The sequence below is a fragment of the Bubalus kerabau genome, chromosome 2, assembly GCF_029407905.1.
Source record: "Bubalus kerabau isolate K-KA32 ecotype Philippines breed swamp buffalo chromosome 2, PCC_UOA_SB_1v2, whole genome shotgun sequence".
Classification (NCBI taxonomy): domain Eukaryota; kingdom Metazoa; phylum Chordata; class Mammalia; order Artiodactyla; family Bovidae; genus Bubalus; species Bubalus kerabau.
The window spans coordinates 57,901,532-57,973,620 of record NC_073625.1 but is presented as its reverse complement, the minus strand read 5'-3'; the positions used below and the strand labels follow the sequence as shown (position 1 = coordinate 57,973,620).

The 72,089-nt window shown below is 38.3% G+C and overlaps 1 pseudogene; it reads right to left on the bottom strand.

Moving 5' to 3' along the window:
* Positions 1-33,528: 33,528 nt before the first annotated feature.
* Positions 33,529-64,417, bottom strand: LOC129644424 (EMI domain-containing protein 1-like; annotated as a pseudogene).
* Positions 64,418-72,089: the final 7,672 nt, after the last annotated feature.

The window sequence follows — 72,089 nt, the reverse complement described above, 5'->3', positions numbered from 1 at the left end:
TCAACAGATCCTTATTCCCAAGACATAGGAGTGTCCTTGGAAAATAAGAGACCTTGAATATATGCAGTAGGTCAAAAAAAAAAAAGAGAGATTTAGATTCAGATATCCTAACATTTAAATAAATGTTAGCTTTCTCGTGTATGTAAAATTAAACTAATAAACCCTTCTCTGAAAGATTTTTTTGCTTCATAAGCAACAGAACTAAAAACAACTTTCTTCAAAGAGTTACATGAGATAATTTAGGGAAATCAGGGAGTTCCCCGGTTGTGTAGTGATTAGGACTCAGTGTTTTCACTGCTGGATCTGGGGTTCCATCCCTGGTCAGGGAACTAAAATCTCAGAAACCACTTGGCATGACCAAAAAAAAAAAAAAAAAGGTGTACTGAAATAACCTAGGACAGTGTGTAAGTTCCATCACCAGTTGCTACTAATGCCACTGTTATTATTTCTCTGTCCTTCCACCTACTGTTAATAGCTATTAATAGTTGAATGTCCTTTTTTGTGGAGCTATATCAAGAGTCAACATAATCACCTTTCTCTCTAGAGAGATGTGTGGGTAGAATGCATTCTCTGAACTTTACTTATAATTTGTTTCTCTCCTGTTAGACGAGATCACTGCAAATATGACTGCCGGTTAATCCATGAGCTGAACCTGGGCTTTGGGGGCTCTTCATCCCCTCCCTTGCTCTTTGAGTCTCTCTCCCATAGCAGGAGATATTTTCAAGGACACAACATTCAGAGAGCAATGTGTTGTTGAGAACATTTGGGTAGTGTACATAATTGAACTCAGTTAAGACCTCTGACTAAAAATTTTAAATTCTAACAGGTAAGTACAGAGATCTACTTGTCTTGCTGTTGTCCAAGCAAGCCTCGTATGTATGTTTCCCTGCTTATTAAACTTGCCACCAACCAATCTAGAATAGAGAGTTTGAACCTTTGATACTTTATAAGAAAGCCTCCTAAATTGATAAAATCCAAGCATTTTCACTAGTCCCTACTCTAGACATTTAGTTGGTCATTTAAAATTCATGTGAGTTTTTCCTTCACAGTGACCACTTGCCAGGCAAAAATATGGTATATATTACAATAAATATCGAAAAGCTTTTAGGGAAAGTTGGGTGCCTATCTTTGATTACAAATGTTAACTGAAACTACATAAGGTAAAAGATAGGCTATTGGAGAGTGTATGTTTCTTCAAATGATCTAACCAGAGGTACAAAAGGATATTCAAAGGCCTAGCTGGAGAACTAGGGTAATAACAAAAGTATGCATGTGTGTGTGCTTAATCACTTCAGTCATGTCCCTTTCTTTGTGACCCTATGAACTGTAGCCAACTAGGCTCCTCTTTCCATGGATTCTCCAGGCAAGAATACTGGAGTAGGTTGACATGCTCTCCTCCAGAGGATCTTCCCAACTAAAGGATTAAACCCCATCTTATGACTCCTTCATTGGCAGGTGGGTTCTTTACCACTAGCGCCATCTGAGAAGCCCAACAATGAAGAGGGATTATTAAGTACACTTTGAAGAAAGCAGGACCCTGTTTCTGGCAGAATTAAGAGAGAGAAGTCAACATATTCATGTCTTCTGCTTTTCAGAAAAACCACAACTTATTAGATTGGAACAACAGTTTTCTGCAATAATTACAGTCTTTTTCAAAATTATTAGTCTAGAAAGGGAGGGGAAATCTGGATGGTGGGGTAGAAAGACACTGAGCTTACCTCCCCTAGAAAACACAGCAAAACTACCACTACACATAGAGCAACCTGAGTTGAGAATAACCTGAAGACTAGCAGAAAGGAACTTCTACAACCAAGGCTGTAAAGAAAGATTGGAGCAGAGTAGGAGTCTAGACTACATGAAGTCTAGTAGGAGCGGAAGATAAGCAATCTACACATGATCCACAGTCCTAGCTGGTAGCCCAGAAGAGGAGGGTGATATCCCAGACTTGGGAATCCTTTGTAAGGAGTGAGGGTTTTAAGTCACCATCTGATGCCCCAACGCTTAGACCTGATATTGGGAAGATAATCTCCTTAAATGGTTTAAAACCATGTGTCTTACAAAGTCTGTAAGAAACTAGGACTCCACCCAGCACCCTGACCAGCCTGCCAGGACCATCACAGTACCCTCCCAAGTACCCACGGGTCTGGCCGCAGCACCTGATACTCCAGCACTGATCCTCATTAAGACAAAGACTGCCTTTGCCATTGCACACACGTGTACCTGAGAAAAGGCAGAGATAGCTCAGAAATGTGTCCCCCACCCCCTAGGGACCCAACCACACCTGTAACCAAGGCAGAGACTGTCATTATCATTGTGCACCCATGCACAATGGGGGAAAAGCTGAGTCAGCTTAGATGTGTGGCTTCAAACCCATCATCCCTGATCCTGCACCAACAAAGGCAATGGTTAGTTTTCTGGGAGAAGCTCAATTCCTTCAAGGCTTTGACTTCAGGCCCCAGATCTGGCCCTCAATGGGGTGTGCATGTGCTAATTCGCTTCAGTCATGCCCAACTCTTTGTGACCCCAGGCTCCTCTGTCCGTGGAACTATCCAGACAAGGATACTGAAGTGGGTTGCCATACCCTCCTCCAGGGGAACCTTTCCCATCCATGGATTTAACTTGTATCCCTTATGTCTCTTGCACTAGCAGGTGAGTTCTTTACCACTAACGCCACGTGGAAAGCTTAGGATAAGCCCCAGCTAACACCTGGCTCTGGCTTCAGTCCCTCAAATCCCAGGCCTGTCTCCCACCAAGGTGGCAGCTACCAGTACACCATGGGACAAGATCAGTTCATACTCACTTCAACACTAGCTGTCACATCAAAGTCACCAGGCACATGTAGACTGCGTAGGGACACTCATACTCAGGCACATGTCTTCAAGAATAATATAACTGAAATTTCACATAGTTTTATAGAGACAGAGAAAGTCAAACAAAGTGAGAAGACAAAGGAATATGTTCCATGGAAAAGAAAATATCAAACCACAGGGGGGGAAAAAAACTAACAATATAGAGATAAAAAGCAAAGCAATTATAATAAAAATGCCTACTGGGCTCAGGAAAAGAATAGAGGAACACAGTGAAAACATTAACAAGGAACTAAAAAATATATAAAAAAAAACTAATCAGAGCTGACGAATATAATAACTGCAATAGAAAATACACTAGAAAGTATTAACAACAGATTCAATAATACAGAAGAACACATAAATGAATTAGAAGATAGATTAGTGGAAATAGGCCAATCAGAAGAGCAAAAAGAAAAAAATAATAAGAATAGTTTAAGGGGACTCTGAGTCAACATCAACCATACTAACAATTGCGATATAGTGTTTCCAGAAGGAGAAGAGAGAGAAAGAAGCAGAAAATATACTGATAAAATTATGGATGAAAACTTCTCTAACTTGAGAAGAATACAATATCCAAGGTTCAGGAAGCACAGAGTCCCAATCAAGAGGTATATGAAGAGACACACACCAAGATATATCACAACTAAAACAGCAAAACTTAAATAGAAAATTTTAAAGGCAGCAAAAGGAAAACAAATAATCACATACAAAGGATTGCCTTGAAGGCTATAGGCTGATTTTTCAGCAGACACTTGGCAGCCCAGAAAAAAGATGGAGAATACATTTAAACTGGTGAATAAATTACAACCTAAAATACGGTACTCAGCAAAATTATCATGCAGCACTGAAAAATAGATAAAGAATTTTCAGACAAGTAAAAACTAAGTTTATCAATACTAAACCAATCTTATGATTTAAAGAATATTCTTTAAACAAAAAAGTTAACATTATAACAATAAACAAGAAAATACGTAAGAGGAAAAATCCACTGGTAAAAGCACACATATAGTAAACCCAGTGGATCAGTTACTTCAGTTAGTATGTATCTTAAAGAAAAAAATTGTAAAATCAACTATAACTATAATAAACAATTAATGGAAATACATGAAAATGTAAAATATGACATCAAAAGCATAAAATTTGAGGGGAGAGTAACAATGTAGATATTTTAGAATGTGTTTGAACTTAAATGACTATCAGGTTAAAACAAGTGATATAGATTTGTCTGCCTGGCTGCTAAGTTGTGTCAGTCATCTATGACTCTACAACCCTTTGGACTGTAGCCCAGCAGGCTCCTCTGTCCATGGGATTCTCCAGACAAGAATACTGGAGTGAGTTGCCATGCCCTCCATTAGAGGACCCTCCCAACCCAGGGGTCAAACCCATGTTCCCTGTGGCTCTTACATTGCAGGCAGATTCTTTACCACTGAGCCACTGGGGAAACTCAAATATAGTTATAGGTTAATATATATGAAAAACCAGCATTAGATAAAATCTAGAAAGAAATTCACACAAAAATTCTCCTGATCTTCAAATCACGAGAAAATAATAAAAAGAAGAAAAGAATAGAGAAAAACTGTAGAAATAGCCAGAAAAAAAGTTCAGTTCAGTTCAGTTCAGTCGATCAGTCGTGTCCGACTCTTTGCAACCTCATGAATCGCAGCACACCACGCCTCCTTGTCCATCACCAACTCCTGGAGTTCACTCAGACTCACGTCCATCGAGTCCGTGATGCCATCCAGCCATCTCATCCTCTATCGTCCCCTTCTCCACCTGCCCCCAATCCTTCCCAGCATCAGAGTCTTTTCCAAAGAGTCAACTCTTCCCATGAGGTGGCCAAAGTACTGGAGTTTCAGCTTTAGCATCATTCCTTCCAAAGAAATCCCAGGGCTGATCTCCTTCAGAATGGACTGATTGGATCTCCTTGCAGTCCAAGGGACTCTCAAGAGTCTTCTCCAACACCACATTTCAAAAGCTTCAATGCTTCGGCACTCAGCTTTCTTCACAGTCCAACTTTCAAGAGACAATAAGCACATACCTATCAATAATCATTTTAAATATCAATGGACTAAAAGCTTAAATCAAATGACATAGGGTGGTTGATTGCATTAAAATTGTGCACATGTATATGTGGCTTATAAGCCATATAAGCCAAGCTTACACTATGAAAGCCAAAGAAGAACACAGTCTGAAAGTGAAGGGATGGAAAATGATATTTCATGCAAATGAAAACACCAAGAAAGCAAGTATAGTCATTTTCAAATCAGATAAAATAGACTTTAAATCAAAATCTATAACAAAAGCAAAAAAAGGCATTATGTAATGATAAAGGTCTCAGTAAAAGAAGAGGATACAAAACTCATAAATATATATGTACCTATTATAAGAGCAAATATATAAAGCAAATATTAACAGACATAAAGTGAGAAATTTATAGTAATGAAGTAATATTAGGAGACTTTAACACCTCATATCAATGGATGCATCATAAATTGGTTGATGAAGAAATCAAAGAATTAAGCAGAAAATATTTTGAAAAAAAATCACAAATTTTCTAAATGCAAAACATTTCTAGGAGGAAAATTTTATCATGATACAGGCCTTCCTCAAGAAACAAGAAAAATCTCCAAAAACTTTCCATCTAAAAGAATTATAGGAAAAGAACAAACAAGGTGCAAAATTAACATAAAAAGGAAATAATAAATATCAGAGCATAAATAGAAACAAAAATAACAAGAAAGATCAATTAAACTAAAAACTGAATTTTTAAAAGATAAATAAAACTGATAAATTTTAACCAGACACACTGTCAAAAAAGAGACAGTCCAAATAAACAAAATTAGAAATTAAAGAGACTGTTAGAGCCAATATCACATAAGTACCAAAAATAGAACTATTGTACTGGAGAAGACTTCTGAGAGTCCCTTGAACTGCAAGGAGATCAAATCAGTAAATCCTAAAGGAAATCAACCCTGAATAATCATTAGAAGGACTGATGCTGAAGCTGAAGCTCCAATACTTCAGCCACCTGATGTGAAGAGCCTAATGGGAAATACCCTAATGCCAGGAAAGACTGAGGGCAGGAGGAGTAGGGGGCGATAGAGGATGAGATAGTTGAATGGCATCACTGACTTAATAGACAGGAGTTTGAGCAAATTTCAGGAGATGGTGAAGGACAAGGAAGTCTAGTGTGTTGCCATCAATGGGGTCACAAAGAGTCTGACAAGGCTGATCAACTGAACAACAGTTACGTTCTTACAAATTAGACAATCTAGAAGAAACTGTTAGTTCCTAGAAATATACACTCTTCCAAGACTGAATCGGGAAGAAATAGAAACTCTAACAGACAGATTACTAGTATTGGACTGAATTTGTAATCAAAAAACTCCCTACAAACATAAGTAAAAAACTGTTCAGGTTCACCAGGAAATTCTACCAAACATGTAAAAAATAGTCAATACCTATCCTTATCGAATTATTAAAAAAAAAAAAAAAACTGAGAAGGGAACACTTTCAAATTTATTCTATTAAACCAGCATTATTATCTTTCTAAAACCAAAGACACCAGTATCTAAAATACACAAAGAACCTATACAACTCAATATATATATTTTTAAAAAACTGATTAAAAATGAGCAGAGGATCATAAGAGGCATTTTCCAAATAAAATATATAATTAATAATATGTTTAGAATTAATCATTAGGAAAATTAATGACAGTTAATCATTAGGAGATAGGCAAATTAAAACCACAGTGAAACATGACCTCACACTTGAGAGAATGGCTATTATTGTATGACCTACAAATAACAGCTGTTTCCCAGGATGTGGAGAAAAATTAATCCTCACCCGCTGTTGAACCCTTACCCACTGTTGGTAGAAATATTGAGAGACCTTATTTTCTTGGGCTCCAAAATCACTGAAGTTTGTGACTGCAGACATGAAACTAAAAGATGTTTCTTGGAAGAAAAGCTATGACAAACCTAGGCAGCATATTAAAAAACAGAGATATTACTTTTTCAACAAGGTTTGTCCAGTCAAAGCTATGGATGTGAGAGTTGGACTGTGAAGAAAGCTGAGTGCTGAAGAATGGATGCTTTTGAACTGTGGTGTTGGAGAAGACTCTTGAGAGTTCCTTGGACTGCAAGAGAGTCAATCCTAAAGGAAATCAGTTCTGAATATTCATTGGAAGGACTGACGCTGAAGCTAAAACTCCAATATTTTGACCACCTGATGCGAAGAACTGACTCATTTGAAAAGACCTTGATGCTGGGAAAGATTGAAAGCAGAAGGAAAAGGGGATGACAGAAGATGAATCGTTGGATGGCATCACCAACTTGATGGACATGAATTTGACCAAGATTTTGGAGTTGGTGATGAACAGAGTAGCCTGGCGTGCTGCAGTCCATGAGGTTGCAAAGAGTTGATAAGGACTGAGTGACTGAATTGAACACTAAAGACAGTGCAGCATAATGGAGAAGCCAAGAAGAGGCTTAATTTATTAGTATGTATAAAAAATGTGTCCAGAGTGAGAAAATATGGGAAAACAGGAAGTATGGCAAAACAACCATCAGAGCTAGCCATAGTTCTCTGGTTCATCCTATGTTGTGTGAAACTATAGCTTCAAAAAATAAGATGCACTCCATAACCCATGGAGAAAAAAATAGAACCAACCAGACTAGACCAATGGAGGATTCTATTTTGACCTTGATGCTGGGAAAGATTGACTCAGGAGGAGAAGGGGACAACAGAGGATGAGATGGTTTGATGGCATCACTGACTGAGTTTGAGCAATCTCTGGGACTTGGTAATGGACAGGGAAGCCTGACGTGCTGCAGTCCATGAGGTCACAAAGAGTAGGACATGACTGGAGACTGAACTGGCAGTCACTATGGAAAACATAAAGAGATCTCAAAAAATTAAAAATAGAACTACTATGTGATCCAGCATTTCCAATCCTGGGTATTATTATTCATCAAGATATATATATATATATATATATATATATATATATATATACACATGTATATGTGTATGTATATATGTATGTGTGTGTATGTATGTATATACATGTGTATGTATGTATATATATATATGTATCTTGATGAATAATTAAGGCTTCTGTTCAGTTCAGTTCAGTCGCTCACTCATGTCCAACTCTTTGTGACCACCATGAATCGCACATGCCAGGCCTCCCTGTACATCACCATCTCCCAGAATTCACTCAAACTCACATCCATCCAGTCAATGATGCCATCTAGCCATCTCATCCTCTGTCGTCCCCTTCTTCTCCTTCCCCCAATCCCTCCCAGCATCAGAGTCTTTTCCAATGAATCAACTCTTCACATGAGGCAGCCAAAGTACTGGAGTTTCAGCTTTAGCATTATTCCTTCCAAAGAACACCCAGGACTGATCTCCTTTAGAATGGACTGGTTGGATCTCCTTGCAGTCCAAGGGACTCTCAAGAGTCTTTTTCAACACCACAGTTCAAAAGCATCAGCTTTCTTCATAATCTAACTCTCTCATCCATACAGGATCACTGGAAAAACCATAGCCTTGACTAGATGGACCTTTGTTGGCAAAGTAATGTCTCTGCTTTCGAATATGTTATCTAGGTTGGTCATAACCTTTCTTCCCAGGAGTAAGCGTATTTTAATTTCATGGCTGCAGTCACCATCTGCAGTGATTTTGGAGCCCAGAAAAATAAAGTCTGACACTGTTTCCACTGTTTCCCTATCTATTTGCCATGAAGTGATGGGACCAGCTGCCATGATCTTTGCTTTCTGAATGTTGAGCTTTAAGCCAACTTTTTCACTCTCCTCTTTCACTTTCATCAAGAGGCTTTTTAGTTCCTCTTCACTTTCTGCCATAAGTGTGGTGTCATATACATATCTGGTGTTATTGATATTTCTCCCAGCAATCTTGACTCCAGCTTGTGCTTCATCCAGCCCAGTGTTTCTCATGATGTACTCTGCATATAAATTAAATAAGTAGGGTGACAATATACAGCCTTGATGTACTCCTTTTCCTATTTGGAACCAGTCTGTTCCATGTCCAGTTCTAACTGTTTCTTCCTGACCTGCATATAGGTTTCTCAAGAGGCAGGTCAGGTGGTCTGGTATTCCCATCTCTTTCAGAATTTTCCAGAGTTTATTGTGATATTAGATATTAATACCAGCAATTTTGTCTCCTGATAAAGTGTTAATGACTCAGCCATGTCAGACTCTGTGTGACCCCATGGACTGTAGCCTGGCAGTCTCCGCTACCATGGAATTCTCCAGGCAAGAATAATGGAATGGGTTGCCATTCCCTGATCCAGGGAATCTTCCAGACTCAGGGATTGAATCCAAGTCTCCTGGCATCGCAGGTGATTCTTTACCATCAGAGCCACTAGGGAAGCCCATTTTTGTCTACTGTTGATACTAAGTAGTTTTACAAGGTTAATGAATTTTAATTTGTATGTCATTTTTTACTTTGTCTGCTTTTTCCTATCTGCTGCAGAAAACCCAATCTATTAAAGCTCAGTGTGGGGGAAAGACACAGTGATCTGTTTTGTAATTGCTGATTGATAATGTTGTACAATATTTGGTCCAGAAGAAATCTGGCCTGGTTAATATGACATGGGAGCAGAGTGAAATGCCACAAAGGTTACTGAAGAATATGAATCAGAATTTGAATAAGAGAAGTCACCCTGGTGATAAAATAGTGAAATTATGTTTACCCAATTGGTAGCTGTATTGAACCACTTAACAGCATCCGTCTCAGGCAAATTAATGATCTTACACTTCTCCAAAGTCATTCAGCAAAGATTCCAAATCATTGGAGAAACCAATTAAGCCATAATAAAGGAGCCCATGCTGATCAGTCTGACCATATATTATACACTGCAGAGTCTCCTAAGCATTCTTTTATTATGCATAGCCACAGAATTTAAGGTGGAATCATGACCAGAATGGAAAAAAGAGACATTACTGGGACCATAGGCAAAATTTTTCAAGGTTTTATGTATGGGATGGGTGGATAAAATTACTTACTTACCACTGATCATATGATGAGGTGAGGAGTATGAGAGTGTTTTGTCTTTTTTTCTTGCAACTTTAATGTACATTTTAAATCATTTAATAATGAATTATTTTTAAAAAATACACTCCAACTAATAAAAAAAATTGAAACACTAAATAATAAAAACAACAAGTAATTTAACAACCAAACCTGTTATCATAATTTTATTTTCAATCCTTGGAGTGTTAGTCACTGTCATATCTGACTCTTTGTGATCCTATGGACTGTAGCCCTCTAGGCTCCTCTGTCCATGGGATTTCCCAGGCAAGAATACTGGAATGGGTTGCTATTCCGTTCTCCAGAGGATCTTCTCGACCCAGGGATTGAACCCAGGTCTCCTGCATTTCAGGCCATGTCTCCTGCATTGGAGGAAGATTCTTTACCATCTGAGCTACAGGGAAGTCCCATTTTCAATTAAATCAACATTAAAATCAAAGAATAGACAGGAACATAAAAGTATCTTTGTGTTTATTTTTGACCAAGTAACTCACAGCGAATATAATACTTAACGAATACATAGTAATATAAATAGGGATAATATATTTAGAATGTTTAAGAAGCAGGTCTTGATATAGTTTTATTTAAAAAAATAAAGAAGAAGTCTCGTGTTGTACAATCAAGGCAGTACCTCACACAAAAATGTGTTTGTTTTTTCCTATTTAATTAGTCAAAAGCAAAAACTTTTCTGATCCCTGATAGCTGTCAGTTGTTCAGTTGCTCAGTCATGTCCAACTTTTTGAATCCCATGGACTGGAGAACACTAGGCTTCCTTCCTTCACCATCTCCCAGAGCTTGCTCAAACTCATGTCCATTGAGTTGGTGATCAACCAATCATCAACTCAACCATCTCATCCTCTGTAGCTATCAGGGGCTGCTTCAAATGATAGGGTCAGGGTTCCCATAACCAAGAGACTGGGCAGGCCCTAGTGAAGAAACTATTTCTAAGGCTCCACATAAGTCAGGACTGTAGCTATCTCATTGGCAAAAGCATTTACTTAGCCAACTTTAACAGAGAAGCATGGCTTGCTGAGAGTCATTACTGCAATAGTCAGTGCCCACAAATGGGCATTGCCAATCAGCTCTCCAAATGTCTTGTGACAATGTACTTCCTTGTACATATAAAAAATATTTATCTTGTTCCTCAGTCTCTCCACTACTTTATATTTTAAACTGAAAAAGCTTAGTGGTATGTCTAAAATTGTATCTAATTGAAATTCTATTTTTCATTTTCCTGAATACTAGATAATTTGAATACCTTTTTACATGCTTATTTATAATTTGTATCATCTGTTTGTATATATTTCATTCATATCTTTAGTTTTAAGTTGGTCTTAAAAATTTAGCCTTTAACTGATTTATAGAAAATATGTGTGTATATATATAGGTTTATGTGTATATATATATATATATATATATATGTTTGTGTATTGATTGTCTGTTATATGTTTTAAATAGCATTTCTATTTTTCATGTCTTTTCATGTTTAGCAGGGTATTTTGATCTAGATAAGTTTAAATTTGTTATGAAGTAAAAGGTATCAATCTTGTGTTTTCTTTAAGAAACTGTTTTCATTCCCAAGTCATAAAAATATTCTCCTACAGTTACCTCTTATGTTTTCATTTTCATGATTAGAAAGCATGGGTCTCAGTCAGTAAAGATTTCACCTACAATGCAGAGACCCAGATTCAATCCCTGGGTCAAGAAGATCCCCTGGAGAAGGAAATGGCAACCCACTCCAGTATTCTTGCCTGGAAAATCCAGTGGACAGAGGGGTCTGGCAGGTTACTTACTGTCCATGGGGCCACAGGAGTCAGACATAGCTTAGCAACTAAACAAGAAACACCACCATAGTTTCTTTATGATATTATGCTTCTGCTGTACAATGAAGTGAATCAGCTATGTGTATACATATATCCGCTCCTTCTTGGGCCTCCTTCACACTCATGTCACCCATCTAGGTCATCAGAGAGTGTCAAGCTGAGCTCCCTGTGCTATACAGCAGCTTCCCACTAGGTATTTAATTTCAGTTCAGTTCTGTTCATTCACTCAGTGGTGTCCAACTCTTTGTTGACCCCATGGACGACTGCAACAAGCCAGACTTCTTTTCCATCACCAACTCCCAGAGCTTGGTTAAACTCATGACCATTGTCAGTGATGTCAACCAACCATGTCATCCTCTTTCGTTCCCTTCACCTCCTGCCTTTAATCTTTCCCAGCATCAGGGTCTTTTCCTATTGGTCAGTTCTTCATCAGTTCTGCTTCAGCATCAGTCCTTCCAATGAATATTCAGGACTGATTTCCTTTAGGATTGACTGGTTGGATCTCCTTGCTGTCCAAGGGACTCCCAAGAGTCTAACACGTGGTATATATATGCTTCCAGTTGGTGCTAGTGATAAAAAAAAATAAATAAATAATTAAAAAAAAAAAAAAAAAAAACCCTTGCCTACTAATACAGGAGACATAAAAGACCCAGGTTTGATCCCTGGGTTCGGAAGATCCCCTGGAGAAGGATATAGCAGCCCACCCAATATTCTTGCCTGGAGAATCCCATTGACAGAGGAGCCTGGTGTGCTGCAGCCCACACGGTCGCAAAGACTTCCACACGACTGAGCGACTAAGCACACTGCACATACATTCTGAAACTCTGTTTCTAGGTATATTGAGGTTCATTCATAATTATATCTTAGTAAATTGAACCACATATCATCAGGAAGAAAACATTTTTTACTTAATTATACCTTTTTTCTTTTTCTTGTTTTAAAATTTAATTTGTTCTTACCATAGCTCTTTTAGATTGATTTGTGTTCATCTTTATTTGATATAACTTTTTCTACACTTGAGTTTATTTTATATTCTAGGCATATCTCTTATATATGATATGTAATATTACACACTCTGTGTTTACTGATAATTTAAATACAGATAAATTTATTGTTTTTACAGTCAAGTTTGGATTCTTTTCTATCATTTTACATAGCATTTATTTGTTCTTTTCCTTTTTTTACACTTGGATTTTTAGAATTTAGTTTATACAATGGAATAAAATTTCTCCAATATGTCATTTTGCTTAAATGTCAGAGAAAAATTTCTACTTTTTCATTTCAAATTTTCTATTACTTGATTTGCTATTTGGTTCAATTCAGACCATAAAGCCAAAATAAAAGTATGGAATTCCTTACTCAGGACTGGAGAAAAAATTCTACTAGTATAAACTGGGGCTAAAACTTAATTCTTCATTTTCTCACTTATCTATTTTTTTCTCCTTTTATGCTGCAGAATTCTTATATTTTATTAATCTACTTCCCCATCACCTATGAAAAATGCTACAAGAGTCGTTACTGTTTGGTTCTTCAGGGGCTTTCCTGTCTGAACTGAAACTCCTTACCAGCATGTAGGGGAGAAAGGAAGATGAACGGTGATGAGTTGTAGGTGTGGAAAAAAGATTCAAGACTTGAGGAGGTGATATTAGATGGTCAGTCAGTCAGTGCAAAGATGGATTTTACTATGGGATTGCTTGGTTCCTGTTCTTTCTCACAGGGATAGAGGTAACAGTGACTGACTCTACTTCCTAAATCTTCTACACTTTTTCTATGTCAACCTTTGTATTCTCTCATTTCCTCCTGTCAGTTGATCAAGTTTCATTCTATTATTTTTGTTTTCTGCTAGGAAATTGTAATGGCAGTTTTCTTTATGAATGACTATCACTTAAACTTCATATTCACACTTCACTGAGCAGTCTGAGCTGAATCCTCCCAAACACTAAATGGCACCTTACAGCTGATAGATAGTCACAGTCTACTAAACAGTGGATCATAGTACTCTAATTTCTTCTGCTTATTTTATTATCACAGAGATATTTTGCTTTTTATTTCTTAGGTATCCTCCTTCCTTCAATTACTACAAAGACATCTCTTTTTCAGTGTTGTGCTGTTTTATTATTATTTTCCCAAGTGTGGATGTTACTTGCTATCATCCATTTTAAAACTACAATTATTTATTAATCTCATGATTTACATGTGTGGTCAGACTTTAATTCATGTCTGACTCTGCGACCTCATGAACTATAGCCTGCCAGGTTCTTCACTCCATGGAAATCTCCAGGCAAGAATATTGAAGTAGTTGCCATTTCCAGGGGTTGAACCCAGGTCTCCAAGTATGCAGTTGGATTTGTACCAACTGAGCCACAACACAAGAGAAGACTCTACCCACATGGACATCACCAGATGGTCAACACCAAAATCAGATTGATTAAATTCTTTGCAGCTAAAGATGGAGAAGCTCTATATAGTCAGCAAAAACAAGACCAGGAGCTGACTGTGGCTCAGATCATGAACTCCTTATTGCCAAATTCAGACTTAAATTGAAGAAAGTAGGGAAAACCAGGAGAACATTCAGTTATGACATAAATCAAATCCCTAACAATTATACAATGTAAGTGAGAAATAGATTCAAGAAATGAGAATTAGATCTGATAGCATACCTGAAGAACTATGGATGGAGGTTCGTGACACTGTACAGAAGGCAGGATCAAGACCATCCCCATGGAAAAGAAATGCAAAAAAGCAAAATGGCTGCCTGAGGAGGGCTTACAAATAGCTGTGAAAAGAAGAGAAATCAAAAGCAAAGGAGAAAAGGAAAGATATAAGCATCTGAATGCAGAGTTCCAAAGAATAGCAAGGAGAGATAAGAAAGCCTTCCTCAGTGATTGGTGCAAAGAAATAGAGGAAAACAACAGAATGGGAAAGACTAGAGATCTCTTCAAGAAAATTAGAGATATCAAGGGAACATTTCATGCAAAGATGAGCACGATAAAGGATAGAAATGTTATGGACCTAACAAAAGCAGAAGATATTAAGAAGAGGTGGCAAGAATACAAAGAAGAATTGTACAAAAAAGATCTTCATGACCCAGATAGTTACAATGGTGTGATCACTCACCTAGAGCCAGACATCCTGGAATGTGAAGTCAAGTGGGCCTTAGGAAGCATCACTACGAACAAAGCTAGTGGAGGTGACGGAATTCCAGTTGAGCTATTTCAAATCCTAAAAAATGATGCTGTGAAAGTGCCACACTCAATATGCCAGAAAATTTGAAAAATTCAGCAGTGGCTACATGACTGGAAAAAGTCGGTTTTCATTTCAATCCCTAAAAAAGGCAATCCCAAAGAATGCTCAAACTACCACACAGTTGCACTCATCTCACACGCTAGTAAAGTGATGCTTAAAATTCTCCAAGCCAGGCTTCAACAAAACGTGAACCATGAACTTCCAGATATTCAAGCTGGTTTTAAGGCAGAGAAACCAGAGGTCAAATTGCCAAAACCTCTGGATCATCGAAAAAGCACAAAAGTTCCAAAAAAAGATCTATTTCTGCTTTATTGACTATGCCAAAGCCTTTGACTGTGTGGATCACAATAAACTGTGGAAAATTCTGAAAGAGATGGGAATACCAGACCACCTGACCTGCCTCTTGAGAAATCTGTATGCAGGTCAGGAAGCAATAGTTAGAACTGGACATAAAACAACATAGACTGATTCCAAATGGGAAAAGGAGTACATCAAGTCTGTATATTGTCACCCTGCTTATTTAGCTTATATGCAGAGTACATCATGAGAAACGCTGGGCTGGAAGAAGCACAAGCTGGAATCAAGATTTCTGGGACAAATATCAATAACCTCAGATATGTATATGACACCACCCTTATGGCATAATGTGAAGAACTAAAGAGCCTCTTGATGAAAATGAAAGAGAAGAGTGAAAAAAGTTGGTTTAAAGCTCAACATTTAGAAAGCAAAGATCATGGCATCTGGTCCCATCACTCCATGGCAAATAGATGGGGAGACAGTGGCAGACTTTATTTTCGGGGGCTGCAAAATCACTGCAGATGGTGATTGCAGCCATGAAATTAAAAGACGCTTACACCTTGGAAGAAAAGTTAGACGAACCTAGAAAGCATATTCAAAAGGAGAGACATTACTTTGCCAACAAAGGTCCATCTAATCAATGCTATGGTTTTTCCAGTACTCATATATGGATGTGAGAGTTGAACTATAAAGAAAGCTGAGCACCAAAAAAATCGATGCTTTTGAACTGTGGTGTTGGAGAAGACTCTTGAGAGTCTCCTAGACTGCAAGGAGATACAACCAGTCCATCCTAAAGTAAATCAGTCCTGAATTCCTTGGAAAGACTGATGCTGAAGCTGAAACTCCAATACTTTGGCCACGTGATGTGAAGAACTGACTCATATGAAAAGACCCTGATGCTGGGAATGATTGAGGGTGAGAAGAGAAGGGGACAACAGAGAATGAGATTGTTGGATGGCATCACAGACTCAATGGATGTGAGTTTGAGTAAATTCCCAGTGTTGGTGATGGACAGGGCGGCCTGGTGTACTGCAGTCCTAGGGGTCACAAAGAGTCGGACATGACTGAGCGACTGAACTGAACTGAGCCACCAGGGAAGCCAGATTTAAGTAAAATTAAGACAAATTTTAAAATATCTTTTATATATATAAATATTCAAATTTTGGAATACAGTATGTTTATATTTTATTAAAGTTGCCATCATGTGTAATTTATTTGCAATAAATGATCAAAGACAAATAAAGGAAGGAACTTTTATCAAAAAGCTGCATATATGTTCCCTTAAAAAGGAAACAACAGATCACAAATGGAGTCACTTTTGCTAAACCCTGGGCTTCCCATGTTGCACTAGTGGTAAACACTCCTGCTAATGCAGGAGACATAAGAGACATGAGTTCAATCCCTGGGTTAGGCAGATCCCCTGGAAAAGGGTATGACAACCCACTCCAGTATTCTTCCAGTAATCTCACGGACAAAGAGCCTAGTGGGTCATAGGGTTGCAAAGAAATTTATACTACTGAAGTGACTTAGTATTCATGCTAAGCCCCAGGTCAGCAAGACTTAACACCTAAATCAGCCCTTCCGAGGAACATGACTTTTAAGTCAGTCTGGAATTTCCTGGCCAGCATTAATGAGCCAATCCACCACATAGACTCCTGCCTTCCCCCAAAGGAAGGTGACCTTGCCTGAAATAATTCTTTCTTTTATTTCAGGCTTCCTTGTCCCACCTGCTTTATGCTGTTGAAAATCTCCCGTTTTCTATGCCAGTTTCTATTTTTCAGATCGGATGTTACCAAATTCATGAATTAGTGAATAAAGACAATGATATTTACATTTACTTGGTTGAATTTTGTTTTTTCACAGTGTAATAGCTTTAAATTGCTCATTTAAAATAATAAACAAGAAAAATAAAATAAAATAATAAACAAGAACCAGAGTGTTTCTGAGTTGAATTTTAATAATATATTAAAATATATTAGGTCTGCATAGTTCAGTTTAAAAACTGCCTAAGTGAAAATACTTACAATGAAATGTCAACAGCAAACATTAACAATTTTCAACACTGCTGTTATATCCTCAGTTTTAATTCCACATGATCTCTCTTTAGAGAGAACTTCCTATTTACATGGTTAGGTGAAATGATAAATTTGTGGAGCTTTTTCAAAGCAATGATAATTATGGCTGTATTAGCACTTCATGGAGTTTGTAAATCTTTAATGGCATGCTAATTCACATGTAAAAAATCACTAAAATATGTGCATTTTAGTTGAAGATTTTTAAAAATACATTTTGGTGCTATTTTAATATAAACTGACTTAGCACATGCTATAAGCCCTTTTCCATCAGCCAAAAGTTATTTTTAATACTTTTTCCTTAAGTATATTGGTTCCCAGGTACTTGCTTAGTGACACGATTCCATAATGATTTGGTTTCAAAACTACACAAGTTTCAAAAATTTTCTGAGATTTGTTAACCTCTTATTCCTGGACTGATGCACCATTGGCATATGAACATGGCTTAGGGCAATTTATATGCAGGCTAAGTAATGCAGAGAGTGAGGTAATTATCCCAGTTAGTTATCTACATTGATTAGATTCACCTTCAAGTTGCTCTTGTCTCTGAATCATTTGATGAACCATGTACACAGGTAAAGGGTTCAGTTAAAATTGCGATTCCCTCAATTCCCAAGGTAATACCTTTCTTCTTTCTTAGAAAGATAACTCATCTGAAAGATCGTGATTGGAAATGAGTAAAAGCCTTAGGTCAGTGATTCCCAACTTTTATATGTATCAGAATCATCTAGAGAGCTTGTTAAAAGGGAGATTACTGGACTCCATTCCTACAATTCCTCTTTCTAGGGTTGGGCCTGAGAACTTGTGTTCCCAAGTGATGATAAGCTCCCAAATGATGACAATGTCCCCAGGTGTCCTAGTGAGAGGGAAATCAGAGTTCTTGTCAGAGGAGCCGAAGAATGGAATGAATGAACACACAAACACTCACTGCACAAGGGAATAGGACTAATTAAAGAGGGGGAACGTACAAAGCTCTCAGCAAAGACACTGAGGAGGGTAAAGGATCCTCTCAAAGTGGGACTTACAGCAGTTTTTATATCCTGCCTTAAATCACATCATAAGGGATTTGATTTAGGTCATACCGAATGGTCTAATGGTGTTCTCTACTTTCCTTAAGTCTTAATTTGGCAATAAGGAGTTCATAATCTGAGCCACAGTCACCTCCCAGTCTTGTTTTTGCTGACTATATAGAGCTTCTCCATCTTTGGCTGCAAAGAATATAATCAATCTGATTTCAGTGTTGACTATCTGGTGATGTCCATGTGTAGAGTCTTCTCTTGCGTTGTTGGAAGAGGGTGTTTGCTATGACCAGTGTGTTCTCTTGGCAAAACTCTATTAGCCTTTGCCCTGCTTCATTCCGTATTTCAAGGCCAAATTTGCCTGTTACTCCAGGTGTTTCTGGAGAAGGCAATGGCATCCCACTCGAGTAGGAAATGGCATCCCACTCCAGTGTTCTTGCCTGGAGAATCCCAGGGACAGGGGAGCCTGGTGGGCTGCTGTCTATGGGGTCACACAGAGTCGGACACGACTGAACTGACTTAGCAGTAGCAGCCAGGTGTTTCTTGACTTCCTCCTTTTGCATTCCAGTCCCCTATAATGAAAAGGACACCTTTTTGGGGTATTAGTTCTAAAAGGTCTTGTAGGTATTAATAGAACCATTCAACTTCAGCTTCTTCAGCATTACTTGTTGGGGCATAGACTTGGATTGCTGTGATATTGAATGGTTTGCCTTGGAAACAAACAGAGATCATTCTCTCGTTTTTGAGATTGCATCAAAGTACTGCACTTCAGACTCTTTTGTTGACCATGATGGCTACTCCATTTCTTCTAAGGGATTCCTGCCCGCATAGTAGATATAATGGTCATCTGAGTGAAATTCACCCATTCCAGTCCATTTTAGTTCGCTGATTCCTAGAATGTCAATGTTCACTCTTGCCATCTCCTGTTTGACCACTTCCAATTTGCCTTGATTCATGGACCTAACATTACAGGTTCCTTTGCAATATTGCTCTTTACAGAATCGGACCTTGTTTCTATCACCAGTCACATCCACTGCTGGGTATTGTTTTTGCTTTGGCTCCATCCCTTCATTCTTTCTGGAGTTATTTCTCCACTGATCTCCAGTAGCATATTGGGCACCTACCAAGTCAGGTAGTTCCCCTTTCAGTATCCTATCATTTTGCCTTTTCACACTGTTCACGGGGTTCTCAAGGCAAGAATACTGAAGTGGTTTGCCATTCCCTTCTCCAGTGGACCACATTCTGTCAGACCTTTCCACCATGACTCGCCTGTTTTGGGTGGCCCCACATGGCATGGCTGTTTCATTGACTTAGACCAGGCTGTGGTGCGTGTGATTAGATTAACTAGTTTTCTGTGATTATGGTTTCAGTGTGCCTGCCCTCTGATGCCCTCTTGCAACACTTACCATCTTACTTGGGTTTCTCTTACCTTGGATGTGGGATATCTCTTCATGGCTGTTCCAGCAAAGCCCAGCTGCTGCTCCTTACCTTGGACGAGGGGTATCTCCTCACCGCCACCCCTCCTGACCTTGAACGTGGAGTTGCTCCTTTTGGCCCTCCTGCCCCAACGCAGCCACCACTCCTTGGACCTGGGGTTGCTCCTCTCAGCCGCCGCCCCTGAACTCAGACCTGGGGTAGCTCCTCTGGGCCACGTTTCTGCGAGGTCCATTGCAGCAGGCACATATGAACTAAATCAAATCCCTTATGATTATACAGTGGAGGTGAAAAATAGATTTAAGGGACTAGATCTGGTAGATAGAGTGCCTGATGAACTATGGATGGAGGTTCGTGACATTGTACAGGAGACAGGGATCAAGACCATCCCCATGGAAAAGAAATGCAAAAAAGCAAAATGGCTGTCTAGGGAGGCCTTACAAATAGCTGTGAAAAGAAGAGAAGCAAAAAATAAAGGAGAAAGGGAAAAATATAAGCATCTGAATGCAGAGTTGCAAAGAATAGCAAGAAGAGATAAGAAAGCCTTCCTCAGTGATCAATGCAAAGAAACAGAGGAAAACAACAGAATGGGAAAGACTAGACTTCAAGAAGATTAGAGATACCAAGGGAACATTTTATGCAAAGATGGGCTCGATAAAGAACAGAAATGGTATGGACCTAACAGAAGCAGAAGGTATGAATAAGAGGTGGCAAGAATACACAGAAAAACTGTACAAAATAGATTTTCATGACCAAAATAATCACGATGGTGTGATCACTCACCTATAGCCAGACATCCTGGAATGTGAAGTCAAGTGGATCTTAGAAAGCATCACTATGAACAAAACTAGTGGAGGTGATGGAATTCCAGTTGAGCTATTCCAAATCCTGAAAGATAATGCTGTGAAAGTGCTGCACTCAATATGCCAGCAAATTTGGAAAACTCAGCAGTGGCCACAGGACTGGAAAAGGTCAGTTTTCATTCCAATCCCAAAGAAAGGCAATGCCAGAGAATGCTCAAACTACCGCACAATTGCACTCATTTCACACACTAGTATAGTAATGCTTGAAATTCTCCAAGCCAGGCTTCAGCAATACGTGAACCATGAATTTCCAGATGTTCAAGCTGGTTTAAGAAAAAGCAGAGGAACCAGAGATCAAATTGCCAACATCCTCTGGGTCATTGCAAAAGCAAGAGAGTTCCAGAAAAACATCTATTTCTGATTTATTGACTATGCCAAAGCCTTTGACTGTGTGGATCACAATAAACTGTGAAAAATTCTGAAAGAGATGGGCATACCAGACCACCTGACCTGCTTCTTGAGAAACCTATATGCAGGTCAGGAAGCAACAGTTAGAACTGGACATGGAACAACAGACTGGTTCCAAATAGGAAAAGAAGTACGTCAAGGCTGTATATTGTCACCCTGCTTATTTAACTTATATGCAGAGTACATCATGAGAAACGCTGCGCTGGAAGAAGCACAAGCTGGAATCAAGATTGCTGGGAGAAATATCAACAACCTCAGATATGCAGATGACATCACCCTTATTGCAGAAAGTGAAGAGGAACTCAAAAGCCTCTTGATGAAAGTGAAAATGGAGAGTGAAAAAGTTGGCTTAAAGCTCAACATTCAGAAAACGAAGATCATGGCATCTGGTCCCATCACTTCATGGGAAATACATGGGGAAACAGTGGAAACAGTGTCAGACTTTATTTTCTTGCTCTCCAAAATCACTGCAGATGGTGATTGCAGCCATGAAATTAAAAGACACTTACTCCTTGGAAGGAAAATTTTGACCAACACAGATAGCATATTCAAAAGCAGAGACATCACTTTGCCAACAAAGTTCTGTCTAGTCAAGGCTATGATTTTTCCTGTGGTTATGTATGGATGCGAGAGTTGAACTGTGAAGAAGGCTGAGCACTGAAGAATTGATGCTTTTGAACTGTGGTGTTGGAGAAGACTCTCAGAGTCTCTTGGACTGCAAGGAGATCCAATCAGGCCATTCTAAAGGAGATCAGTCCTGGGTATTCTTTGGAAGGAATGATGCTAAAGCTGAAACTCCAGTACTTTGGCCACCTCATGTGAAGAGTTGACTCATTGGAAAAGACTCTGATGCTGGGAGGGATTGGGGGCAGGAGGAGAAGGGGACGACAGAGGATGAGATGGCTGGATGGTATCACTGACTCGACTGATGTGAGTCTGAGTGAACTTGGGAGTTGGTGATGGACAGGGAGGCCTGGCATGCTGCAATTCATGGTGTCGCAAGGAGTCAGACATGACTGAGCGACTGAACTGAACTGAACTGAGCTGAAGATTAATGATCACCAGTTGTTTTTCCCTCAAGCAGGTGGAATAGACTTTAATTACTGCCCTTCCCTGGATCTGAGTGCTCATAATTTATCAGACTAAAGACACATTCCAGGAATTGAGGACAATGAAGGAGAATATTTACTGAAAACAAGACCACAATCTGGGAGCCCTATCAGTTCAGTTCAGTTGCTCAGTCATGTCCAACTCTTTGGAACCCCATGAACTGCAGCACATCAGGCCTCCCTGTCCATCACCAACTCCTGGAGTCCTCCCAAATCCATGTCCATTGAGCCAATGATGCCATCCAACCATCTTATCCTATGTCATCCCCTTCTCCTCCTGCTCTCAATCGTTCCCAGCATCAGGGTCTTTTCTAATCAGTCAGCTCTTTGCATCAGGTGGTGAATGTATTGGAGTTTCAGCTTCAGCATCAGTTCTTCCAATGAAAACCCAGGGCTGATTTCCTTCAGGATGGACTGGTTTGATCTCCTTGCCATCCAAGGGACTCACAAGAGTCTTCTCCAGCACCACAACTAGAACACATCAGTCCTTTGGTGGTCAGCATTCATTAAACTTTGCTCTATAGTAAATAGGTTTGAATCAAAGTCAATAGCAAAAGTAGAAAACAGATAGGGCCAACTGTTTTTGTTTTGTTTTGTTTTTTAAAGCAGGGGAACACTAAATTTTTTTGTGCTATTATAACCTGTACCTTCTTATGTAGACATGATTCAAAGAAAGTGAGGTAAAGACATTTAATCTCCTCATTGGAAGATGCTTGTGGGTGTGTGCTAATTCCCCTCAGTCTTGTCTGACTCTTTGCAACCCTATGGACTGTAGCCTACGAGGCTCCTCTGTCCATCGAATTCTCCAGGTGAGAATACTGGATGGGTTGCCATGCCTTCCTCCAGGGGATCTTCCTGACCCAGTGTCTCCTGCATTGACAGGAAGATTCTGTTGATGAAAGTAAGAATCTCTGTTAATTTTTCACTTTTAATAAACATTCCATTTGGCATAGTGCCAAATGAGTAGTCTACATGCTGCTGCTGCTGCTAAGTCGCTTTAGTCATGTCCAAGTCTGTGTGACCCCATAGACGGCAGCCCACCAGGCTCCCATCCCTGGGATTCTCCAGGCAAGAACACTGGAGTGGGTTGCCATTTCCTTCTCCAATGCATGAAAGTGAAAAGTGAAAGTGAAGTCGTTCAGTCGTGTCCGACTCTGTGGGACCCCATGGACTGCAGCCTACCAGGTTCCTCCGTCCATGGGATACATAAACATAATTTAAGGCTATAGTCTATTGAAAAGTTTCATTAAACTGATTAATCAATCCAAACAACCATTAAATCAGGCAACTAGTTTATATTTCCCTACTGTTTGAATAGCCAAGGTGTTCTGTCACAGTAGACTAGCCAAACACAGCATTATTTGTGTTCATTTGGAGTTTGCAAATTTAGTCCATTCAATTTACTCTCTCAAGTAGAAAATTCAGTCAAATAATGAATTGCTTCATAGTTAAATTACAATAAAAAATCATCTACACACTTAATCCTCTACATCTTTTTTTTTTTTAACTTTTTTAATATGTGTACTGTGCTTAATTGTGCAGTCATGTTTGACTCTTTGAGAGCCCATGGATTGTAGCCCACCAGGCTCCTCTTTCTGTGGGGATTATCCAGGCAAGAATACCGTGGTGAGTTTCCATGCCCTCCTCCAGGGGATCTTTCCAACCTAGGGATCAAACTCAGGTCTCCCCGAATGCAGGCAGATTCTTTACCAGTTGAGCCACCAGGGAAGCCCAAGAACACTGGAATGGGTGGCCTAACCTTTCTCCAAGGGATCTTCCCGACCCAGGAATTGAACCAAGTCTCCTGCATGGCAGGCGGATTCTTTATCAGCTGAGCTACCAGGGAAGCCCTTTTAATATACAAAATTTTAAAATTCCCTAACTAAAATGCACAGATTTCACAATGTTTTTAAAACATCTAGTAGCTTTACCTTGTACAAGTGCCCAGGAATAAATATCATTTTAAGAAATATTAAAACTGTTGAGATGAAAAGAATAGCAAGTACTTAGGATTATTGAGTTTTACACTCTACTCTTCCAAATAATTTTGCATTTTTTAAATGGAAAGCCAGTTTCTCTAAATAAGGAATTACTTATTTCATGAGTGGAGTCTTTAGTGTTGCATAATTTGAATCACCTGATATTTCAGTGATTCAGAGCATATCTTCAATTATATTGCATCACTTAGAGTAGAAAGAACATGCTTACAAAATATTGTATTAGTACTGCTTCATGACTTTCTATATAATTTGAAAAGTTCTCTGGCATAACACATCAGTTCTAAAATGTCTGCACCACTGTTTTCTACCATAATGTCTTCAAAGAAATGTCACAGAGTAAACTAATTTAAAATAATAATATGAAATTATTAAATTTTTACATTTCTGAATTTATTGTCTCTACATTTGCTCATACAAATAAGTATACTATGTATTTATTAGTGATAAGTTTATAAGTGTATTCTCAGAGAATTTTTTTCTGTAAAATTTATTAAGCAATGTATTAGTCTTAAATCAATGTAGAATACAAGGAAAAGGATATATGTACCCTGATGGCTCAGTTGGTAACGAGTCAGCCTGCAATGCAGGAGACCTGTGTTAGCTCCCTCTGTTGGGATGATCCTCTGGAGGAGGAAATGGCAACACACTTCAATAATGTTGCCTGGGAAATCCCATGGACAGAGGAGCCTAGAGGGCTACAGTCCATGGGGTCGCAAGAGTTGGATATGACACCACCCTATGGCAGAAAGTGAAGAGGAACTCAAAAGCCTCTTGATAAAAGTGAAAGTGGAGAGTGAAAAAGTTGGCTTAAAGCTCAACATTCAGAAAATGAAGGTCATGGCGTCCGGTCCCATCACTTCATGGGAAATAGATGGGGAAACAGTGGAAACAATGTCAGATTTTATTTTTCTGGGCTCCAAAATCACTGCAGATGGTGACTGCAGCCATGAAATTAAAAGATACTTACTCCTTGAAGGAAAGTTATGACCAACCTAGATAGCATATTCAAAAGCAGAGACATTACTTTGCCAACAAAGGTTCGTCTTGTCAAGGCTATGGTTTTTCCTGTGGTCATGTATGGATGTGAGAGTTGGACTGTGAAGAAGGCTGAGTGCCGAAGGATTGATGCTTTTGAACTGTGGTGTTGGAGAAGACTGTTGAGAGTCCCTTGGACTGCAAGGAGATCCAACCAGTCCATTCTGAAGGAGATCAGCTCTGGGATTTCTTTGGAAGGAATGATGCTAAAGCTGAAACTCCAGTACTTTGGCCACCTCATGCGAAGAGTTGACTCATTGGAAAAGACTCTGATGCTGAGAGGGATTGGGTGCAAGAGGAGAAGGGGACGACAGAGGATGAGATGGCTGGATGGCATCACTGACTCGGTGGACGTGAGTCTGAGTGAACTCCAGGAGTTGGTGATGGACAGGGAGGCCAGGCATGCTGTGATTCATGGGGTCGCAAAGAGTCGGACACGACTGAGCGACTGATCTGATCTGAGCAAGTAAACCACCACCATAAACCATTTCTATAACTATTTCCAATCTGTTATCTCAGATTGTGTTAAAGCAACAGAAATTCAATGAACAAGCTACTCTAATCTGTATACTTTTGCTATTACCAGGAAAAGAACAACTGATTTTGGAGATAGAAAACTTTGGTTACTTTATAACAAAAGATTAAATTCAGATTTGAGATAATGGAGAAGAGATAAACACAGGTGTATATAATTAAATTCCATAAAATATTTGTTTGAAATAGAAAACTGTAAATTGTAGTGAAATCTACCAACTGTCCTAAAGCTCTTTGTTGGGAGTCATAATTCATCCCCTTCTTTCTCATTACCCCTAATTCATGGATCCCCAGGAGCTCTTTTCTAGGCTGTTAGGTGAGCAAGTGAAGATTTGCCTTCTTATATATGTATCTCTCTGAAGACCTATGCCTCCCTGAAGTGAGAAAAAGTCAAATGGGTTTCCCTGGTGGCTCAGTGGTAAGGAATTCACCTGCCAATGCAGGAGTCACAAGTTTGACCCCTGGGTCAGGGAGATCCCATGGAGAGGAAGAGAACTCTTACTGCATTTGCTGATTCTCAATTGCCTTCAGCTCAAAATATTTCTTCTACCAAAGTGGCATATTTTTGCATGACATGTTCTAGACCCCTTAAACAATTTTCTGACACTTACTTTAAATTATGAAAGCTCCTTATTAGGAGAACACAGGATACTGTTCTAAAGTCTAGCATCAAAGTAACTTTTCTGTTACTTTTTGTTACTCCTGGCATATACCTTAATGTCTCACGCTCCTCTTAAATCATCTTTGGCTATTTTCAAGTTCAGCCATATTCTTTTTAATGTTCTTTATCATATGCTATCGTTCACTGTATGGCACTATAGTTTTACTATTGTCATATTTTAAAATGTTTTAAATATTCTCTTTCCACTTAGAGATCATCTTAGCCCAGGTCCCCTAAAAAACAGATTCTGAGGGGACAAAATGGAAAATACACCATGTGTTATATGCTAACTCTTTAATAGGATTGCAATCACAGGGAAGCAGGAAAGAGTGAAAAAGGGAAATGAGGCAGAAGAGAGAAAAGGTTAATTGAAAAAGGGTTTCACCTATCTGCTCAAGACTTTGTAAGAAGAATGCATTCCAATGATATCAAGTGGCTTTCGTGGCACCCACCATGAAAGATGTTAAGGCAGCACACTGATCTTCACAGTGCAGTGAAATGAGTTGTCTATCTAAGGCAAAGGAATAAAAACATGGAGGAATTACTGAAACATAATGCTAATATTATTTTTCTGAACAGAATGATTATCCTTAACAATTAAAAATATCTCAGAATAAAGATTAGTGAGGAAAACCTTCAAAATATCTATACTCTACCATCCTTAGAATGTAATATCACAGTGTCTTGAAGCTGATAGCTACATGTAGAGCTAGAGCTATAAGTGTGCTTTTTGTGAACAATGCAAGTATCTGAAAAATCAAAAAGAAAATGAAGTCCAATTGACCCTCAGCTTCAAATGAGTGTTCAGATATCTGTGCATATTAAATTATATTGACTAATTTCAATCATTTGGGGGGGATGTGTTTTTAACTAATATATTCATAATTTCCTTTTAATTTAGGAACTTTTAAAATAAATCACCAGAACCCTAAACTGTTGAGAAGTTAAAAAATGTTACACAGGGGATATACTTTCTTAGCAAAGTAACTATAATCCCATAAACATTAGTAGAGATACAAATTTTATCAAACACCAAAATCCAAGAATGCTGCCTTTCAATCAATTTCTTTTTAAATTTATAGTTCATGGAGCACCATAATTATAAGTACTATTTTTCTGATAGTAGAAATATAAATGAATAAATAATTATCTAAGTAAGTAAATGTTAGTCGCTCAGTCATGTCTGACTCTTTGCAATCCCATGGACTGTAGCTCACCAGACTCCTGTATCCATGGAATTCTCCAGGAAAGAATATTGGAGTGGGTAGCCAGTTCCTTCTCCAGGGGATCTTCCTGACCCAATGATAGAACCCATGTTAAGCATTAAAATATAAAGTTATTAACAGGTAAACTTAACAATGTATAATTAGGGGAAAAAAACTGACTTCATAAATTATTAATGTGATATGTAATTACAATAGTTATTGTTTCATAAGTTGCTTACTATTATAGGGCTATTGAACATCCAGCATAACATTCTCATATATTATTTACATAATTCTCATTTAGTTTCTTTAATGATAGTGAAAAATTCTAGTCTTCTGTCTTTACTTTTTTATTTTTAAATAAATATATTTAAATAAATAAATATATGTTTTAAATACTCTTGATGCCACAATAAGATGTACAACTCTCAACTTAAAGCAGAAAAATCTAAGTCACTTGTCTGGGATTAAAATGTGAAAATTTTTAACTTTAAGGATGAGTTTTCCCACAATCCAAACCTGGCTTTAATTGGAAAGTTATTGATAAACTGGGCTTTCCTGTTGGCTCAGACAGTAAAGACTCTGCCTGCAATGATTGCTTTACAGAAATGCTCTGAATATGTGTTCTGATATTAATATATGCTGCCTTGTAGTCTATAACCATGCAGAGGTAAATATACTTGAGATAGCTAACAGATTTTAATAATTCACCTCTTGAAGACATAAGCAATTAAAGTAGTATTCTATTGACTTGATATTTGAAATAAAAAATATTGTGATGTTTCACAATACCCTGACTGCAAAACACAAACACCATGACTGTTGAAGTATCAGACTGCAACAAATATCATTACTATCTTTATTCTTCTTTTCACTTAACTCTTATAATGAAGAAACCACACTCAGCACTTGTTTTTACTTTCTTGACAATATATTTATTAGCAAAAAATGCATGATGTGAAAAATATTAACATTTTAAAAATGCTATTTGCTGTCATGGTTAAACATACTTGACCAAAAATTTTCAGATGGGATATATGTATTTGGGGCCTAAATAAGAGGCATTAAATTTGGTAGAAACATTAAAATTATCCTGGCTTCCAATAATTAATTTGGAATCTTTTATAAAATAACTGATGTTAGAGATGAAAGAAATATTATTTAAGAAAAGAAAGAATAGACATATTTATTTTCTGCATAGTTAGCCCTTGTTAAATTCATCTTTGGAAATACTAGAGGAAATGATACAATCTCACATGAAGGCAATAACATAAAATCTATCGTTCTGCTGTATTTTCAGGCTTGTTTAGGGCTGTTTTTAGCACCACCATATCTGCATTTCAAGTACAAAGGTTTAAGAAAGAATTATCTTTATACATATGTACTGAATTAATTTTAAGAAAGGTGCATTATCCTCCAGGAGCAACATTTTTACCTAAGAATTGTGAAGTGTATTGTATTACTAATTGTTTAATATACTGAAGTTAAAAATGTTACACAGGGAATATATTTTCTAAGCAAAGTTAACAGTATTTTAAAATCCTGTTTCAGGATGTATATTGTCTGTGTGTTTGTGAGGGAGGTGTGTTCCAAATGTGCCTTGCAGTAATGTAATTCAAATATGGGGATCTTTGGATGGGAAAGTTTTGTTTTTATTTTTTTTTAATGTTAAGAAGTAATTTTGTGGAATAACATTAAAATTATAACTTTTGAAAAGTATTAGATTTTCCTGAAATAAAATCTGATGGTTCAGATTATAATGGTTTATTATTTGTTTTTAATTCTTAGAAGAATTCAGAAAAAATAAACCTAGGTAAGCAAGTTTTTTTTAAAAATTTTGTTTCTTAATCTTCAGAATATTAAACATTGTTTATGGAAAAAAGAATAGTCAAAATAGTCAATAGTCAATATTGAATAGTCAATCTTGAGAGAGAAGAATAAAGCTGAAAGTATTATGCTCCCTGTTTTCAAACTATACTACAAAAGCTACAGTCATCAAAAGAGTATGATATTGGCACAAAAACAGACACATGGAATAGAACAAAAAATCTAAAAATGAACCCACACTTATATGAGCAATTAGTCTATAAAAAAGGAGGCAAAAATATACAAAGCAGAAAAGACCACCTCTTTAATAAATGGTGCTGGGAAAATTAAATACCTACATGCAAAAGAATTAAATTGGCTTACTTTCTCACACCATGCATGAAAATAAATTTAAATTGATGAAAGGATTAAATGTTAGATCTGAAGCCATAAAACCTCTAGAAGAAAATAAAGGGAGTGAGATTTTTGACATTGGTCTTAGTAGTATTGTTTTTTGGATCAGTCTTCTCAGACAAGTAAAACAAAAGCAAAAATAAATTAGTTGGAGTACATCAAATTAAAAAGCTTTTGTAAAGTGAAGGGAATTTTCAACAAAATGAAAAGGCAAGCTACTGAACGGGATAAGATATTTGTAAACAATATATCCACTAAAAGGTTAATGTCCAAAAATGCTCAAAGAATTCATACAACTCAACATCAAAAAATTTTTAAGAAAGTTTGATTTAAAGATGGGTAGAAGATATGAATAGACATTTTTCCAAAGTAGACATTTGGATGGCCACAGGCCCATGAAAAGACATCCAACATCATTAATGATCAGAGAGATGCAAATCAAAATGAGATGCAAAAACCTCACATCTGTCAGAATGATTATTATTAAAAAGATAACAAATAATAAGTGTTGTCAAGAATGTTGAGAAAAGCAAACCCTGTGCACTGTTTGTAGGAATGTAAATTGATTGAGCCACTATAGAAAATATTGTGGGGGCTTCTCAAAAAATTACAAATGGAACTACAATTCAGCAATTCCTCTCCTGGGTATTTATCTGAAGAAAAAGAAAATTATACATTATATATGCACCAGTTCCTTGGAACCTCTGTTTATTATTTATTTGGAGGGAAAAAAATGAAAGTGTTAGTCTTTCAGTCCTATCTGACTCTGTGTAGCCCCTCAGGCTCCTCTGTCCATGGAATTCTCCAGGCAAGAATACCAGAGTGGATTGCCATTCCCTTCTCCAGGGGATCTGCCTGATCCAGGGATTGAACCCTGGCCTTCTGCATTTCAGGCAGATTCTTCACCATCTGAGCCACAAGAAAGTGAAAGTGAAAGTGAAGTCGCTCAGTCTTGCCCGACTCTTTGCAACCCCATGGATAGTAGCCTGCACCAAGCTTCTCCATCCATGGGATTTTCAAGGCAAGAGTACTGGAGTGGGTTGTCATTTCCTTCTCCAGGGAATCTTTCCAACCCAGGGATTGAACCCAGGTCTCTCACATTGTAGACAGACGCTTTACTGTCTGAGCCACAAGGGAAATACCAATAGTCATTATATACCATATGAAAGAAAATAACAAGGCACTGAAGTACAGAATAATGTGATGTGACAGTGCCTACTTTAAGAAAATGATTGACGAGGTCTTCTCTGTGGAGGTAATCTTGAATGAAAGATTTAAACATTGGGAAGGATATAGTCATAGAAACTGTGAGAAAGCAAAGTAGAGCAGTAACCTTTAACTTATGTGAGGAAGTTAACAGAAATTTGGTTTAGATGGATACTAAGTAGGATTAGATGGCATTAGACATAGACATGAGTTTGTAATTTATATCAGGTAGAATACAGAAACGAAACAGTTTTGTAAGCATGAAAGATAAATGATGCAATTTACAGTTTTGTTTTTTCTTTAAAGGCAATCGTGTTGCTGTGTTTCTATTGGAAAGTTGTAGAAGTGTGGAAACACATTACAAGGCTGTTTGAGGAGACCTGATAGTGGGTTTGACTAGGGTAGCAGAGAAGTGTATACAAGGTTATCAATAATAATAAATGTGATAGTAATACTAATGATAATACTTCATAGTGGTTGAGGAGATTTGAAAGAGGGATGTTTATGTTAAATATAGAATCTAAGTTACACAGAGGAGAAAGTGATGTCAGAAGATGCTTTGTATCATGAAATTATTGTGAGAATAATGCCCTAGAGTTCCAGTGAAATTGTATGATTGTGAAATTAAGTTTCTTGAGCAAATGAGATGGAGGCTAAGATATTTGTGGATGGGAAGCAAATTTTGATAATAAAACTTCAAAAGTGGCCCAAAATCTGGAGATGAAAATCTAAGAAGTGGTCATAGCAGTAGATAATTGAACTGGAGGGGGAGAAAGGACATCTGAAGAGAGACCTGAGTGTTAGATGGCTAATCCCTGTGGAAGTTGAATTCACAGTGATTGATGACAGGTAAGAGGAGGGAGGAGGACAGAGTCTTCAATGAAATAAGTGAAGTTGTTGTTGCTCAGTCTCCTGGTCGTGTCTGCTCTTCACTACCCCATGGATTGCAGCACTCCAGGTTTCCCTATTCCTCACCATCTCCCAGAGTTTGCACAAGTTCAGGTCCATTGAATCGGTGATGCCATCCAGTCATCTCATCCTCTGTCACCCTCTCAGCCAAAGTACTGTAGCTTCACCTTCAGCATCAGTCCTTCCAAAGATTATTCAGGGTCGATATCCTTTAAGATTGACTGGTTTGATCGCCTTGCTTTCCAAGGGATTCTTGAGAGTCTGTTCCAGCACTACAGTTCAAAAGCGTCAATTCTTCAGCGCTCCACTGTGTCCAGCTCTCACATCCGTCCATGACTACTGGAAAGATGATACCTTGACTGTACAGACCTTTGCTGGCAAAATGATGTCCTTGATCTGTAACGCGCTGTCTCGGTTTTTGTCATAGCCTCCCTGCCAAGAAGCAACCATCTTCTAATTTCATCACTGCCGGCACCATCCTCAGTGATTTTAGTGAAGCTACCATGAAGTGCAAAGTATAAGGCTGTTGGCCTTTTAAACTGAATTATTCAGCTTTAAAAACAATCTAGAAAGGGAGGTTGTAAAGAAAAACTACAGCTGCTCACTGAATAACTTTATAATTAAACAATCTCATCTCTAACATAGAGATTCATTTTATTTGGCATTCTATAAACTGAAGCATAATTACTTCAATCTTAGCATGATAAAACTCTTCTAAAGCCTTAGAAAGAAAATGATGATAATATACAAACTATCTCCACTATTCAAGCTTGACCCCAGAATCTCTATTTGGAATGCATTTTATGCTTCTAGCTTTGTTTTTATGAGCAATGGTACGACAACACATAATTCCATTTAAATAGATACATAGCACTTAATAAGAGTTCAGAATTCTTTGCTATGCCTTATTGATCTAGGCAAAAGAAAAAAAAAATAACAATGTTATCCCTAACAAAGTGATAAATAAATGATATACAAAGGAAAATCCTGTTTCAGTATGGGTTCCTTGCCAAATCAGGTGATTAAAACATACTAGCAAATTGCTAAATGTTTTTCCCAATAACACAAATATTGAGATAGAAGACATACAACTTTGAAAAGACTATCATGTATCAAGAGTTGGGCTTAAAGAAGAGATGCCACCTGGTGTCTCTAGTTTGTTTTTTAATTTTTTTGGCAGTCAGGCGGAGTCCTTTATTGGCTGATACACATCTACCTGCTGGGGCAGTCACAGGCGGTTGTGGGAGCAGATGGTCCCCTCCTCCAGGCCCCCGGGAGAGACTGAGGGTTCAGTGGTCAGAACTGACACAGGAGCCCTGAACACCCAGTCAGATCAAGTAGCCTGACCTCAGGGTCAGGAACCCAGCACCGGAAAACAAGGAGAGGAGGGCTGCAGGTGGGCTCCCCAGGTTTGGGTGGGGAGCAGAGAGGCCGAGACTTGCCGTCCTCGTCATCCCCAGAAGTGTGGAGGGCCAGGCAGTTGATGAGACTACAGAAGCTCCAAACCTGCCGTCCCTGCCTCAGACCTGTATCACCCCACTTCGGAGAGGGCAACTGAGGCCCAGGGCCCTGAGCCCTCTCATCTGGGCCACACCTCCCTCTCAGGCCCCAGTCCCTGCTGAACCTCATGGAAGGCAGATGCACACCGGGTACCAGGACCAAGACCCCCAACCAAAGGCCTAGGTGGCGCAAGGGACCCTGAGGATATTAATAAATATGGACCAGCAGGCCCCAGAGGCAGTCCGCCCAGTCCAGGCTGGGAAGGGAAGCCTGGCCTGGCCCTCCCCATGGGGCCACCACCACCTTCAGTTTGTCTTGTCTCGGCTCGTGGGGCCAGGATCCGGTAGCTGGCGGTGAGGCCTCTCTTTTTGCCCTTCAGGAGGCTGGGGGTGCCCCTGGGGGTGGCAAGGCTTGTCCCTGACCCCTCTGGTTCCAGTGGGCTCTTCTCACCAAAGTCTCCTTTGCAGCCAGGTTCTCCCCACTGCTCCCATGGAGCCTTGGAGGCCAGGCTCCCCTTGCAGTCCTCTTTGGCTCTTTTCTCCAGGGTGGCCTGAGATTTCTTTAGGTACAGTGGGGCCTGGGGGTCCCCTATGTCCAGGACTCCCAGGAATGCCCATGAGGCCAGAAAGTCCAGGAGGACCCATGAATCCCGGGGGGGCCTGGGGACCCAGCCGGTCCAGGAGGCCAATGGCTGCTGGTCTCAGTGAAAGTGTTGGACAGAAACAGGTCCTCAAGCTGGGAGATCCGGGTGTAGGTTGGTCCAACAGGGCCTGGGTGGTGGGGGAGGGAGGCCAGGGGGCCCAAGAGGGCCTGGGGGCACTGGAGGTCCCCTCTCTCCGGGGTACCCACAGCTCTGGCCTGACCAGAGCTCCTTGGGGGGCCCTGCAGACCTGGTGGACCTCTCATCCCCATTGGGCCCCCACTGCCGGGGTCTCCCATGGGGCCAGTGGGCCCAGGAAGCCCCTGAGCACCAACTCCATCATCTCAAGGGAACAGAGGAGGCCTCTGGTTTTCTCTGGCTCCCAGCAGCCCTCGAAGGCCTCCATCCCCGGAGCTGCCCTGGGCAACTGGGGAGCCCCAAGGCGGGGCAGGGTCCTCAGGGGGGCAGCTGGGGTCGGGGCCCTGCCCGCTCTGTGACAGTCAGCCCTGCCAGCTTGGCCTCCAGCACCTTCAGCCGCTCCTTCAGTTCCGACACTTTGCTGCAGTTGAGAAAACCAGAGAAGCCTGTAGGCCCCAAGGGCCAACCGCCAGGTGGCGCTGCCCGACCACCCGGGCGCCACGAAACCAGAGGCGCCTGCAACTTCCTGGCAGCTCGGCGGCGAGGGCCTGGAGGCTGCGTATTCACTGGCAGGCGGGCACCGTCTTGTACATCACCTTGACGTAGGTCTTACCCCCATCCTGTAGCTGTCACTCAGTCGTATCCGACTCCCGCGACCCCATGGACTGTAGCCCGCCAGGCTCCTCTGTCCATGGGATTCTCGAGGCAAGAATATTGGAGTGGGTTGCCATTTCCATCTCCAGGGGCTGGATCTTCCCAACCCAGGGATCAAATCCGGGTCTGCTGCATCGCAAGCCTACTCTTTATTAACTGAGCCACCAGGAAAACCCCTGTAGCTGTTGGCCACCTGATGCGAAGAGCTGACTCATTGGAAAAGACCTGTTTCAAAACTTCTGATTTTTGTGTACTCTGTTTCTTCCTTCTCACAGTTTGTATCAGTCCAGCACAAGCCATCATCTGCTTGAAGGACAAAAAAGCAGGATGAAGAAAACCTGAGTACAGAATCTAAAATGAGTGAATGAGTTAGCCATAATTTAACATATTGTTCTTTGGGTTCCTGTTAAAATACTGACTAGTGTTAGGTAATATTATAAAACAAAATATGTAATGAAAAAGATGTTTGCATTGCCTAATATACATTCTTGGAATGCTAGGCTGAAAGACAGTGATATAAATCATATATATATATACACATACTCATATACACAATTCATATATATGTGCACACACACACACACACACAGGCTTTGAAATATTCTTTCCCTTTCCTTACCATGTGACAGTGGATAGATTTCAATGTAGCAAAAGATGATATCTCCCACTTTAATTGTTTAGATTTTAATAATGAAACTTAACTCAGAAATTTATCAAAGGAAGGAAATACAATCTGAAAGTGTGTGATGAAGTTAGGGAGACTGTGGTTCAAATTTTCATTAAAATAGGATTAACATCATATAACTCTAGCAACAGTGTTATATTAGAAGCCATCAGATAACACTGTTGCTTTAAATCAGAAGCATGAGTATGAGGGAGAGCTGTCTAACAAATGTGCCTCTGTCAATCTTAATGCTTTATGATTCCTACAAATACACAATTAAGTGAAGAACTGCTAGTCTTCATTTGTGGTTAGTAGATCATAAAATTTAAAATATGGAATCAATTTAACAGAGTCTGGAAGAGAAGAATGCCATATTAAAAAGCTCTCATGCTGAAATCGTTAAAATTAAACTTTAATTCTAATCTTCACACTTATAAGGCATATAATTCTGAGAAATTCAGTTAATTTATCTAAATCTCAGATTCTTTTTTTGTAAAAATATTATCAAACCTATAGATTTGTAAAAAAATTAAATATGTCTCATATATAAAATAGAACTTGGCTTGCAAGAAGTAAACTTCAATGAATTATGTATTCATAGCAGTATATGCCGAAGAATTGATGATTTGGAACTCTGGTGTTGGAGGAGACTCTTGAGAGTCCCTTGGACTGCATGGAGATCCAACCAGTCCATTCTGAAGGAGATCAGTCCTGGGATTTCTTTGGAAGGAATGATGCTAAAGCTGAAACTCCAGTAATTTGGCTACCTCATGAGAAGAGTTGACTCATTGGAAAAGACTCTATGCTGGGAGGGATTGGGGGCAGGAGGAGAAGGGGATGACAGAGGATGAGATGGCTGGATGGCATCACTGACTTGATGGACGTGAGTCTGAGTGAACTCCTGGAGTTGGTGATGGACAGGGAGGCCTGGCGTGCTGCGATTCATGGGGTCACAAAGAGTCAGACACAACTGAGAGACTGAAATGAACTGAACTGAACAGTATATGTGTGTGTGTGTATATATATATATATATATATATATATATATATATTTGTAAATGCCTTCATATTGCTAGATGGATATTCAAATATGTTTTCTCATTCAATATCCATTGCCAAATAATATTATCCTACAAAATAGCTTACTCCATTAGAAGGACATATGCACAACTCAAAATAAGAGAGTTGTTTCTCAAGTAGCATGCTAAGTATATGCAGGAAAATTATCACTGACACTAGATTCTATCTTACAAATTTCAGAAAACCAGTTAAGATCAAAAAGTAACTTGGCAAAAGGAATTGAACTTACCAGGTCAACACATTGTGAATCTAATCTTTTACATTTTGTATCTAATTTGCTGCATTTTTTTTGGATGATACATTTTTATGTTCCTAGGTCACTACAAAATAGAGAAGTGCCTGCTAAACTGCATTAAATTGCTCTCAATATAGCTTTAAAAAATGCTGTAATATTGCCTTAATCAGACTGTCTCAATAACCTTAGCAGCTCACTGTAGATCTGCTGGATAAAAGAATCTTAGTAAACTGCCTCAAAATTTAGTTGATTTCAGACTGTGCACACCTAGGTGGCTGATCATTTTCTAGAAATGGTGTCTATAAATTTGGAAGCTCACAGACTCACCAGGCCTGTAAATTACTTATGTAATTAAAATAAGTAGCTGTTTTCTTTAATGTGCAATTTTATGAGGAAGTAACTATTAATACTATATTAGAATTGAGCATGGAACAACAGACTGATTCCAAATAGGAAAAGGAGTATGTCAAAGCTGTATATTGACACCCTGCTTATTTAACTTATATGCAGAGTACATCATGAGAAACCCTGGGCTGGAAGAAGCACAAGCTGGAATCAAGATTGCCGGGAGAAATACCAATAACCTCAGATATGCAGATGACACAACCCTTTTGGCAAAAAGTGAAGAGAAACTAAAAAGCATCTTGATGAAAGTGAAAGAGGAGAGTGAAAAAGTTGGCTTAAAGCTCAACATTCAGAAAACGAAGATCATGGCATCCAGTCCCATCACTTCATGGGAAATAGATGGGGAAACAGTGGAAACAGTGTCAGACTTTATTTTTTTTGTGCTCCAAAAACACTGAAGATGGTGATTGCAGCCATGATATTAAAAGACACTTACTCCTTGGAAGAAAAGATATGACCAACCTAGATATATATTGAAAAGCAGAGATATTGCCAGCAAAGGTCAAGGCTATGGTTTTTTCAGTGGTCATATATGGTTGTGAGAGTTGGACTGTGAGGAAGGCTGAGCACTGAAGAATTAATGCCTTTGAACTGTGGTGTTGGAGAAGACTCTTGAGAGTCCCTTGGACTGTCAGGAGATCCAACCAGTCCATCCTGAAGGAGATCAGCCCTGGGTGTTCATTGGAAGGATGCTGAGGCTGAAACTACAATACTTTGGCCACTTCATGTGAAGGGTTGACTCATTGGAAAAGACTCTGATGCTGGGAGGGATTGGGGGCAGGAGGAGAAGGGGACAACAGAGGATGAGATGGCTGGATGGCATCACCAACTCGATGGACATGAGTTTGGGTGAACTCTGGAAGTTGGTGATGGAAAGGGAGGCCTGGTGTACTGCAATTCATAGAGTCGCAAAGAGTCGGACATGACTGAGCAACTGAACTGAACTGAATGCAAGTCTGTGTAAGAAATGTTTAATGTCACTGTGAACATATCTTGTATTATTTTTTATAGAAGAGTTGCACCAGGTCTTAAAGAGCAAACCAAATGAAAAGTTCTTCTAATATCACATTTCACATAATAAAATGAGACATATACATGACATTTATTTGGGAAACAATGGCTTACTTTATTTTGGGGGGCTCCAAAATCACTGAAGATGGTGATTGTAGCCATGAAATTAAAAGACGCTTGCTCTTTGGAAGGAAAGTTATGACCAAACTAGACAGCATATTAAAAAGCAGAGACATTACTTTGTCAACAAAGGTCCATCTAATCAAGTCTATGGTTTTTCCAGTAGTCATGTATGGATGTGAGAGTTGGACTATAAAGAAAGCTGAGCACTGAAGAATTGATGCTTTTGAACTGTGGTGTTGGACAAGACTCTTGAGAGTCCCTTGAACAGCAAGGACATCCAACCAGTCAATCCTAAAGGAGATCAGTCCTGGGTGTTCATTGGAAGGACTGATGTTGAAGCTGAAACTGCAATACTTTGGCCACCTGATGTGAATACCTGATTCATTTGAAAAGAACCTGATTCTGGGAAAGATTTAAGACAGGAGAAGGGGACGACAGAGGATGAGATATTTGAATGGCATTACCAACTCAGTTCTTTGGAACTCTGCATTCAGATGTTTATATCTTTCCTTTTCTCCTTTCCTTTTCACTTCTCTTCTTTTCACAGCTATTTGTAAGGCCTCCCCAGACAGCCATTTTGCTTTTTTGCATTTCTTTTCCATGGGGATGGTCTTGATCCCTGTTTCCTGTACAATGTCACGAACCTCATTCCATAATGGGAAAGACTAGGGATCTCTTCAAGAAAATCAGAGATACCAAAGGAACATTTCATGCAAAGATGGGCTCAATAAAGGACAGAAATGGTATGGACCTAACAGAAGCAGAAGATATTAAGAAGAGATGGCAAGAATACACAGAAGAACTGTACAAAATAGATCTTCACGACCCAGATAATCACGATGGTGTGATCACTGACCTACAGCCAGACATCCTGGTATGTGAAGTCAAGTGGGCCTTAGAAAGCATCACTATAAACAAAGCTTGTGGAGGTGATAGAATTCCAGATGAGCTATTCCAAATCCTGAAAGATGAAGCTGTGAAAGTGCTGCACTCAATATGCCAGCAAATTTGGAAAACTCAGCAGTGGCCACAGGACTGGAAAAGGTCAGTTTTCATTCCAATCCCAAAGAAAGGCAATGCCAGAGAATGCTCAGACTACCTCAAAATTGCACTCGTCTCACATGCTAGTAAAGTAATGCTCAAAATTCTCCAAGCCAGGCTTCAGCAATATGCGAACCGTGAACTTCCTGATGTTCAAGCTGGTTTTAGAAAAGGCAGAGGAACCAGAGATCAAATTGCCAACATCCACTGGATCATGGAAAAAGCAAGAGAGTTCCAGAAAATCATCTATTTCTGCTTTATTGCCTATGCCAAAGCCTTTGATGGTGTGGATCACAATAAACTGTGGAAAATTCTGAAAGAGATGGGAATACCAGACTACCTGACCTGCCTCTTGAGAAATTTGTATGCAGGTCAGGAAGCAACAGTTAGAACTGGACATGGAACAACAGACTGGTTCCAAATAGGAAAAGGAGTATGTCAAGGCTGTATATTGTCACCCTGTTTATTTAGCTTATATGCAGAGTACATCATGAGAAACGCTGGACTAGAAGAAACACAAGCTGGAATCCAGATTGCCGGGAGAAATATCAATAATCTCAGATATGCAGATGACACCACCCTTATGGCAGAAAGTGAAGAGGAACTAAAAAGCCTCTTGATGAAAGTGAAAGAGGAGAGTGAAAAAGTTGGCTTAAAGCTCAATATTCAGAAAACGAAGATCATGGCATCCGGTCCCACCACTTCATGGGAAATAGATGGGGAAACAGTGGAAACAGTGTCAGACTTTATTTTTCTGGGCTCCAAAATCACTACAGATGGTGACTGCAGCCATGAAATTAAAAGATGCTTACTCTTTGGAAGGAAAGTTATGACCAACCTAGATAGCATATTGAAAAGCAGAGACATTACTTTACCAACAAAGGTTCATATAGTCAAGGCTATGGTTTTTCCTGTGGTCATGTATGGATGTGAGAGTTGGACTGTGAAGAAGGCTGAGCGCCGAAGAATTGATGCTTTTGAACTGTGGTGTTGGAGAAGACTCTTGCGAATCCCTTGGACTGCAAGGAGATCCAACCAGTCCATTCTGAAGGAGATCAGCCCTGGTATTTCTTTGGGAGGAATGATGCTAAAACTGAAACTCCAGTGCTTTGGCCACCTCACGTGAAGAGTTGACTCATTGGAAAAGCCTCTGATGCTGGGAGGGATTGGGGGCAGGAGGAGAAGGGGACGGCAGAGGATGAGATGGCTGGATGGCATCACTGACTCGATGGACGTGAGTCTGAGTGAGTCCAGGAGTTGGTGATGGACAGGGAGGCCTGGCGTACTGCGATTCATGGGTATGCAAAGAGTTGGACACGACTAAGCGACTGATCTGTTCTGACCGACTCAGTGGACATGAGTTTGCGTAAACTCCAAGAGTTGGTGATGAACAGGGAGGCCTGGCATGCTGCAGTTCATGGGGTCACAGATAGTCGGACACAACTGAACTACTGAACTGAACTAAGAAGATAAATTATTTTCTTCTGCACAGTGATATGTTTTGGGAATAATTTATAAATAGCAATCAGTTTCACATTCTCCAGTTTTCTTATGTTGTATTGTAGTGGTTTTCAACCCTGGTGTGGCAACGTCCTCCCTAATAACAATCATCAAAGTATAAATTAAAAGAAAACTGTACCATCAAAGTGCTTCCCAGGTAGCTCAGTAGTAAAGAATCCACTTGCTAGTGCAGGAGACACAGGAGATGTAGGTTCAATTCCTGGGCTGGGAAGATCCCCTGGAAGAGGAAATGGCAATCCACACCAGTATTGTTGTCTGGGAACTCCCATCATCAGAAGATCCTGGCCAGCTACAGTTCATGGGGTCACAAAAGAGTCAGACATGACTTATTGACTGAGCATACATACACATAGGAAACACAAACTTTAAATGATACAATAGACCGGTTAGACCTAATTGATATCTATAGGAGATTTCATCCCAAAACAATGAATTTCACCTTTTTCTCAAGCGCACATGGAACCTTCTCCAGGATAGATCACATCCTGGGCCATAAAGCTAGCCTTGGTAAATTCAAAAAAATAGAAATCATTCCAAGCATCTTTTCTGACCACAATGCAGTAAGATTAGATCTCAATTACAGGAGAAAAACTATTAAAAATTCCAACATATGGAGGCTGAACAACACGCTGCTGAATAACCACAAATCACAGAAGAAATCAAAAAAGAAATCAAAATTTGCATAGAAACACTGGTGCACTGGGACAACCTAGAGGGATGGTATGGGGAGGGAGGAGGGAGGAGGGTTCAGGATGGGGAACACATGTATACCTGTGGCGGATTCATTTTGATATTTGGCAAAACTAATACAATTATGTAAAGTTTAAAAATAAAATAAAATAAATAAATAAAAATTAGGAGTATCAATCCTCAATAAGGCCTTCAGTGCTAAAAGGTATTTCTCATGATTTGAGATATACTTAAAAATTAATTAGTAATAATTTATTAGTGACACACTTATGAGAGTCTGTCATTTCATATTTACTCAAAATATCAGTGTAAATGAATCTATTGAAAACTAAGTACAGATAAAGGTGAATTGTGGAAGAGATATAAGAGGATGTGTGAAAAATTACAATATAAAGACAAAAATTTCAGTAAAATTAAGATTTTAAAATTTAGTCTTATTATAATCTGATACAGTTGTTATGGTTAGAGTTTGCATTGGTTTAACCTTTGAACATTTTATTAAACTTTATTTCCAATGATGAATAAATTTCTGTCTAAATTAAAAAAAAAAAAAGAAAATGAAAACACAACAACCCAATACCTGTGGGACACTGTAAAAGCAGTCCTAAGGGTTCATAGCAATACAGGCACACCTCAAGAAACAAGAAAAAAGTCAAATAAATAACCTAACTCTACACCTAAAGCAACTAGAAAAGGAAGAAATGAAGAACCCCAGGGTTAGTAGAAGGAAAGAAATCTTAAAAATTAGAGCAGAAATAAATGCAAAAAAAAAAAAAAAAGAGAGAGAGACCATAGCAAAAATCAACAAAGCCAATAGCTGGTTCTTTGAAAGGATAAATAAAATTGACAAACCATTAGCCAGACTCATCAAGAAACAAAGGGAGAAAAATCAAATCAATAAAATTAGAAATGAAAATGGAGGGATCACAACAGACAGCACAGAAATACAAAGGATCATAAGAGACTACTATCAACAATTATATGCCAATTGGACAACGTGGAAGAAATGGACAAATTCTTAGAAAAGTACAACTTTCCAAAACTCGACCAGGAAGAAATAGAAAATCTTAACAGACCCATCACAAGCACGGAAATTGAAACTGTAATAAAAAATCTTCCAGCAAACAAAAGCCCAGGTCCAGACGGCTTCACAGCTGAATTCTACCAAAAATTTAGAGAAGAGCTAACACCTATCCTGCTCAAACTCTTCCAGAAAATTGCAGAGGAAGGTAAACTTCCAAACTCGTTCTATGAGGCCACCATCACCCTAATACCAAAACCTGACAAAGATCCCACAAAAAAAGAAAACTACAGGCCAATATCACTGATGAACATAGATGCAAAAATCCTTAACAAAATTCTAGCAATCAGAATCCAACAACACATTAAAAAGATCATACACCATGACCAAGTGGGCTTTATCCCAGGGATGCAAGGATTCTTCAATATCCGCAAATCAATCAATGTAATACACCACATTAACAAATTGAAAAATAAAAACCATATGATTATCTCAATAGATGCAGAGAAAGCCTTTGACAAAATTCAACATCCATTTATGATAAAAACTCTCCAGAAAGCAGGAATAGAAGGAACATACCTCAACATAATAAAAGCTATATATGACAAACCCACAGCAAACATTATCCTCAATGGTGAAAAATTGAAAGCATTTCCTCTAAAGTCAGGAACAAGACAAGGGTGCCCACTTTCACCATTACTATTCAACATAGTTTTGGAAGTCTTGGCCATAGCAATCAGAGCAGAAAAAGAAATAAAAGGAATCCAAATTGGAAAAGAAGAAGTAAAACTCTCACTATTTGCAGATGACATGATCCTCTACATAGAAAACCCTAAAGACTCCACCAGAAAACTACTAGAACTAATCAATGATTATAGTAAAGTTGCAGGATATAAAATCAACACACAGAAATCCCTTGCATTCCTATACACTGATAATGAGAAAACAGAAAGAGAAATTAAGGAAACAATTCCATTCACCATTGCAACGGAAAGAATAAAATACTTAGGAATATATCTACCTAAAGAAACTAAAGACCTATATACAGAAAACTATAAAACACTGGTGAAAGAAATCAAAGAGGACACTAATAGATGGAGAAATATACCATGTTCATGGATTGGAAGAATCAATATGGTGAAAATGAGTATACTACCCACAGCAATTTATAGATTCAATGCAATCCCTATCAAGCTATCAACAGTATTCTTCACAGAGCTAGAACAAATAATTTCACAATTTGTATGGAAATACAAAAAACCTCGAATAGCCAAAGCGATCTTGAGAAAGAAGAATGGAACTGGAGGAATCAACCTACCAGACTCTAGGCTCTACTACAAAACCACAGTTATCAAGACAGTATGGTACTGGCACAAAGAAAGAAATATAGATCAATGGAACAAAATAGAAAGCCCAGAGATAAATCCACGCACATATGGACACCTTATCTTTGACAAAGGAGGCAAGAATATACAATGGATTAAAGACAATCTCTTTAACAAGTGGTGCTGGGAACTCTGGTCAACCACTTGTAAAAGAATGAAACTAGAACACTTTCTAACACCATACACAAAAATAAACTCAAAATGGATTAAAGATCTCAACGTAAGACCAGAAACTATAAAACTCCTAGAGGAGAACATAGGCAAAACACTCTCTGACATACATCACAGCAGGATCCTCTATGACCCACCTCCCAGCATATTGGAAATAAAAGCAAAAATAAACAAATGGGACCTAATTAACCTTAAAAGCTTCTTCACATCAAAGGAAACTATTAGCAAGGTGAAAAGACAGCCTTCAGAATGGGAGAAGATAACAGCAAATGAAGCAACTGACAAACAACTAATCTCGAGAATATACAAGCAACTCCTACAGCTCAACTCCAGAAAAATAAATGACCCAATCAAAAAATGGGCCAAAGAACTAAACAGACATTTCTCCAAAGAAGACATACAGATGGCTAACAAACACATGAAAAGATGCTCAACATCACTCATTATCAGAGAAATGCAAATCAAAACCAGTATGAGGTACCATTTCACACCAGTCAGAATGGCTGCGATCCAAAAGTCTACAAGCAATTAATGCTGGAGAGGGTGTGGAGAAAAGGGAACCCTCTTCCACTGTTGGTGGGAATGCAAACTAGTACAGCCACTATGGAGAACAGGGTGGAGATTCCTTAAAAAACTGGAAATAGAACTGCCTTATGATCCAGCAATCCCACTGCTGGGCATACACACTGAGGAAACCAGAATTGAAAGAGACACGTGTACCCCGCTCTTCATCGCAGCAGTGTTTATGATAGCCAGGACATGGAAGCAACCTAGATGTCCATCAGCAGATGAATGGATAAGAAAGCTGTGGTACATATACACAATGGAGTATTACTCAGCCATTAAAAAGAATACATTTGAATCAGTTCTAATGAGGTGGATGAAACTGGAACCTATTATACAGAGTGAAGTAAGCCAGAAAGAAAAACACCCATACAGTATACTAACGCATATATATGGAATTTAGAAAGATGGTAACAATAACCCTGTGTACAAGACAGCAAAAGAGACACTGATGTATAGAACAGTCTTATGGAGTCTGTGGGAGAGGGAGAGGGTGGGAAGATTTGGGAGAATGGCATTGAAACATGTAAAATATCATGTATGAAATGAGTTGCCAGTCCAGGTTCGATGCACGATACTGAATGCTTGGGGCTAGTGCACTGGGACAACCCAGAGGGATGGTATGTGGAGGGAGGAGGGAGGAGGGGGAATACATGTATACCTGTGGTGGATTTATTTTGATATTTGGTAAAACTGGTATAATATTGTAAAGTTAAAAAATAAAATTAAATTAAAAAAATAAAAATAAAAAAGGACAGATGCCGGGAGCCGGCATATTGCATATTGAGTGAGGATCTGTAATAGCTCAACTGGAATTCTATCACTGCCTGGAGCCAGCGTGAGGCACTCCGCCCATGACAAAGGTCATGAGGAAGGAGGCTCGGCATACGCAAAGGCGGGATCGAGCCTCAGGAGTCCCCCTGGAAATCCTCAAGCATCTACCCCCATAACCAGAGCCTGCCTACTTTACTACTTTGTGCTCTCACCTACACCTCTGACTTTACGGGGGGCTGTCCCCCACCACCTCTTTCGGAGAAGGAGTTAACCTAGAGCTCCAGTTGATAAAAACTCCTAGGCATGACAAGAGTGTTTTAACCTACAAACTCCTCTGAAGGTTCTCTAGCCAGCCTGACAGGCTTGTCCGGCCACATGTGATTGCTCACAGCCTCCCAACCATGAGAGGCACAAGATGCTTTAAACCTTCTAAAAACAGGTTCCTTAGAAAAGTTAGAAAATTATTAGTATAAGTATAATGGGCTGATTAGAAATCATATTGGTGAAGGGTTTTTCATTTGTTGAGCCAATGTTTACTGCTAAGTCTCCACATCCCCTGCCCTTATACACATTAATGAATATATAGAAGAAATAAGTATTAACCTTTGATATTAATCACGTTAGACCTTAGGCTAAGTAAATTCTTTCCTTAACTAAAACCCACTACACCCTCACTCTATAGGAATGTAACTTTATTTGGGTGGCGTCTGTTTTAAGAATAATCACCCCTGGAGAAATAAGTGTCCTGGTTGACTGACCGCTGTCACAAGGAGAGGGTCGTAAATTGTCAGCAGGCCCCCCGGCCAGAAGATGATGTAACACCCCTAAGACCTCTGTATACATTTGTATGAAGCACCTGACTTTGATAAAAGTCAGGACTGCTGACCCCGCGTGACTTTTGCATAACACCTCAGTGTATAAAAGTAGACCATGGAAAATAAAGAATTGGGATCAGTTTCTCGAAATACTGGTCTCCCCATGTCTCTCTCTCTCTCTCACTCTGGTTGAGTCTCCATCTGGAGCGCGGAACCCACCATGCTTACTAATTATGCCTGGGCTTCTAAGATCCGACCGGGGAGGCCTCAGTGTCTCCTCTCCTCCGGGAGAACGGAAGGACGCCTGCGGCCTACGTAAGTGGTGCAAGCTTCTTGTCTTGAAGTTTTATTGGTCCCCCGCGTAAACCAAGCTACTCAGCCTCTTTTCTCCACTGAATTTTCCTCACTGAGCTATCCTTATTCTATTCCTTAATTAACGTTTAATTAAGCAGTTGTTCCCTGACCCTCGCCTAGCCGTCTCTCCTTCGAATACCCTGGATCAGCTGGGGCTGGTCCCCGGCAGACAATATTAAAAAAAATTGAGAATACCAAGTGTTCCTGAGAAAGTATTGATAATAGACATTTAATAATTTTCCCCTTAATATTTTTCTGAGATTGTTTTCATAGGAAGCATTCTCCAGTTTCTAAGCACTGGAATTCTAGCATTAGGTAGCTGAAGAAAAAAAACAGAAAACAAAACAGGCTTTGGGAGCCTCAGCTTACAATATTGCAAAAGAAACTACAGACAGAATTAACAAGTAAAATATGGAACATTGTCATTTTTTATTGCACCACTTGCAGACTGTAAAATTTATTAATAATTTATTGACAGACAAAGCATTTATCTCTTGTTTTTCAGATTTTGTGTTCTATCGAAATCATAATGGGCATTACTCATGTTCAGTATCTAGGTAAAAATATTTGTCCTATACCCTTTTATGGCTACAGAATATGCAACGTTTTCTAAGCTTCCACTAAAGACAAATGCTATAATTCTCAGTGTTACTAAAGTAGCAAGTGCTTATGTTTTTACACTTCAGTTTCTTTAAAGGCCACCAGCTCTTGAAAACAGGACTCAGTTTCAGTATGGTAAAATTTGAAGACTTAATTTTGGCAATTGGATTTGAAAACTATTAATAAGCCATACATGCACATGATAAATTCTTGCCAATAGGTTAACATATTCCTTTAGCTGGTTAAAATAAAATCCATTCATAAGGTTATATAAAATAGTTATTCTAAAGTCACTATCCCAGTGATCTTATCATTAACTTGCCCAACTATCACTGAATTTTCTTATAACGTTAATTAGGAACTTGGTCTCTCTAGCAGGGCTAGAAATTTTATAAGGTGGGACCATTGTGGTTCTTCATGTCATGGATATGTCTCTTTCCCTAAGGGAATCGTCAGAAGATAGTTCATGGCTAGGGTGCCATTATCCATCATCTATGAGTTAGACAAATTACCTTGGAACCATGGAAAAACCCAACTTCTACAAATAAAAAATAAACCTTTTCAAATTATTATAATTTACATATGACATATAATATTATTATGCCCTGCAAAAGTTGAATTTTTAGTACAATGTCAGTTTTATTAATAAATCTGGTTACCCAGAAACACAGTAAAAATCTTGGTAAAATAACTCAAGGACAGCGACTACTAAAGGGGAGTCATTTTTAACTGAGTAGGGTAAAGTAGAAATTACCACTTTTGCAAACCAGAGGTAGTTAACTGATGATCATTTTTTTAAGAATATTTTCAACTCCAGCTGTCTCATTGAAACACCTCTCATACCAGCAACCGTCATCTCTACTGGGGATTTCCTCCTCAAAACAATTGACAATAAGAGCAAATTCAATAATGAGACATTTAATGTTAATAACAGAGAAATTATGAATTAATATTGTATCTTTGTGGGATTTTTTTATGCAATATGAGAGTAGCAATAACTTAGCAATGTCTATCAATTTCACTGAGGCAGTAGTATTTATTATTCATCTGAACTAGGAGTCAAGAACAGAAATTCCAGCTCAAACAGTGAAGTAACTAGGATTTCCCAAGATACTTGCTTTTAGGCATAACTGTTGATGGTGGTCATCAGGTGATTTTCTTCAAGGGAGTAGAGGGGATTAGCAATCTTGCCCAATTCCTACACTGTTTCAAGTAGGGAGACTTTTATGATGAAAAGTCAGTTTTGTGCTCTGACTAGTGAATGAAGTAAAAAAGATCTATACATAATCTATGGGAGGTGAGAGGAAAGTGAGAAAGAAAAGAAATTACTGTCTCCTATTGATAGGCAGGAATGCTGCCCAACTGGAGACTATGTTAACCACACAGTACAAAATAGAACTCATTAATAGCATGTTTGGATAATGTAGGAAGAAATTTGTTTGAAATTTAATTTTACTGGTCAGCGGGAAGAGATTAAGTTTGAGGGTCGACCAACTGCTTACAGTGTCTTCTTATCCATCATCACTGCCAGAGTGAAATTCAAGTAAGAAGTGGGTTGTTGGTCATGTTTCTAATGATTAAAATAAATTAATATTACAAAATTGGTTAATGGGTGCCACAGACATTTTCTAATATTTAGAGTATAGATCCAAGATGGTAGATCTTGTCACTTGACAACAAATTAATAGATAGGAGACCATAAGGCTTTTCCAATGAAGATTTAGTGATGTTTTTAGTTGAAAGTCCTTAATAAGAATAAGATTTCCAGACATTTACCATGACACTTTTTGTCCAAGTCAACCTGTGAAAAGAATTCTGTTGGCTCATTCTGATACTTTGTAGATATAGTGGCAATGATATCAAATCAAGATGACAGTGGAATGCTGTGGACAGAAACCAACTTGACATGTTTAGACTAATGAGTAGAGATAGCTTTCCTGATAGGGATATGGAAAGAATGATGTGAATTTCATTGGTATTTAGGATGTAAATTGGATCAGAGTTTATAATGGACTCTATAAAAAAAGAAAAAATATAAAATGAATTATGACTGTGAATATTCTGACTTGCAGGTATTTACCAAAACAAGACACACTATAAAAAGACCAGGGGTGGCTATTTTATTTGTTCACTCTTTTTCCTCCATTGAGATGGAATTAATGAAATTATGAATTTCAATTTGGGCATGTTGAGCCTGAAATGACTTGGAGATATCCAAGTCAACGTCTTATAAAATCTGTTGAATATTCTGACCTGAAGTTCAAAAAGGTGAATAGAGAGGAGAATGTGGGTGGCAGAAATATAGCATGGTGGGAGAGTGTTTTTTGTTTTGTGTTTTGTGTTTTAAGGCAATAAGTAAGGCTCACTTGAGAAGAAGGTAAATATGAAACAAGAAAATGAAGAATTACTAGATGAGAAGATAGGATGTGATGGGAAGAAAGACCTGTACTCAGAAAACTGTAAGATGCTGATGAAAGAAATTAAAGATGACACCAACAGATGGGAAGATATACTGTGTTCTTGGATTAGAAAAGTAAGCGTTGTTAAAATGATCATACTACCTAAGGCAATCTATATATTAAATGCAGTCACTATCAAATTATCCAAGGCAATTTTCGTAGAATTGGAACAAAATTTGTTTGGAAACATAAAGATACATAATTGTTCATAACAATCTTGAGAAAGAAGAGTGGAATTGGAGAAATCATGCTATCTGACTGATCTTTACTGAAAATCGACATTAATCACAATATGGTGCTGGCACAGGAACAGACACATGTATTGATGGAATAGGATACAGAACCCAGAAATACACCCACATGCTTATGGCCACTAATCTATGGCAAAGGAAACATGAATATACAATGGAGAAAAGACAGTCTCTTCAGTAAGTGGTGCTGAAAACTAAACAGTTTCATGGAAAAGAATGAAATTAGGATATGCTCTCTAACATTGTGTTAAAAAATAAAGTTAAAATAGGTGAAAAACCTAAATGTAAGATTGGAGGCTATAAAATTCCTAGAGTAAAACATAGGTGTTTGTGCACACACATGTATGTGTGTGTGTGTGTGTGTGTGTGTGTGCTGAGTCATGTCCAACTCTTTGTGGCTCCTGGACTGTTAGTCCACCAGGCTCCTGTGTACATGAAATTTTCCAGTTAAGAATACTGGAGTAGGTTGCCATTTCCTACCCCAGGGGATCTTCACCACTCAGGGATCAAACCCATATCTCCTGCATCTCCTGCATTGACAGGGAGTTCCTTTACCACTAAGACACCTGGGAAGTCCAAAACCATACGTGGAATACTCTTTGATATGAATGTAGCAATATTTTTTTCAGATTCCTCTCCTGACCTAGGGTAACGGAAATAAAAATAGACAAATGGGACTTAATAAAACTTAAAAGCTTTTGCACAATGAAGAAAACTGTAAACAAAATGAAAAAACAACTTAAGGACCAGGAGAAAATATTTGCAAATGATGTCACCAACAAAGGATTAATTTCCAAAGTATAAAAATAGCTCATACAGCTCAATATCAAAAAGCCAAACAACCCAATTAAGAGATGGACAAAATAGCTAAATAGAAATTTCTCCAAAGACATACAGAGGGCCAACAGGCACATGAAAAGGTGCTCAATAAAACTAATAATTAGAGCAATGTAAATCAAAACTGCAATGAGATATCACCTTCAACAGTCAGAATTTCATCATTAAAATGTCTACAAATAATAAATATTGGAGATGGTGTGGAGAAAAATGAACCCTCCTACAGCATTACTGGGAATGTAAATTCATGAAGTCCCTATGGAATACAATATGGAAATTACTTTTAAAAACTTAAGACAGAACTACCAAATGATCCAGAAATCCTACTCCTGGGAGTATATATGGATAAAACTCTAATTTAAGAAGGTAAGTACACCCCACTATTTGTAGCAACACTATTTACAAAAACCAAGACATGGAAGCAATCTAAATGTCCATCAACAGAGGTCTGGATAAAGAAGATGTGGTATATGCATACAATGGAAAGTTAACTCAGCAAAAAAAAAAAAAAAATGACATAATGCATTTGTAGCAACATGAATGGATCTAGAATCATCATATTAAGTGAAATAAGTCAGACAAAGACAAATATCATGTAACATCACTTATATGTGGTAATTATAAAAATAATACCAGTGAACTTATTTGCAAGGTCAATAAAGACTCACAAACACAGAAAAAAAAAAAAAAAAAAAACCTGTGGTTACCATTTTCGATAGTGGCAGTGGTGTGCAACATAAATTAGGAGTTTAATTTATAAACACATTGAACTATATATAAAACAGAGAAACAACAAGGACCTACTATATAGCACAGGAAACTATGTTCATTATCTTTTAATAACCTGAAAATGGAAAAGAATCTGAAAAAGAATAGATATATAACTGAATCACTTTATTGTACCTCTGAAACTAACACAACATTATAAATTAACTACACTTCAACTTAGTTGAAAAAGATAAAGAAGATGAAAAAGCTGGTTTTGATGGAACCAGTATATAACAGCCTTAAAAGCAGGCATTGAATTTTGATTAGCTATGATTGTTACAGTCAGTTTAAGTCATCTTGAATGCTTGAGCACAGGGACCTGATGTTGTTCAAGTTGAACCCAGTGAAAAATTCGTGTAGTAGAAATTGGAAAAAATGTGAAGACATGAAAGTTGGGAGTTATGTAGAACATCTAGAAGTCTATTATAGAATTTCATGTAAAAAGTAACAAAACCATGAAATGGAATGGAAAAGGGTAGGCAGGAGATAGATAGCAACATTTGTAACCAGACATGGAACAACTGACTAGTTCCAAATTGATAAAGGAGTTCATCAAGGCTGTATATTGTCACCCCACTTATTTAACTTATATGCAGAGTACATCATGAGGAACGCTGGACTGGAGGAAGCACAAGCTGGAATCAAGATTGCCAGGAGAAATATCAATAACCTCAGATATGCAGATGACACCACTCTTATGGCAGAAAGTAAAGAGGAACTGAAAGGCCTCTTGATGAAAGTGAAAGAAGAGAGTGAAAAAGTTGGCTTAAAGCTCAACATTCAGAAAACTAAGATCATGGCATCTGGTCCCATCTACTACTGCTGCTAAGTCGTTTCAGTCGTGTCTGACTGTGTGCCACCCCATAGACGGCAGCCCACCAGGCTCCCCGGTCCCTGGGATTCTCCAGGCAAGAACACTGGAGTGGGTTGCCATTTCCTTCTCCCTGGTCCCATCAGTTCATGGCAAATAGATGGGGAAACAATGGAAACATTGAGAGACTTTTCTTGGGCTCCAAAAACACCGTACATGGTGACTGCAGCCATGAAATTAAAAGACGCTTGCTCCTTGGAAGAAAAGCTATGACAAACCTAGACAGCATATTAAAAAGCAGAGATACCACTTTGCTGACAAAGGTCTGTATAGTCAAAGCTATAGTTTTTCCAGTAGTCATGTATGGATGTGAGAGTTGAACTATAAAGAAAGCTGAGCACTGAAGAATTGATGCTTTTGAACTGTGGTGTTGGAAAAGACTCTTGAGAGTTCCTTGGACTGCAAGGAAATGAAACCAGTCAATCCTAAAGGAAATTGGCCCTGAATATTCATTGGAAGGACTAATGCTGAAGCTGAAACTCCAATGCTTTGGCCACCTGATGAGAAGAACTGACTGAAATATTGAAGGCAAGAGGGGAAGGGGAATGACAGAGGATGAGATGGCTGGATAGCATAACCAACTCAATGAATATGAGTTTGAGCAAGCTCCAGGAGTTGGTGATGGACAGGGAAGCTTGGCGTGCTGCAGTCCTTGGGGTCTCAAAGAGTCTGGCAGGACTGAGTGACTAAACTGAACTGAACTGAGGCAGGAGATGGTTATGAACTTCACTCTACAGTATTTTCTGTTGTTTTTTGCATAATTTTTTTTAAAATTTTCTATTTAGGTTTTTGGAATCAGATATCCTAGGGTTATTGTTCTGTTTTCCTGTTGAGTCTGCCTGCAGGGGGATCCAGATGGGAAGATACTCTCATTAAGAAGCTTGTTGAACCATTGTCTAACTGGAAGGCTATTTTCTGTGTCTCTAGAAGTAATGGTAATTACTTTGAACTTTATTTCTGAAAGAAGGAGTGAAAAAATTTATTCTACTGTCTGAAAGAAGAGTATTTGCAGTGGTAGAATAGCTTTGCTTTGCTTCATTTTGGGTCCCTCTCCATCAATTAAGTAACACTAACCAATTAAAAAAAATTTAAGGTGTTTTTCTTACAAAAATGAAAATAATGGGAGTGTTCATCAACATTCCTTCCTTCTAGCCAAATGTGTTTTTTTTGTTTGCTTTTAATCCATTCAGTTTGTTCTCATGCATTATGTATTTTAAACAAATTGGAACAGAAAAACAATATTATTTTAAAACAACTTGTATTTTGAAAATTAATCTAAAAAACAATTTGTATTCTACTTTGTGCCACGTTGAGCTTTCTTCTTGTTTCTCTCTTAAATGTTTGGCTTTAGAACTTTCATATTTGGCAAAACTAATACAATTATGTAAAGTTTAAAAATAAAATAAAACTAAAAAAAAAGAAAATTAAACTATACTATACTATATTTACTTGAAATTATACTCACAGTTTTCCACAGCTGTGGAATATTCTTCAAGAGATGTGAATACTTGACCACCTTACCTGCCTCCTGAGAAACCTGTGTGCAAGTCAAGATCAACAGTTAGAACAGGACATGGAACAACGGACTGGTTCAAAACCGGAAAGTAGTACTTCAAGGCTCTGTATTGTCACCTTGCTTATTTAACTTATAAGCAGAGTTATTGCTGTTCAGTCGCTCAGTTATATCCAACTCTGTGACTCCGTGGGCTGCAGCATGCAAGGCTTCCCTATTCTTCTGTTGACTCAGATGGTGAAGAATCTGCCTGAAATTCAGGAGACCTGGGTTCAATCCCTGGGTTGGGAATATCCCCTGGAGAAGGAAATGGAAACCCACTTCAGTATTCTTGCCAAGAGAATTTTATGAACTGAGGAGCCTGGAGGGCTCCAGTCCCTGGGGTCGCTGAGAGTAGGACACAACTAACACTTTCACTTTTTTCAAATCAGAATTTGCAAGATTAAATGATAAATTTAAATTCATTTTTTTCTCATATTTAAACAAAGTCAATTAAGTGAAATATTAAAAACCAATGAGTCAAAGAGCAGCATAAAATAGTAATTAGAAAATAATTAGCTAATAAAGTAAGATGGCAATGGAAAAGTCATGAAATGACAGTATCAGAACCAGAACATTAATGAGAACTGACATTGAAGGATAGACATGCCAAATACAACATCAGCTATGACTGAGTGCATATTCCAAAGACTGGTTCCAGTGACAATATCTCCAGAGTTCAAGGAATTTTCCTAGTGCTGACTTAGTATAATTAGAGGAGAAAAATAAGTATCTTTAAAATTATGCTACTCTAGAGATGATTTCCTAGTAAATAAGCTTATATTTAGAAAATGATTAATTTGAGCTTCTTCAATTTTAGTTATCTGTTGTTTAAAAATGATCATGACTTAATTTTCTAAACAGAAATGATTAAAATGCATACACACCATGCATTAGAAGTTCCATGTGCCTCTTCACAGCTTAAAGCAAGAGAAAAATCTATTATGTTGTTAAGGTTAGGTCAAATACGAGTTGGAAAGAGTAAAATAAATAGCTAATATCATTCCTGTATCTATCAGACAAACAGAATCGGTAGAATATGTGTATGTGTGGTGTGCATAAAGACATTTATTTCAATGACTGATCTTGGCTTACACAAATGTAGGGTCTGGTTAAGGAAGTCTGAAATCCACAGGGCAGGTTGGCAGGCTGTTTACTGTCAGATAAGAGTTTATGTTGGGGTCCACAGGTGGGGTTTCTTCTTCCTCAGGCAAAAGCTATTTTTCTAAGTTCTTTTGACTGATTATACAAAGTCCACTCAAAGTATGGAGGCTAATCTCCTTTAATGGAAATAAACTAATGATAGATATCAGTCACATCTACAAGATACCTTCACAGCAACACCTAGGTTAACAACAATTTTGTTAGTGTTGAATAAATAATTGAATGCTTCAGTCCTAGCCAAGTGAACACATAATAATTACAATTCCCAACACTCACCTGTTTCCAGAAGCATTTCTTCTTAATAGTGAAAAGTTTTTAAATCAAATCTTTTCGGGAAGTATTGTCTAAGTCTTAGCGGTTAGTCCCTCCTCTATGAATAGTCCTTGTGCAAACAGATATATGTAAAGAAACAGAGTAAAAGAGAAGAAAAGATTAGACTGCGGCTATTTGACTTTTAGACTTGCTATAAATAAAGACAGTGTGGTACTGGCTAAAGAGTATACAACTACATCAATGCTACTGAATAGAGAGTCCAGAAATAGACTTCTATAAATACAGTCAACTAATCTTTGACAAGAAGCAAAGACAATACAATGGAACAAAGATAACCTCTTTAATAAAGAGTGCTGAAACAACCGGGCATCCACCTGCAGAAAAATGAATGACTTTACATGCTTCAAAAAAATGAATGCATAATGGATCCTAGATATAAATGTAAAAATGCAAAACTATAAACTCCTAGAAGACAGCACAGGAGAAATTGCAGATGACCTTGAGCATGATGATGTCTTTTTAAATATCAAAGATGGGAACCATGAAAGAAATAATTGATAAGCTGAAATTTATTAATATTAAAATTTGTTCTTTGCAAAGCTCAATGTCACAGACTGGGAGAAAAATATTTGCAAAAAGCACACTGATGAAGGACTGTTATCCGAAATAAAGAAACCTTAAAACTCAAAAATAAGAAAAAAAAAAAACTGATTAAAATATGAACCAAAGACCTCAACAAATATGTAACCAAGAAAAGATATGCAGATGGCAAATAAGCATGTGAAAAGATGTTCCACATCATAAGTTCTCAGGGAAATGAAAACTAAAACCCCAATAAGATATAACTGTGTAACTGCTAGAATGGCACAAATCTGAACATTGACACCATCAGATGTGGGGAGAATAGAGAGCAGGAGACGCTCACAGTTATTGCTGGTAGGAAAGTAAAATAGCATGGTCACATTGGAGAATAGCTTCATGTTTTACTACAGAACTAAATGTACCCTTACTGTACGATCTAGCAATCATACTCTCTGGTATTTATGCAAAACATTAGAAACCTGCATCCCCATATTGATTTTTATAGCAGTTTTATTCATGACGGCCAAAACTTGAAAGCAACTAAGATGTCCTTCAGTTAGGTGAGTGGTAAACCCGACTGTGGAATATGCAAACAACGGAACATTATTCATTACAAAAAATAAATCAAGCCATAGAAATGTATGAAAGAGACTTAAATGTGTTAATACGTTGCTGAGTGAAAGAAGCTAATCTGAAATGTCTACATATTGTATGATTCCAACTATGTATCATTCTGGAAAAGGAAAAACAAATTATGAACACAATGAAAAGTTCAGTGGTTGCCAAAAGTGGTTTTGGCAGGGAGCAGGGAGGAAGGATGAATAGACAGAACATAAAGGATTTTGAGGGCAGTGGAAATACTCTGTATGATATTATAATGATGGATATAAGTCATTATACATTTTTCCAACTCCAAGGGTTGGACCCTAAGGTTAACTGTGGTTTATTATGATTCGTTTATACAGTTTCATCTTTAAGGCAAATGCACCATTCTGGTGAGTGCTTTCTTTTTTCAATTGATAAATAATTGACATAAACATTATGTAAGTTTAAGATGTACCTCATGTTAATTTGGTATATTTACATACTGCAGTATAATTTCCACCATAGAGTTAGCTAACATCTCTGCTGCTGCTGCTAAGTCACTTCAGTCATGTCTGAGTCTGTGCAACCCCGTAGATGGCAGCCCACCAGGCTTCCCCGTCCCTAGGATTCTCCAGGCAAGAACACTGGAGTGGGTTGCCATTTCCTTCTCCAATGCATGAAAGTGAAAAGTGAAAGTGAAGTCGCTCAGTCGTGTCCGACTCTTAGCGACCCCATGGACTGCAGCCTACCAGGCTCCTCCGCCCATGGGATTTTCCAGGCAAGAGGACTGGAGTGGGTTGCCATTGCGTTCTCCAAGCTAATATCTCTAGCATGTCACATAATTATCTTTTTTGTGTGTGTCGTGAGAACAATTAAAATCTAGTCTCTTAGCAACTTGGAAAATTATAATACCGTATTGTTGGCTATAATTACTATGCTGTACATAGGCTTGCGCTGTAAACATTTCCCCAATTTCCCTATTTTTGTGCCCTGAAACCACCATTTTACTTTCTCTCTATATATGCATACACACACACACACACACACACACACACACAAATAATATATATATGTATGGGTTCACAACATATATATGTATATATATATATGTGTGTGTGTGTATATATATATTTGCTGTTGTTGTTGTTGTTAACAACAAAACTGAGAGGAAAGTACAATCTCCCATAAACCCCCTATGCCTTGTGTGTATATATATATATATAAGGGTTATACATGGTATAACTTTAATTAAGGTTATACCATGCATAACCTTCCTGTATTATCCCCTTCAATTTCATAGTAACAAATATTTTCATTATGTAACATCGTGCTGTTGTTCAATCACTAAGTTGTGTCCGACTCTTTGCAAGCTCGTGGACTTCAGCATGCCAGGCTTCCCTGTCCTTCACTGTCTCCTGGAGTCTGCTTAAGTTCATGTCCATTGAGCCAGTGATGCCATCATGTAATATCATGAAATCACCAAATGTTATGATTTTTTATGGTATACATTTCTTTCAGTTTTTTTTGTTTGTTTGTTTGTTTGTTTTTTATTCCACACTATGGTATGGAGCTAAGGTCTGTAGTCTGTGTTCTATGAAGTCTTGAAATTTCCTGCTGCCTCTGCATTCTGCCCAGGTGGCAGAACCGGCAGCTGTCTTGGAGAATGTACACTCACATATTAAAAAGCATCAGCTAGCATCCTTTTCATGATGCCCTTGGGTACCTCTTGGCTGAGAAAAATTGTGAAAGTAATGAGCTTTTTTTTTTTACTTCTGGAAAAGCTAAACTTTTAATGGTACTTATGTTACCTTCTACTCAGTCTGTTAAAAAAAATACTTGTTTTCTGCCTAATAACACAGCTAAAGCTGTGGTCATTCCTCATTCTCAGACTACTCTCATACTCTACTTCACCAGCAGAGCAATTTCCCTTGGTAACTCTTTCAGATATTTCCCTTTTCTAAATTAATTAAAAACAAATAAACAAAAGAGGGAAGGAAAGACAAAGTAACTTTGATGTGAGGACATTCAGTATTTTTTCTTTATTTTCCACACAGATCATCATTAATGCTCCCCAGATAGTCAGTCAAAATATAAAAGTATTTACTCCTCATTTCTATAATGACACCCCTACCCTAGCACATGTTTATAAACAGGTGATGCTAAGAAGAACTGAACATGATTGATACATTCAAAGTTTCTACAGCATGACTCTAGTAATGTAAGAACTGTTTTATTGTCAACTACACAGACTATTTAAGAGGTGGACACTCAAGAAAAATAAAGTGGCTCACTTCCCTCCTTACCACCTTTTGGAGATCATACAGAGACCATAGAATCAGGATCCATTATTCACCTGAAAAATCCTGAGAGTTTTTATGATATTCAGAATGTTTTTTTAATCAATTTTTTATTGCCTAAGGTTTAAAGTACAAGTGTGAGCAAAAAATGTGAGTGACCATTGGCAAGACTCTTCTAAAATATTTTGAAGTATCAATCAGTTTAGTTGAGTTCAGTCACTCAGTCATGTCTGACTCTGCAACCCCATGGACTGCAGCACACCGCATCTCCCTGTCCATCACCAACTCTTGGAGTCTACTCAAATTTATGTCCATCAAGTTGGTGATGCCATCCAGCCATCTCATCCTCTGTCGTCCCCTTCTTCTCTTGCCCTCAATCTTTGCCGGCATCATGGTCTTTTTAAATGAGTCAGTTCTTCACATCAGGTGGCCAAAGTATTGGAGTCTCAGCTTCAGCATCAGTCCTTCCAATGAATATTCAGGACTGATTTCCTTTAGGATGGACTGGTTGGATCTCCTTGCAGTCTAAGGGACTCTCAAGAGTCTTCTCTAACACCACAGTTCAAAAGCAGCAATTCTTTAGCACGCAGCCTTTATGGTCCAAATATCACATCCATACGTGACTACTGGAAAAACCATAGCTTTGACTGTACTGACCTTTGTGGGCAAAGTGATGTCTCTGCTTTTTAATATTATGCTATCTAAGTTTGTCATAGCTTTTCTTCCAAGGACAAAGCATTTTTTTTTTCATTTCATGGCTGCATTCACCATTCATAGTGATTTTGGATTCCAGGAAAATAAAATATTTCACTGTTTACATGGTTTCCCCATCTATTTGCCATGATCTTAGGGTTTTGAATGTTGAGTTTCTTTGTTTTATTTTATTTTATTTTTAAACTTTACATAATTGTATTAGTTTTGCCAAATATCAAAATGAATCTGCCACAGGTATACATGTGTTCCCCATCCTGAACCCTCCTCCCTCCTGAATGTTGAGTTTCAAGCCAGCTTTTTCACTCTCCTCTTTCACCTTCATCAGGAGGCTCTTTAGTTCTTCGCTTTTTGCCATTAGGGTGGTGTCATCTGCATATCTGTGATTATTGATATATCTCCTGGAAATCTTGATTCCAGCTTGAGCTTCATTCAGCCTGGTATTTTGCATTATATACTCTGCATATAATTTAAATAAGCAAGGTGACAGTATACAGCTTTGATGTAGCCCTTTCCCAGTTTTGAACCAGTTTATTGTTCCATGTCTGGTTCTGTTGATTCTTGTCCTGAATACAGATTTCTCAGGAGGCAGGTAAGATGGTCTGGTATTCACATCTCTTTAAGCATTTTCCACTGCTGCTGCTGCTAAGTCACTTCAGTCGTGTCCGACTCTGTGCGACCCCATAGACGGCAGCCCACCAGGCTCCCCCATCCCTGGGATTCTCCAGGCAAGAACATTGGAGTGGGTTGCCATTTCCTTCTCCAGTGCATAAAACTGAAAACTGAAAGTGAAGTCGCTCAGTCGTGTCCGACTCTTAGCGAACCCCTGGACTGCAGCCCACCAGGCTCCTCTGTCCATGGGATTTTCCAGGCAAAAGTACTGGAGCGGGGTGCCATCACCTTGTCCATAAGCATTTTCCACAGTTTGTTGTAATCCACACAGGCAAAGTCTCCAGCATAGTCAATGAAGAAAAAGTAGGTGTTTTTCTGGAATTCTCTTGCTTTTTCTATGATCCAACAAATGTTGACAATTCGGTCTCTGATTCCTCTGCTTTTTCTAATTCCAGCCTGTAAATCTGAAAGTTCTTGGTTCATGTACTGTTGAAGTCTAGCTTGGAGGATTTTAAGCATGACCTTGCTAGCACGTCAAATGAGTGCAATTGTGTGGTAGTTTGAACATTGTTTGTCATTGCTCTTCTTTAGGATTGGAATGAAAACTGACCTTTTCCAGTCTTGTGGCGGCTGCTGAGTTTTCCAGTTTTGCTGGCATACTGAGTGCAGCACTTTAATAGCATCATCTTATAGGATTTGAAATTGCTCAGCTGGAATTCATCACCTCCACTAACTTTGATTGTAGTAATGCTTCCTAAGATTCACTGGACTTCACACTCCAGGATAAAATACAGTAAAAATATTGCTTTCTAATTTTAACGAAATTCAGTTGTCCATTTGTGAAAATTAAGTGCTATGGATGAAAATGAAGAGAAAAGACCTGAGAATTGAATGACCAGCCAGAGGCAGTTTTCTGAAATGAGAAAGTCATCTATTAATTTCCCCACTATCTATTAGTTAAGGTGTCTAAACACTCAGGGCTGTAGTTTTTCTGTATATAAAGAAGAATATTCTCTTACAGAGATTCTACAACTATTAGGATCAATATATGTGAAATTCTTGGAATATAATGCTTAGGTTCTCTGGCATGAATGTTAAAGGTTTTTATAATATTTTTAATAATTTTTTGCTCTTGGGCAGAATTAATTTATCTCTTGGGTAAGCTACTGCTATAGAAAAACTAATAGAAAAAAGTAATAACCTATAGAGAACTAATGAGACCGAAGCTCTTGATGTAAAATAGGTTTAAGTTCTATATTTTAACATGGTTTTCATATTATTTCAAATTCTTGAGCTATTAAGTATGTGCAAAAGTAATTGCAGTCTTGCATTGTTGAAATTTACCATTTCGTATTGGGATATATTCTTAACGTGGTCACCATTTTAATGCACATTTCTCACTTTATGTTTTTTGCTCATGACTTGTTAAATATGCAGGGGGACAATATACAGCCTAAATGTATTCCTTTTCCTATTTGGAACCAGTCTGTTGTTCCATGTCCAGTTCTAACTGTTGCTTCCTGACCTGCATACAGGTTTCTCAAGAGGCCAGTCAGGTGGTCTGGTATTCCAATCTCTTTCAGAATTTTCTACAGTTTATTGTGATCCACACAGTCAAAGGCTTTGGCATAGTCAATAAAGCAGAAATAGATGTTTTTCTGGAACTCTCTTGCTTTTTCCATGATCCAGTGGATGTTGGTAATGTGATCTCTGGTTCCTCTGCCTTTTCTAAAACCAGCTTGAACATCTGGAAGTTCATGGTTCATGTATTGCTGAAACCTGGCTTGGAGAATTTTGAGCATTACTTTACTAGCCTGTGAGATGAGGGCAATTGTGTGATAGTTTGAGCATTCTTTCGCATTGCCTTTCTTTGGGATTGGAATGAAAACTGACCTTTTCCAGTCCTATGGCCACTGCTGAGTTTTCCCAATTTGCTGGCATATTGAATGCAGCACTTCCACAGCATCATCTTTCAGGGTTTGAAATAGCTCCACTAGAATTCCATCACCTCCACTAGCTTTGATTGTAGTGATGCTTTCTAAGGCCCACTTGACTTCACATTCCAGGATGTCTGTCTCTAGGTCAGTGATCACACCATCGTGATTATCTTGGTCGTGATGATCTTTTTTGCACAGTTCTTCTGTGTATTCTTGCCACCTCTTCTTAATATCTTCTGCTTCTGTTAGGTCCATATTATTTCTGTCCTTTATCGAGCCCATCTTTGCATGATAGCTATTTGTAAGGCCTCCCCAGATAGCCATTTTGCTTTTTTGCATGAGGAAAAGGAGTACGTAAAGGCTGTATATTGACACCCTGCTTATTTAACTTATATGCAGAATACATCATGAGAAACGCTGGGCTGGAAGAAGCACAAGCTGGAATCAAGATTCCCAGGAGAAATATCAATAACCTCAGATATGCAGATGACACCACCCTTATGGCAGAAAGTGAAGAAGAACTAAAAGGCTTTATTTTATTTTATTTTATTTTTAAAATTTACAATATTGTATTAGTTTTGCCAAATATCAAAAGAAATCCGCCACAGGTATACACGTGTTCCCCATCCTGAACCCTCCTCCCTCCTCCCTCCCCATACCATCCCTCTGGGTCGTCCCATTGCACCAGCCCCAAGCATCCAGTATCGTGCATCGAACCTGGACTGGCGACTCATTTCATACATGATATTATACATGTTTCAATGCCATTCATTCTCCCAAATCTTCCCACCCTCTCCCTCTCCCACAGAGTCCATAAGACTGTTCTATACATCAGTGTCTCTTTTGCTGTCTCATATACAGGGTTATTGTTACCATCTTTCTAAATTCCATATATATGCATTAGTATACTGTATTGGTGTTTTTCTTTCTGGCTTACTTCACTCTGTATAATAGGCTCCAGCTTCATCTACCTCATTAGAACTGATTCAAATGTATTCTTTTTAATGGCTGAGAGGAGAGTGAAAAGTTGGCTTAAAGCTCACCATTCAGAAAACTAAGATCATGGCATCTGGTCCTATCATTTCATGGGAAATAGATGAGGAAACAGTGGAAACAGTGTCAGATTTTATTTTGGGGGGCTCCAAAATCACTGCAGATGGTGACTGCAGCCATGAAATTAAAATCGCTTACTCCTTGGAAGGAAAGTTATGACCAACCTAGATGGCATATTCAAAAGAAGAGACATTAATTTTCCCACAAAGGTCCGTCTAGTGAAGGCTATGGTTTTTCCAGTGGTCATGTATGGGTGTGAGTGTTGGACTGTGAAGAAGGCTGAGTGCCGAAGAATTGATGCTTTTGAACTGTGGTGTTGGAGAAGACTCTTGAGAGTCCCTTGGCCTGCAAGGAGATCCAACCAGTCCATTCTAAAGGAGATTAGTCCTGGGTGTTCATTGGAAAGACTGATGCTGTAGCTGAAAATCCAATACTTTGGCCACCTCATAAGAAGAGTTGACTCATTGGAGAAGACCTTGATGCTGGGAGGGATTAGGGGCAGGAGGAGAAAGGGACAACAGAGGATGAGATGGCTGGATGGCATCACCGACTTGATGGATATGAGTTTGAGTGAACTCCGGGAGTTGGTGATGGACAGGGAGGCCTGACGTGCTGTGGTTCATGGGGTTGCAAAGAGTCAAACACGACTGAGCAACTGAACTGAACTGAATGACTTGTTATTTACTGTATGTTTGTTGTTGTTGTTGTCGTTAATTTTCAGTTCAGTTTTATTCAATCGCTCAGCTGTGTCCGACTCTTTGCGACCCCTGGACTGAAGCATGCCCCGCCTCCCTCTCCGTTAGCAACTTCTCTGTGACAACACCAGACCACACGTCACACAACAAATGCTTGAAAGTTGAATGAACTGGACTACAAACTTTTGCCTTATTTTAGGCTAGGAAAATACTGTTAGACACAAAGGCAGTTTGAGAGATTTTCTTTTTGAGTTCAAAATGGGTCATGAAGCAGTAGAGACAACTTCCAACTACACAACAAATTTGGCCCAGAAACTGCTAATGAATGTACAGTGCAGTGTTGGTCCAAGATGTTTTGCAAAGGAGGCAAGAACCTTGAAGAAGAGGATCGTGGTGGTCGGCCATCAGAAGTGGCAATGACTGATTGAAAGCCATCATCGAAGCTGAGCCTCTTACAACTACATAAGAAGCTGCCAAAGAACTCAGTGTTGACCATTCTGTGGTCATTCAGCATTTGAAGTAAATTGGAAAAGTGAAAAAGCTCAGTAAATAGGTGCCTCATGAGCTGAAAGAATTTTAAAATCATCATTTTAAAGTGTCATCTTCTCTTATTCTATGCCACAACAATGAACCATTTCTTGATCAGGTTGTGATGAAAAATGAATTTTATATAACAGACAACAGACAACATAACAGGTGATGATCAGCTCAGTGGTTAGACTGAGAAAAGGCTTCAAAGCACTTCCCAGAGCCAAACTTGCACCAATAAAGGTCATGATCACTGGTGGTCTGCTGCCAGTCTGATCCACTATAGCTTTCTAAATCCTTATAAAACCATTACATCTGAGAAGCCTGCTCAGCAAATCTATGAGAGGCACTGAAAACTGCAATGCCTGCAGCTGGCATTGGTCAACAGAAAGGACCCAGTTCCTCTCCATGACACCAGACCACAGGTCACACAACAAATGCTTCAAAGTTGAATGAATCGGGCTATGAACTTTTGCCTCATTTGCACACTCACCTGGCCTTTAGCCAACTAACTGCCACTTCCATCATCTGGACAGTTCTTGCAGGCAAAATGCTTCCACAACCAGCAGGAGGCAAAGGCTGCTTTCCAAGAGTTCATAAAATCCTGAAACGTGGATTTTTATGCTACAGGAATACATGCATTTCTCATTGGCAAAAATGTGTTGATTGCAAAGGTTCCTATTTTGATTAACAAGGCTGTGGTTGAGCCTAGTTATAATGATTTAAAATGTACAGTTTGAAACTTCAATATTATATGTGATAATGTTGAAGTTTTCTAAGAATATTTAAAGCAACTTGTGCAAAACAATTTTTGTGAATGGTATAGCAATGAATAAGTTTAATGAAATGATTCCATACAATTATTACTATTTAAAAAAATAAGCTGGGATTATTTTAAAGGAGAATAATATCATATTAGGTTACACACACATACAGATACATATTTAGGTAGATGACAGATAGATGGATAGATCAATAAAAAACTTTGTTTATCTGTGTGTTTTCCATAGTGGTGAGTATAAGATATACAGAATATGCAAACTAGGCCAGATTGGATTAGTAAAGTTAATGAGGGAAATCAGTGAGTTAAACAACTTTACAGTTTTTCATTATGCTACATGATAGCTTTGCTATGTACAAAGCTATTCTTCCCTACTTACATGGTTGCAAACCTTTTTATATGACCAAATTTTAACCTGTGTTTTTAAATTAGACATTGCTATGAATTATACAAATATCCCAGTCAAATGTCTAAGAGTTACAGATGTAATGAAAAAAATGTTTAAAAATTAAGAATGGTGGTTTTTGTATTGTTTTATCAGATGGTTTGCAACAAACAGGATTTGTCTGGATTCAAATTTTAATTATATTAATAACCTTTCTTATTGTTATGTGGAGTCATAATATTACAGGGTATTTGGGGATTTAAGAAAAGAAAAATTCCAACAAATAATACACGGCCATTATAGTAAGTACTTATTTTATAATTATGCTAATTTTAAGACCAATACATTTTATATTTCAATTGAGGATAAAATAAGATTTGGAGTCTCCTTACCAATGCAATGCAAGAAACCCAGGTTCAATTCCTGGATTGGGAAGATCCCTTGAAGAAGGGAATTGATACCCACTCCAATATTCTTGCCTGGAGAAATCCATGGACAGAGAAGCCTGGCAGGCCACAGTCCCCGGGGTTGCAAAGAGTCAGACATGACTAAGCAACTAACACTTTCACTAACAATTTATTAACAAGAAATGAAACCCTTAGGGGTTCTCAAATCAATAAAATAATGTCATAGAAAAAGTTATAAAATGACATCATTAGTAAAACTTATAAAACCAGTCATCATAAAGCAGCATTTTATTTTTCTGTTCAGTTTAATTCAACAATTATTTATTGAGAGAGTAATATGTACCTAGCTTTGTTCTATAGTATCCCACAAGTGCACAGTAAGAAGATGGCAAAATGTTGCCTCAGTTAACTATAGAGTTGGTAGAAATGCTATATTTGAATATTGAATCAATAATCTTGCAGCAATGTATATATATATATATATATATATATATATATAAAGCTAGAGGTGAGACTATAACTTAATTTGAAAGCAGAAGCTGAGAAGGGCCTTTCATAATACTTGACTCCAAATATATGTGCCCTGAGTAGTCATTAAGATGAAAGGATAATATCTGTTACAAACATCTGAATAGGGCTTATGATGAAGCTGGGACTCATCCTAATTTTGAATAGTGGTCAACTTAGGAAAAACAAACAGGACATCATCTAAAGAACAAACACAAAATCATGAGAAAATCTAGAGATGTGCAAATGGAAACTGTGTACAGATTGATATAAAGAAATAGAAAACTGAATAAGAGAAATCAGGCTTTCAAAAGTACTATCATAGGAGATGAGATAAGGTTAGACAACTGTGAAAGATCACATGTACTGTGAATATTATTTGGAGAAAGAAATGGCAAGCCCAGTCCAGTATTCTTGCATGGAAAATCCCATGGACGGCAGAGCCTGGTAGGCTACCATCCATGGGGTCACAAAGAGTCTGACATGACTGAGCGACTTCACTTTTTCACTTCTGAAGGAAAATGTAACTCTTTATGAGTTTTTGAGCAAAGGTGTATCTGTTTCCCTGGAGAAGGAAATGGCAACCCACTCCAGTACTCTTGCCTGGAAAATCCCATGGACAGAGAAGCCTAGTAGACTACAGTCTGTTTCTGCACTATACTGTAAGTTTGAGTCAAATATGTGAGATAATTCACTTTACATTGGCTAATATACTGAAACATTGCATGCCTTAAATTCATTATGTAATTATGAAGATAAGGGGAGTCTCTGGATTCCCACTGGGCTACTGTCCACCAGGTGACTGTCTGAGGACACATGGGACAGTAGCTGGCAGTGAGACACCTGTATTCTGCCTCACTAAAATAATGATCCGTAGAAAATGTTTAAAAGACTATCATAAAGATTTGGCCATTTTCCTAGTCATACTTCCATTAACCTGAAACCAGCACATGTTTATTTTGTGGGTTTAATTATAAAAACCTATGGCTAACACAGACTTTTTACTATAATTTTTTTTTCTTTAAAGTCTAGGGTAACATGTATTGGCTAAATTAGGTTAGTATTTTAAAGAGTAATTTCTCTAACTCAATTATCTCAGAAGCACAAGTATTGATGAATGACTTATAATGCAAGGAACATTTTTTGAACTTTCATATATTATCATCCCTGAAGTTATTATACACTAATTAGAACCCAACCTCTCTCTCTTGTTATTGTATTAACTGAAGATCAATTTGCTAATCACTTAAACATCACAAGAGCATGACAGGAATAATACAGATCACCTCTGCCTTCTACTGTCACACTTGGTTATGTCTTACACTCTGTCAGGAACTCTGCATTGAGATTCAAGGACAATGAATGCAGTAGACCTCTTCAATATTGGCAGGAAAGCTGCCATCAGGAAAGACAGAATGGTGAGCATCATTTGTTGTCACATGCAGACGCTTCTTTTTTTTTTTTTTAAATATTATAAACACATTTTACTTTATTCAAAGGGAATAATGAGAAAATTATTCCAAACAATCAAATTAAAATTTTATTTTATTTATCTTTATGTGGATCACAGCTAACTTCTGCTTCCTTCCTGTAAAAACAAACATATGCTAGATAATTTTATTTAAAACATTCAAAGTCTCAGTACTTAATGCTTGTGTTAAAATAATACTTGTGTTAAAAACTCTACAGACAAGTTTCTGAAGAAAAGTAAGAAGATTACATTTTGGTGAATATGCTTTATTTTTAAAAAAGTAAATATATAAGCATGGCTTATAATATATGCCACCAAGAACTAGTTGTGTAACTTTGGGAAAATAAAAATCTTCTATAATATCCATTTTCTCATCTCAAAACTGGGTATTTATTGCTATTTACCTTATAAATTAGCTTATTGTGAGAAGGAAATTAGATGTTATCTATAAAGCATTGAGATCAATGTCTAGTTTCAATAAACTTATCTATAAAATTTCTCTAAGTTGTGCCACAGGACTGTGTCTAAATCATAGCTTTTCCAATTGCCAAGAATTTAATTTCATCTTAGACTATAATTAGGATAGAGCTGACATCAGTGATATTCTCAGACTATTCTCAAACCATATATTGAAAACATGGGTCACAATAGGAAGAGATGGGATAATTGTATGCCTCCCTAGACATTTGAAAAAAGGAAATCAGAGGAGGAGTAAGGGTTGTCTTAAATAGAGAGAAATGTATTACAGTTAACTTAGAGAAACACAGGGGGTTCTTGAGAAGTAACACCAGACCCTTTAGCTTGTTCTTGAATTTTTATTTTTTCTCCCATGAGAAATCTCTGTACCTCTGGTGGTGGGACTCACACATCTCCTACTTTCTGTTAAATATCTTGAAATATGTCTTTTTTTTTTTTTCCCCTCTATGCTGACTTAGGAAAGGGAAACATGTTGCATGAATGATTACTCCAGAAATCAATTTATCTTTGAAAAAGTGCAGCAATACAAAATTCTTATAATATTTCCAAAATAATGAAGCTACAGCAAGAAAGTAAAAATCCCAATAAAATATCCATGTGGATGTCATGAGCTAAACCTATTCCTGCTCATGAAAACAATATCTCAAGTGAATACAGAAGTATTTGTTTGTTGATATGTAAACATATCTCAATATCAAACAAAAGTTCAAGGGTTTTTAACTTCATGACATATCCATGAAGTTCCAAAGAGTTCCAAAGAATAGCAAGAAGAGATAAGAAAGCCTTCCTCAGCAATCAATGCTAAGAAATAGAGGAAAACAGCAGAACGCGAAAGACTAGCGATCTCTTCAAGAAAATTAGAGATACCAAGGGAATATTTCATGCAAAGATGGGCTCAATAAAGGACAGAAATGGCATGGACATAACAGAAGCAGAAGATATTAAGAAGAAGTGGCAAGAATACACAGAAGAACTGTACAAAAAAGATCTTCATGACCAAGATAATCACGATGGTATGATCACTCACCTGGAGCCAGACATCATGGAATGTGAAGTTAAGTGGGCCTTAGAAAGCATCACTACAAACAAAGCTAGTGGAGGTGATGGAATTCCAGTTGAGCTATTTCAAATCCTGAAAGATAATGGTGTGAAAGTGCTTCACTCAATATGCCAGCAAATTTGGAAAACTCAGCAGTGGCCACAGGACTGGAAAAGGTCAATTTTGATTCCAATACCTAAGGAAGGCAATGCCAAAGAATGCTCAAACTACCACACAATTGAACTCATCTCATACACTAGTAAAGTAATGCTCAAAATTCTTCAAGCCAGGCTTCAGAAATACATGAATCGGGAACGTCCAGATGTTCAAGCTGGTTTTAGAAAAGGCAGAGGAACGAGAGATCAAATTGCCAACATCCACTAGATCATGGAAAAAGCAAGAGAGTTCCAGAAAAACATCTATTTCTGCTTTATTGAGTATGCCAAAGCCTTTGACTGTGTGGATCACAATAAACTGTGGAAAATTCTGAAAGAGATGGGCATACCAGACTACCTGACCTGCCTCTTGAGAAACTTATATGCAGGTCAGGGAGCAACAGTTAGAACTGGACATGGAACAATAGACCAAATAGGAAAAGGAGTAGGCTGTACATTGTCACCCTGCTTATTTAACTGATATGCAGAGTACATCATGAGAAACCCTGGGCTGGAAGAAGCACAAGCTGGAATCAAGATTGCTGGGAGAAATATCAATAATCTCAGATATGCAGATGACACCACCCTTATGGCAGAAAGTGAAGAGGAACTAAAAAGACTCTTGATGAAAGTGAAAGAGGAGAGTGAAAAAGTTGGCTTAAAGCTCAACATTCAGAAAACGAAGATCATGGCATCTGATCCCATCACTTCATCGGAAATAGATGGGGAAACAGTAGAAACAGTGTCAGACTTTATTTTTGGGGTTCTCCAAAATCACTGCAGATGGTGACTGCAGCCATGAAATTAAAAGATGCTTACTCCTTGGAAGGAAAGTTATGACCAACCTAGACAGCACATTAAAAAGTAGAGATATTACTTTGCCAACAAGGTCCGTCTAGTCAAGGCTATGGTTTTTCCAGTAATCATGTATGGATGTGAGATTTGGACTATGAAGAAAGCTGAGTGCCAAAGAATTGATGCATTTGAACTGTGGTGTTGGAGAAGACTCTTGAGAATCGCTTGCACTGCAAGGAGATCCAACCAGTCCATTCTAAAGGAGATCAGTCCTGGGTATTCTTTGGAAGGAATGATGCAGAAGCTGAAACTTCAGTACTTTGGCCACCTTATGCGAAGAGTTGACTCATTGGAAAAGACCCTGATTCTGGGAGGGATTGGGGGCAGGAGAAGAAGGGAACGACAGAGGATGAGATGGCTGGATGGCATCACTGACTCCATGGACGTGAGTTTGTGTGAACTCCGGGAGTTGGTGATGGACAGGGAGGCCTGGCGTGTTGCAATTCATAGGGTCACAGAGTCGGACACGACTGAGCGACTGGACTGAACTGAACTGAACTGATATATCCACCCATATTCTTAGATCATTAAGTCAAATAAATTATTCATTTATTCCTAATACAGATGAGAAAAATAAGGCCCAGAGGACATATGTACCATCTTCTATAAGCAATAAATTTCTTCAATGCCTATTTCATATTAAGTAGATTTACTAATAACAATTTATTTCAAAATAATTCTGACCTGAACCTATTTGGTCCATTAAATCTATCTAGTACTTATTTGCTTATGAAATATTCATGATCTTTCAGTGTGATGTTTTCTAAAATTATTTTAGTTAAAGTTTCTCAAGACTGATACAGTTGTTTTTCCTGAATATAATCTACAAGGATTTTTTCTTAGAGAAATAATTTATGAAAATAGAGTTATAGATAAAAAATAAGGTTTAAGGGAATGTTGAAAAGTTAATTTTCTCAAATTACTATTAAGTGTGGTAATAGACATGGTTTTAAAGGATTATAATAGTCATTGATGAGGGCTGGAAATATTGCTCTTTAGAACTTTATTGACAGTATAAGGTAAAAAATAAATATGTGATGTGATTGCTGTTAATTAAATGATGGTAGGAATTAATTGATCGTGGGAATTCATTCAATGTGTACTTAGTCACTCAGACGTGTCCTGACTCTTTGTGGCCCGATGGACTGTAGCCCTCTAAGCTGCCCTGTTCATGGCATTTTCCAGGCAAGAATATTGGAGTGGGTTGTCATTTCCAACTCTAGGGGTCTTCCTGACCCAGGGATTGAACTGTGTCTCTTGCATCTCCTGTATTGGCAGTAGACTGATTACCACTAGAGTCACCTGAGAAGTCCTCTTACAATAAAAATGTGCATAAATTATCACATTGCCTGCTTCAGTTCAGTTCAGTCACTCAGTCGTGTCCAACTCTTTGCAACCTCATGAATCACAGCATGCCAGGCCTCCTTGTCCATCACCAACTCCCAGAGTTCACTCAGACTCACGTCCATCGAGTCAGTGATGCCATCCAGCCATCTCATCCT